The following is a 72,089-nucleotide window of genomic DNA, read 5'->3' on the forward strand; positions in this document are numbered from 1 at the left end:
GACTAACGTGCCAATCTTCCAGTTTTAAGATATTCCCTATATAAGAAACAGAAAAGCATTGAACCGAAGGGCACTTTCTGCTTCCATCCTAAAACGGTTGCTGAGCAACATCTGTCACACCCCATCGTCAGGTTTGTAACAACCAATTTCCTGGTGTCTAACAAGTTACATCTAACTTTAAGGTTTGTAACAACCAATTTTACGACCGCATTCAATGATTGCATTATTTGTTACAGTCAGAAATGCATAAACAAGAGTTATGTAAAGCAGGAAAGACTAAGAGCGAAGAGAGTAGGGGAAAGAGAATCAAGAGTGTTTTGTCTTTCCTTTCATCTTTTTTTTTTTTTTTTTTTGTGTTTTTGTAAAGAATGGCAGCAAGAAGAGGAACAACATAGTTGTTCAAAGTTGTGCTCCTCTTTTTTCTAGGAGACTGGATTCCTGTACACCATTCGATCCATTTGTAAGCCTTTTCTCATTGATTCATCTGTTTAAAATGTGCAATTTTGATGCTCTTTCCATCGCTATTTGAATCCTCTTTATTTTTTTTTCTTAAATGGTGGTTTCTTAAATCATCTGAACTCCATTGAAGTTCATTTGCTTGCTTCTCATAGGTAAACACTATGGAGTCCTGACAAGAATTTTATCCGAGCTCCCCCAGTACCAGAGATATTGACAAGTTGAACAATCCAGTTTTTCAAATTGAATCGCCCGACCCAACCGATCTAGATGCTGAACTAGTTGGGTTGAGCATTCAATTTGACAAATGTGATGGTTCAAAGTAGCAGTTGGCTGGGTTGAGCATTCAATTTGAAAAGCTTGAGTTCAAGTGGTCTACATCCATCGATAGTTCGAAGTAGAAGTCGAGGTCAAGGGTGAGCATCTCAGGAGCTTCATCTAGTAAGGGGATGTTGTTGAAAATTGGCTTGTCACAAAAACACGACCCATGTACTCAAGACTCTTCAGGTTCGGCTTACTTATCTCCATCTCTTCAGCCGAAGATGATCAATCTTCACTCCTTTCATTTTTTAGAGATTTGAAACCCTTGAAATCGTAACAAGGCTTCAATGTGCAGCAAGTTCAGTTGAAAGATGATATTGATGAACACGAGAACAAAAAGTTTGGCATTCTGAATTTATTCATCCCCCACCCGATATCATCATCATCTATCGAGTCGGGGTGTCTTACACTTCCACTCAAATCAAGCACAAGCTTCCCAACACTTTTGACTTCGACAAATTCAATCCATTTTGTGATATCGGATGAGTATCTGTCACCGGGACAAAAGAACAGGTGAAACTTATTAATCTTTCCTAGAGTGGAGCTGTAGAAGTTGGTGGACAGCTTGTACATAATGTGCCTTCTTTAAGTTGAGAGATGATATTGATGGACCAGAGAACAAACAGTTTGGCATTTTGAATTTATTCATCCCCCACCTGATATCATCGTCATCTATCAAGTAGGAGTGCCTTACACTTCCATTCAAATCAAGCACAAACTCCCCAACTCCTTTGACTTTGACAAATTCAATCCGTTTTGTGATATCGGATGAGTATCTGTCACTAGATCAAAAGAACAGACAAAACATATTAATCTTTTCCAGAGTATGGAGTTGTAGAAGTTGGTGGACAACTTGTACATAATGTGCCTTCTTTAATTTGAGAGATGATATTGATGGACAAGAGAACAAAGAGTTTGGTATTGGTATGAACTATGAATTAATTTGACAAGATCAATCATTGCCTTTGGATTCAAAGGCACTACAAATGCCAATCACAACTGCTAACTATGATTAATCTCAACCCCAGTTCATGTGGAACAATGCTTTGAATTCAATGATACCTATTGTAGTAGAAAGAAGGGGTTTTTCAGTTTTTCATTTCGTTATTTGAAATAGATGGCAATCAAGGGAAACCTTCTCTATGTGGGTAAAGACTTTTTTATATGCATTTTTTTAAAAAAAAATGAGAGTCACAAATGTTTCCTTAGTTTGAAACCAAAGGAAAAGAATTGTGCAAGAAGTTAAACAATTGTAACTTGATTTGGGAAATATTGATATATTCTACAATTTAAGTATCAGGATCTAACATAATAAGAAAATATGAAATTAAAAATAAGAACAACATAAAAATTGTTCATGTAACAATTTATGAATAAATATCATTAGGATAAATCTGTTTGATGATACTAGTTTTCAGCTTTATGAGTATTTTCCATTTCTAGTGCCTTAAACAACTTTGTTGATGTGCAAATGGGATGAGGTTGGAAAGATCACCTACAAAATAAAGTTTGTCATTACTAACTGATGCACAAATATTTTTTGTGACTAATGTCAAACAAGAACACCGTATGGGAAATGTGCTTTTTTTAGCAAAGATATGATACTACAAATAGGAAACACCAAAAAGTTGGCATAGTGGGTAAGAGTGTGCATGTATTGGTATCGGGAATCATATCTAATAATATCCGATTTGATACTTGTTGTCTACACCATGTGTTGCTCTTTATGAGGCATGTATCATCTTTCAAGGCTCTACAATATAATATATTCAATACGTACCACTTGATATGTCATATGTCTTGGTGATATAGGCACCCCTGGGTAAGTGGACCAAGTTAAAGAAATAAGAAGTGCTTGAGGAAAGAGAATATTATGTTCACATAAAAACTACTTAAAAGATAAAAAAAAAAGAAAAAAAAAAAGAGGCAAGCATAGTTGTGGCCAAGAGGAAGTAAACCAAAACTTTCATATGAGGTCTAGTAAAATCACAAAAATTGTTGGAAGATAGGCTCAAGCCCACACGGCCAAGGAAGGCCCACAAGATGAGCCAAAGCACATAAGAAGTAGGACCCACCATGATTACCATAAGCTGGGATCCTTATGATATAAGTTGGAAGAGCAAGAAGGACTCACAAAGACATCTTTATCTTATGGTCACGTCCTAGAAGAGTTCTAGTTTGAGTTATGTTTGTCTTTTATCTATATTGAGTTATTTAATTATTCTAGGACATATCTTAAAGTGTTAGAGTTTGGGTGTAATTGGGACAAAGGTAGTTTTATTGTGATCAGACTCAACTTCCTTCCTCTATTATAAATAGAGATTCATGTGCTCTGATTATAATAAGTTTATGAAGTCAATGACGTATTTCTCTTCTCCATAAATTCAACATGGTATCAGAGCAGGTTCTGTGAGTTGACTTGGTCAACCCACAAAGATAATCAGATCATTTTCTCTAAACCCTAAACCCTAAGTCAAGGTTCGTAGTTTGTTTTTAGTCGCTACACCCGTAGTTTTCTTTGAATGTTTCACCTCTATAATGAGTTTTCATATTGAAAAATATATATTGACGGAAAGATATTTGAGTGTACTTTATAATAAAAAAATTATTTTTTCCAATCGGAGTTATCTATAGAGAGATATTAGTATTTGAATGACGGAAGGTCAGATTACGAAAGAGGTTCGAGCAACAGCAGAAAGCTTCAAATTTCGAGGATTTTATGCTATCAAGAATGAGACTTTATATGGAGAAATATATATCAAAAGAAATATCTATAAGTCTATTCTCTTACCTATTCAACCAATTTTCTATCTGAGTTATCTACAAAGATAAATCGATATTTGAAGCAGCAAAGGTCAGATTACAAAAGAGGTTTGAGGAGCAGCAGAAAGCTTCAACTTTCGAGGTATTTTATGCTATCAAGAACGAGAATTTATTTGGGGAATTATTTATAAAATTAAATATATGTAAGTATATTTTCGTACTTATTCAACCAATTCTCGATATGATTTTTTTATAAGGAGATATTGATCTTGGAAGAGTCAATGGTCAAGCCGAAAAAAAAGGAGAAATAATGCTTAGTTCGGCCAGATGACAGAGACCGAAAACTATCATATTATTTATCTTTTTATAATTATATTTTATGAAGAGAAGTGATACATGGATGAAAGTTATTTAATTCTAGTTTCAGAAGGAGAAAATTTTCATATCTATCTGATCTATATTTAAAGATATATTCACATTGGAAAAATAAAAGGTCATGTAGGTATTTTGTTGTATTATAAAATCCGAATTTTTGCCTATTGTTTTGCTTTAATTTTTTAGTTGATATATCAGAAAAATATCTCACTTCTCCCTAGTTTGAGGGCTTATTTATACATCTCTGTTATTTGGGATTATTGCTACATCTATGATATTTGGCAACTTGAGGGGGAGAAGTAGAAGAAGTATAAGAAAGAGGTATTTTATTCCATATGTTGTGGATAAGTTTATGTGACCAAAATATTCAAGAAAGGGGGAGCACAAAATATGAAGCTTTTGCATCTAAGAAGAAATATTTATATCGGATTATGATTATTTCATGCGTCCCTCTACAAGGTTTATTATTTTGGTTCATGTTATATGTGTTGGAAGATGGTCGTGTTACATTACAGCTACTGCTATTATATCTCTTTGGATGAGATATTATTATTGAAGAAGAGGTGGCCTTAGTACCTTTTCTCATACCATAATTTATTTGACTCTAAAAAAAATATCACGGTTGGGATACCATGAGAGTCGGTGTCCGGATTGGGACACCAACCCTAAATAAATCCACTATCCCCTCCCCTCCCTCCCCCCCCCCCCCCCCCCCCCCCCCCCCCCCCCTGTAATGGCTTTTATTACTCCTACCACTTGAGAGTCGTTGTCCTGTGGAGGGACACTGTGGTGGACACTTCAGAGCAATGCCGATAGACACACTACCTACAAAAGATGAAGTGTGCCCTACATCTAGCATTAGGGCTGAAGTATGGAGCAATGTCTTCCTGGCTAGGAGTGATTTTTACTCTTACTTATATTATGCCAACAAGGCCTCATGGAAGGACGCAACAACGTTAGGGGGAGTGTTGGAAGATAGGCCCAAGCTCACACCCAACTTGAGGGGGAGTGTTGGAAGATAGGCCCATTTTATACAAAAATATTTTATACATCATTTGCAATAAGCTGGGATTTCATGTTGTTCTCCACCCCCAACTTGAGGGGGAGTGTTGGAAGATAGGCCCAAGCTCACACCCAAGGAAGACCCACATATCTAAGAGTATTATAAGATGGGCCAAAGGACCAAGGAAGGCCCACAAGATGGGCCCAAGTACATAAGAAGTAAGACCCACCATGATTACAACGAGCTGGCATCCTTGTGACATAAGTTGGAAGAGCACGAAGGACTCACAAAGGCATATTTATCTTATGGTCATGTCCTAGAAGAGTTCTAGTTAGAGCTATGTTTGTCTTTTATCTATATTGAGTTATTTAATTATGTTAGGACTTATCTTAAAGTGTTAGAGTTTGGGTGTAATTGGGACAAATTTAGTTTTATTGTAATTGGACTCTACTACCTTCCTCTATTATAAATAGAGGTTCATGTACTCTGATTATAATAAGTTTATGAAGTCAATGAAGTATTTCTCTTTTCCATAAATTCAACAAAAATTAAGCAAACTAAGTTCTTATTGGAAGCAAAATGGGAGGAGCATGACTATGTCAATATTTAAAAGACAAGATTTGGGAGAAATCTCATCATGGAGGCACAAAAAAGCTTTGTGTCCATGATATATGATGTGATAAGGAGAGGTTTCGACTAAATATGGTCACAATAAACTTTGTTTAAAGGGAACATCTTTTTCACAATTAGATTGTGGTCTATTTGATATTTCTCTTTATGATAAGATGATTTTTGAGCCATTAAATCCTCTTGTTAAATTCTTTTATGGTGTTTATATGTTCATAATTAGCTTTAACATACCTTGATGCCATTAGATCTAAAGGGGGAATCAATTAGGGGTCTTAGCTTATTTCTTTATTAGTTAAATGTTTTATCTTTGAGTATGTTTTTGGTACAACAATTAGTTATCAATGGGAATATTAATGCTCTCACTAATATTTTTTTCTTAAAAAGGACTCACAAACATTCAATTTTTAACGAAGGGAAGTAATTAGTAGGCAAGAGAAAGATGGGGGTGGTACAATCTGTTAGGTCCAGCGAGGAAGAAACCATGGGGGGGGGGGGGGGGGGGGGGGCGATGTTCGTGTTTTTATATTGACCACAACAACTAACTTTGAAAAACTCACCTTCACTTATATTTACAATCACAAACTAGGCACACAACATTGACCATTAAAGGGGTTTCTAACAGCAAAATAGATTACACAAGCCTAGAGCTTCACAAGGATTTATGATAACTTACTAGGTACTAGCTTAGACCTAAGAATGGGAGTTTCAACACTGCTTGCCTACATGAGGATTTATATCACACAATCATAGTATCAATGCTTAACAACATTTCTTTTTCAGTCACACATGGATTCACCCAATCAAATTGAGGTTAGGATGGTCTTGTCTACCCAATGTTTTCCCAATTTACAAGGGTTACTTAAGTCTTAAGCCCATTACAAATGCTTCCCAATTGGTAGATTTTATAATCTAAGTGCAAATAATAAACACAACCAATTCTATGTACCTATCTATGTAAGAAAACCTCAAATAGTCTTTAATCACTTGATGTCAAAAGCATAAGCCCAAGGTAAATCTTGGATTGGTTTTTCAAATCAAGGGTTGCACACAAATCAGCTCAATGGAATCAATGGTTTCAAAGTATAGTCCATGCGTACTAGTCTAAACCTCAATGATTGATTTGAAAGTGCAATGACACTAGTTTAGTGTACTCAACCAAGTATAATCAAGATTTCAATGTAAATGCTTGTATATAATTGGATTTTAAAATTCTACCCCCAACTTCTAATACTAAGTACAAACCATTTTAAATACTGTAAGAAATCAACACACAAGAATGTATAATATGATTTGAAAAGAAAAAGCTCAAACAAGGGGCTGCAAAACTAGCTTTGAGTGGTAATCATTCAAACAAGCACTCAAGTATTGAATAAAATATGATATTAGAATCAATAGGCGCACATTCAACAATCATAGTTCTAAGTTTTTAAATAAGATTTAAAAAAAAATTACACTCTTTTTTCTTGGTGGAAATACTCAAGTTCAGGTTTTGACTTCCTCTGAGAGGTTGAAATGGTTAAAACCTGAAGTCAGAACCTCAAATTTGAGTCTAGGAGAATGAGCACTTCAAAATTTTACTTTGGTAGCACGTTGGAAACAATTTTGTGGGAGGTCTTCTTAAATAGAAGTCTCTCTAACATTCAAAAACTGAGCCATTAGAGTTAGAAAATTAGATTTTGTCACTCAGAAAAACTAAATATAAGTCCAAAAAATCTAAACAAATATATATATTACTAAACATATTCGTAAGTCACTTATTGATCATTTTGGAGAGCTACAACATCCAAATGTGGGCTAACTTTTTTAAAAATTGAATTTTTGAAATAGAAGACTCTTGTACTAGGGCTGAACTCTTGTTTTGAAAATCTGGCTTTCATCAGCGACACATATTGATCCGTTCCATGGGGTCGTCTACTTTCTTCTTGAGTTACTTCTCTGTGTGACAATAGGGTTGACTTCTTTTTTATTCAAAAAACTCTAGTTCAAGGGGTTCCTATCACTTCAATTGAGTGTGGTTGATCTACACATGCAGTCAACTCCTTTGTGACTTTTAGACCACAACTTCATCTTTTCTTCATGAGGGGTTGACTCCTTTTTTAGTTCAATTTTTTTATTTTTTTGGTTCAACTCCTTTTAGTTGCTTTTCTTGTTTAATGGGCTTGACTCCTACCATTGAGGTCAAATAATTTAGGATACAATGCTTTGAATGCTTCAGCTCTCCTTTTGACAAGGTCGACTCCTTGTTGAGTTCAAAACTCATTGTTTTGTAAGGTCAACTCCTTTTTCTCATACTTCCTTACTCAATGTACTCAATATTTTGCTATGCCATTCACACCTTTCGATTTTGATACTTCAGGACTTTGTTTCTTCAGTTGAAGGGTCAATTTATCTATATGATAATGATTACTTGAGCCCAAATTATTGTATTGCACTTATTTTGGGATGGTTGTTTGCGCAAGATGGTTTTCTCTTTCTTGTTCGACCAAGCTAGTCAAATTGCATGCTTTTTGGCAGAGCGTTTCTCCCTTTTGTGTATGGGCCATTTTGGAACTGTTTTTTTTTTTTTTCAATTGAAAGGATAACTATCAAAAAATTTATTTGAGAGTTCTTTGAGTTGCATGAAATACTTAATGCACTCATTAGTAATTTAATTGTATTATCATCAAAATTATATCCATGAGGATCTTGAGACCGGCATATTCATCCTATTGCTTGTGTGAAATGAGCCTTCTTAACTAAGTTATTTTGGACGGTACTAATTAATTTAGCCTCAAAGGTTATGGCTAACTACTATATGAAACATATATATGCCAAAAGGTATTGATTTTGCATGCGTTGTCACAAGTATATCTAGTTCAGCCTTCTTAACTATGTTATTTTGGAGAGTACTATCTAATTTAGCCTCAAGGATATTGGCTAACTACTATAAGAAACATTTATATGCAAAAGGTATTTATTTTTCATTTGTTAACACAAGTAAAGTATATCTAGCTTTAAAACTGATTTGGTAACATAGAGTTCATTGCTTCCAAGATTCTTTTGTAAGATTAAGGGTGTACATAGTACTGATATTTGGTATCATCCGCAGGTACAATCACTTGGAAGGCTTGTGCACCAAACCACCCCCAAAGGAGGGACCTCAACCACCACATACTCGTTTGATTTTTCTTCTTACTTCAACCACAAATTAGTGGATTAAAATTCGATTTGGAAGGGTTAGTCTTTAAGTGTCACTCAAACAATTTTGCTTATGGAAGTACCACAATTTCCATATCCTAATAGATTGATATGGAGATTTGATTCAACAAGTAAATATATTGTTAGATAGGTGGTACACATGGTTTACTTGCATAGGGGCTTATAGGCTTCTTTGGTATTATTTGGTGGTTAATTAAGAAAATTAGATACTTCCTTGTATTTGGTAGTTTCTATGGCCACCTTAGAAGGATGAATTTCCTTTGACACTTATCCAAAATCTACAAAGTATATCTACACAATCGTTCTTTTGATTTATTCAGTATGCATTTCTATCTCAATATGCATAGTCTAAGATGTTCACTACATGTCGAGTGCAGTGAGTCTTGTCCTGAATTTTTCAAGAAAACAACTTTAAATGGTTTTATCAATCAATTTAAACTAAAAGAATGTAAGTCATATGTTGTGATCTTTTTGCATTCATAATATGGGTCAACACAAAGAGAGCGATTCAACCAAAATTTGCACAATAGTAGATATTTTATTATTTCCATATATCTTGCATTAAAAGCCAGCTTGAGCTACCTTGTTGCAAGTTTCTCAAAAGTGTGCTTGCTTTGTTGAGCTTATGCCATTTGGAAAGAAATTTGGTCAAGGCTGCCTCATCGACAGGTGGACTGCACATTGACTTTATTTTAAGAAAAATTGACTGAAACCCTTGCTATGTGAAATAGATTATTTCTTCTCTCAGGTATGTGCTTTCTCCATTGAGGCTTTGTAGTGAATTTAGATTTAATACTCAAAAGGGAGTTGTATTTTTTGTGCAAGTTGCCAAATTGCAAGCCTCCTAGGAGTGTAATTGTCTTGTTGAGGTCTTTGATGTTTTCTATGTCGATTTTTTGTCACTTCAAGATTTCAAACTAATGTGATGAATAAAACTTCTTTGCTTCAACAAAATTTCAGAATTTTTGTGATGAATCGGCTCCTCTTGTTAGGAAAGAGAAAAATGGAATCATAAGAACACAAAGTTTGCATTGTCCTTCTTGCACCCAGTGCATTGGATTGAATGACTCTAATACCAATTAGTTTGGAAACATAGATTATACTCAGATCTTGATAAATTAAGTCTAATTTTATATAAAAAAAGCTAGTATTTTAGTGTCAAATATGTCAGAGTGGTTCCGTCCACTCTTGTGAGCGGTGGCTTTTCGCACTTAACCGACTAGTCTTTTAGGTTACATTGGCCAGCCTCTTGACATGGTATCAGAGCCAGGTTCGGCACGTCCCGCCTTCGAATCCCGTGGGGAGCGGTAAGGAGTGGGGTGGGTGTCAGAGGTGGTTCCGGTCCACCTCTCTTGATAAGGTTGGCTTTCCGCACTTAAACGACTAGTCGTTTAGGTTGTATTCGCCAACCTCTTGACATCGGGAGTTCTGGGGCACGCCATGTCCCGCATTCGAATACCGTGAGAGGCGGTAGAGAATGGGCGGGGTGGGTGTTAGAGTGGTTTCGTCCACTCTTGTAAGCGGTGGCTTTCCACACTTAACCGATTAGTCTTTTTGGTTGTATTGGCCAGCCTCTTGACAAAATATAGAAAACAAAAGCAACAATTTTGGGGTTTTAACTTTAATTTGCCTTCCCCTTGCACATGCTCTCACTAAATAAACCATAATTTGACGAATCCAAAAGTGGGTTAAATAACCCTAAGACCACGAATCCTAGATAATAATAAATCCATTGAGGTTGTTAGAAGAGAGGAAAGTAGGGTGTGAAGTAGAGTGAAAGAAACGAAGAGAAATAGAGTGTGTTACACTTGATTTTGGTGTAAGGAGAGGTAGAGTTAGAGATTGAGAGATAATATGAGAAAAGAGAGGGAAAAATGTTGCATAAGTATTTTAGGATAGACATTCATTTTGAATTGTTATTACTAATCTTTGAATTTCTAAATACATTACAATTGAGAGAGAATGACTTGCACACTAGAGTTGTTAGATATTTTAGCAAGAAGTTTCCAATGTTCAAGAAGTTAAAATTTACGAAGTCTTGATCAAACATGACATGGCAACAATACTTGTCTTAAGTTGAGTTGGCAAGTAGCTAGATTAGATGATTAACAAGTAGTCCTGTGCTTAAAATTTCCAACATATTCCTAAATTAATGTAATAACCTTATTGAGACAAAAAAGTTATAAAATATCTTTTGTAGTTTAAAAAAGGATGACTAGCATATGAGTCTTAAAATAAATTTTAAATTCATCATGTTAAAGTTGGGTCTACGTCTTGGCTGCAATTCTAGATGTAAGTGGGCTGCAATTCTAGATGTACGTGGAGAAGATGGAAATCCAAATGGACTTGGAACACCATTACTGTTATTCACAAAACCATTGCGAGGTGTAGTTTGAAAAGTAGGTGAGTCTATTCCCTTGGTCAGATTTGCAGTGAGGCTGGAAAATTTGCCAGTCAATAAAGTCAATATAAAGAAAAGGTTTCATATTTAGCGACATAGGTCTAGGATATTTTCTATGAGTACTTAATTACAGCAATGAATAAATAAAATTCATCCAAATGGTTTTTCCAAATTACGAAAATCAATAAGGCCCCGTTAGTGCACTCTAAGGGAAATTGCTAGTGAATTTGAATTCACTTTTACTTACCCAAAATCATTAATGCCCGTCCAACGAGTCAAAGTGAAATCCCAACATTTACCTCGGATTTCACTTTCAATCCCTCTCTCTCAACGCTCCTCTTTGCTTCCCTCTCAATGCTCCTCTTGTCGTCGACTCCGGATTCTGAGCTTTGAAGCCTTTCGTGCTCTCGCTCAACCACTACTTGCCCTCGCCCTCAACGCCTTCCTCTCAACCCCGTCTTCGTGTCAGCCACACCTTTCATCCTTCTTCTCCATTTCCCAATGCTTATCGTCTTACCGCCCCCTCTCTCAAAACCGAAGCCTATAATTTCTTCCTCTCACAGCTCCCTCTCTCAAAACCCCATCATTTCATCCTCTTGTCGCCCCCTCACCCTCTAAAGCTGAATTTCATAATCTGATTGACGAAGGTAAATCTTTAGGGTTTCTGTTAATTTTGATGAAAATACATGTAGGGTTTTTGTTAATTGAATCTAATTTTGTATTTAATTACTAAATTGATTTTAATTTAGGAATTTAATTACTGTATTAATTTTTGTAGTGATCTACAATTTACTTATTGTATTAATTTTTTGTATGATTTACAATTTAATTTCTGTATTTTTGTGAATGAAATTTCTACCAATTACAAATAAATTGAATTGTAATTTAAATTGACGTTCTTATTTAGTTTAATTGCAACTTGATTGAATTGATCACTACAATGTTTCTGCATTTTAGTTTATGGATTTCTATGCCATTGAATGTTGTATTTTATTTTGGTAAACTGAGCAAATTATAAAATAATGATGATTTTGAATGTTCTATCTTATTTCTATTAATTAAATGATGATTTTTTTTTCTAATAGATAATTTATTGAAGTTGATTTTTTTAATACAAATTGCAGTTTTATTTGTTTAGGGCCTAAACCCTTTCTAATTTTTAGGGTAGGCAAACCATAACTGTTACCCTAACCCTAAACCATAAGCCTAAACCCTAACCCTAATCCCCTAAACCTATTATTTTATTAATAAAATATGCTTTTTATTTATTGATTATATTTATGACTTTTAATATTATATTAAATTACTAATTTAAGAGTGATAATTTAGATATTGTAAAAGTAAGAATTTGATTAAGTATCTAGACATCATAAAAGTAACCATGTTTTTTACGTATATTATTTTTATATTTAATTAAGTTAATATTTTATTTTAAAATTTTAAATTGTCTATCTTATTTTATTAATTGAAAAGTTAAATAAAACTATCTTAACAAAGTTAAATCTATCAGAGTATTTTATTAATAAACTCATTTTCCACTTTCCACTATATTTTTCATTATGCACACTAACATACGAAAGTATTTTACATTACATTTTCCATTGAGTAGACTAACACAAAAAAGTAATTTATTTTCACTTTCACTTTCATTTTTACTAATTCATTCACTTTCACTTCCCATTTTAGGGCTTATTAATGCACGCTGAAGAGAAGTGAAAGTGAATTCGAAGTCACTTTCACTTACCCAAAATCATTAGTGCGTGCCCAACGAGTGAAAGTGAAAGTAAATTACTAGTGTAATTCACTTTCACTCGCTCTCTCTCGACATTCCTCTGGCCTAGACGTTGCTTTCCTCCTCTCTTGACCCTCTAAAATTTGAACTTTCTCGTTGTTGACACCTTCCTCTCGCCTTTGACCCTCTTATTTTTCTCCCTCCATCTCATCGTGCTTCGGTCCTTGTCTTTTTGTAAGACGATCTGGCTCGGCTACTACTGCCTTGCTACCGTCGCTTAAACTTGCCCTTTTGATCTATTCCCCTCTTTGTTCCTTGTAACCTTCTTCCCACCCGCTCAATGTTGGTTAAGGAAGAAGATCCAACGTCACTAACGCTAGTCACGTTGGCAAAATAGCTTTTCTATTTTCACTTTTAATATAAAATAAAAAATAAAAAATATATTCTATTATCACTTGTATAAAATATTCTCTTATTTAAATGATCACTGCTTTTTAAATCATTTTGTTTCTTTTTTAATTTATTTACATAATTTTAAGTTTACATTTAATTTAACTTAAATTATTTACTTTGATAATAACATTTGGATGTGTTATATATATTTGCATTATTTTTTATTTTTTAAAATTCTTATTAATTTATAACTATTTAAATCATTTTTTAAGTTTTTTTTTTTTTTGTGTTTCTTTTAAATTTATTTACATGATTTAACTTATTCCCAAAACACTAAAAAGTACAAATTGGATGCACTCTATTGTCCGATTTATATATTTTCAATTTATTCATTTACTTTATGTTTGCAGATTTGCTTTTTGCATAATAATTACTTTTCAAAAGTAAATAGTTGTTATTTCTATTTAATTTTTATTTTTACTTTATTTAATTTCTGTTTTAATTTAATTTAATTTAATTTAATTATTAATTGTTTTAAAAATTTTACCAATTTATTTTCTGTTCAGCTTATGTGTATTTAATCTATTCATTAAAAAAAAACTAAAAATACTTTCAAATCTATTAATTTATTGAAAATCAATGTTTATTATTTACTTAATAATATAAAAAAATCTGTTAAAAATATTTTATTTTTTCCATTTTGTGTTTCAATATAAATTTATAATTTATTTTTCTGTTATCCTTTTATTTTATTTTATTTTATTCATATTAAATTATTTAAATGTGTTTACTTATGTTTTATATTTTTAATTAGTTTAAGTAATCATGTTTGTTTAGTTAAATTATTTTTTATATTTAACTAAAATATTATTTTATTTTTTAAACTTTTTAATCTTATTTTATTAATTAAAAATTAAATAAAATTATCTTAATAAAGTTAAATCTCTCAGTATTTTATTAACGACTCATTCTCCACTTTCCACTATATTTTCTATTGTGCACAATAATGCAGGAAAATACTTTGCACTGGATCTTATATTGATCACACTATCGGTTCGTTAGTTATTTCTTGGTAGCTAAGTTGCGGTTATGCCTTTTTGGCATCTTAACATATCGGGAGATTCGGGACTAACTACAGGCACTTTTTTGTTTGTGGTTTGGAGAGGAAATGCATCAGCGGAGGATGCATGAACCAAGAAAGAGTAAATTGATAGCAAGTGTGAAGTTGCACTTGTACTTGTTTTCCAAGGCTGTCAATGAAAATGAGCTTTCTATTAAGGCTTCGGAGTGGTTCTAACCTGCTGCTCTCAATGCTGTCCTCCCGTCAGTTGACCTTCGGCAAGAGCAAACATCAATATTCCTCTTTCGCTTTTCAGAAAACTAGCTTAGAACCTCTATCACAGGGTTCTCTTTTAAGGCAAATGATATGCGCCATTATTCAGAATAGGCCCTTCGACTCACAGATGATAGCCGGTGCTCATCCATGGACTGTAGATGCTGTTTGTGAGGTTTTGAGGGCCATTCCAAGATTCTTCTTTCAGAGTGGTCGATCAGTTGGTCGCCAGCAGGGTTTTCGAAGGCGCGCTCCTCTTAGACAAAGGGACCTTAGGCAGGAAGCTGAAGATTCAAACAACAGCGTACGCATTCGTGGACCTGCTGCTTATAGAGACCCAGCTAAAGTAACTTTAGGGGTAACCAAAGCGCTGGAGTTCTATTCATGGGTGGAAGTGGAATGTGGTTTCGGTCACACTGAAATGACTTGTAAAGAAATGGCTTGTGTCTTAGCAAAGGGAAATGACCTAAAGAAGCTTTGGCATTTTCTTCATGAAATGGCTAAAAGAAAATGTCAGCTTGTGAACACGGTGACTTTGACCTGCATCATCAAACTTCTTGGGGAAGAGGGTCTGGTAAAAGAGGCCTTGGCGGCATTCTACCGTATGAAGCAGTTTCACTGTAAGCCAGATGTAATTGCTTATAATACCATAATTGGAGCTCTCTGTAGAGTTGGGAACTTCAAGAAGGCACGGTTCTTGCTAGATCAAATGGAAATTCCTGGCTTTAGGTGTCCTCCGGATACATTTACCTACACCGTTTTGATCAGCTTTTATTGTAAGCATAGCCTTCAAACTGGGTGTCGCAAAGCCATAAGGAGAAGGATATGGGAAGCTAATCATATGTTTCGGCACATGATTTTTAAGGGTTTTATTCCAGATGTAGTTACATACAACTGTTTGATTGATGGTCTTTGCAAGACCTATCGGATAGGAAGGGCAATGGAGCTGTTTGATGATATGCTCCAAAGAGGATGCAATCCGAATATGGTTACTTACAATTCTTTCATTAGGTATTACAGTGCTGTTAATGACGTGGATAAGGCTATTGAGATGATGCGCAGTATGCAGTTGAGAAGGCATGGGAACCCTACCTCAAGTTCTTACACACCAATTATCCATGCATTGTGTGAAGTCAGAAGACCAACAGAAGCAAGAGATTTTCTGGTGGAGATGGTTGATGGAGGATCTATTCCTAGGGAGTATACCTATAAATTGGTTTGCGATACTCTTATGTCAGCAGGACAGGCTGGTCTGCCATGTGAATTGTGTAAAAAAATGGAAGATGGCATCAGTACTAGATATAAGCAAGTGATGAGGGTGAAGCCTGTCATGAAGTAAAAAATATTAAATCTTTCTAACCAGAAAGCAATACTTCTAAGGCAACTGATCAAGTAGCCTAATCAATTCTTTGTGTCTTGCTTTCATAGGGTTCTATCCTTGTTAGAGAAGTGTACTATATAAACATCATATCATTTACCTAAGCACTTAACCTTAAAAGTCATATGGGCTATTGCATTATGTCTCTTTTAGGGATCATAATACAGGAAGGACTTAAGATCATTTGATGCACTTTTTGAGTTTTTGTTGTTAGATATTTATTTTGTGATTTCAGATCATTTGGTGTATGTTTGAGTTATTGTTGTGATATATTTATTTTTTTATGTCAAGTATATATGCTCCAAGTAACTTGCTTCTTAGTAAAGAAACTGCTGCTTGAAGAACTCTTTTCCTGAAATTACTGTCTTACTTAATATATGGACAGTTAGCCTTTTCTGACTAATTGAAAAATAGCATTTAACTATTTATCAGCTATGGTGGATTAGGGTTTCACACGTAGGGCATGGGAGAGGTTGGCTTCCAACAATAATGGTTCTTCTGGTAAGAAAATTGTGAATGTTGTTTTAGGCCCAATTTGTGTCTTATATATTTGTTGACTGAGAAAATTTCCTGTCTTGCAGGTGAGCCTTTAAAAGCAGCTCTGTTGCTAAATTGTGATCCAAGTGGACCCTCTCGGCTAATGTCTGCCATGTAAGTAAATAGATGAAGCGGTCAACTCATTCTTGTGACAGGCAAATATAACCTGATTCTCTCCCACTGCTGATCCTTGATGACCATGCTATACTAATAAATCCATACTCAATGTTATTAACCAGAATTGGCAGTTTGCAGCATATATTTGCTTGTCTGCTTTTTTTTTTGTTTTTACATGGTCGACATATTTTGCTTTTCTCTCACTCTAATGGTTCCACAATCGATATTACGAAAGTTACTGCATTACCTGGCCTTTGTTTAAAATGGGTCTGCATACATGATTAAAAATGTCTTATGAGAAATCTATTAAAAACTTTCGTTTTTGTGTCACCTCTAGTTTGGAAATTATTTTCTCAATTTTGTTTTTGCCGTGTAATTAATTTCCCTTTCCTATGTTCAATTTCCCCCCTTGCCCTGTGTGATTTTTTTTAAATTAAAGAAATGATGTTTTTTTGTCTGGAGTTATTATTATTATTTTTCTATCCATTATCCACGTCTCGTGGAAATATCCTTTCTTACTGTGTTTCTTTGATGCATATCTCGGTCCTAACCAAAGGAGGGCTATGCATTAGAACCAATACAAAGGAGTAAGTCGAGTCAAGCACTCAGAATAATTCATGGCAATATTTAGATAAAAGGATGAAAGTAAGAGAAATTCATTATACACTACAATATCTGTTATGTCTATTATAAATATCCAACATTGTATATTTCTTTTCGGGCCTGAATAGATGGCATCATATCATGTAACACAATTTGTGATTTTCTGCTTTAGTGCAAAAGAACTGTCTCTCAAAAACTCTAGGGGCATCTATTTCTTAAACAAGTCACATTAATGGGCATTTTTGTGACACTTCTGCTCCTCAGTGAATCTTAAGAACATGTATTTTAGATCAAGATCATTCATCTCATGACACATAGTAGGTACATGAACCTGACTTTTCATTGGGAAGTTAACTATAGATTTAAGAACATAATTAACTTTGATCAGTTTAATGAATGACCACAACTATCTTCCAAATGAAAAAAACATCCACAGCAAAAGCAAGGGGAAAAAAGACAAAATATGCATATCGGAACTTCATGTAAAACTTAAAATCTCTATGTATTTTTTAGTACTCAGTCTATAGTTCATTGTGTGTTTACTGTTCAGCCAACTTATTCACAAGCTACAAGTATTTGGATCTGGTTGATCCGAGTGATTTTAATTCAAGTCAATTGCAAGTTGGAGGGTACAAATGGGAGCTCTCCAATCTGAAAAATAGGCAATAAGGTTGTTGTGCTTGAAAAATAAGAACCCCTTGATTTTCACTTTTCTGGACTCCTGAGATTCTTTAGCTCTCCAATCGCACAAGTCTGATGGACTTTTTCAATATATGCATTTCCACATATTCCCTTTCCAATCAGCTTATATTTAGTTCTCCCTGGGACACGGCAGAAGTGAGAAGCAAGGGATGAAAGCTTATATTTGTACCCTTTTCTGGACTTCATCAGGTTGAACAATCTCCAAACAGAACGCTTCTTGATTGGGCAAAATGAGTGTAATTACTCCAGGATAAATGCCACCAAGAACCTATTGAATGGAATAAGTTGATGGATCCATCTTGTAGTTTAAGAAAAGGCACATATTCCTGGCAACCTTCACGTGGAGACTGCCTGCTTTTTAGGAACAGGTTCATGAACTCCAGCATACATTTCTGGTCTCCTGTACTGGCCAGTTGGTGACTCATCAGTTATGGCAGACCCTGGAGCCTCTCTCTGTAGGTGTTAGGCTGTCCTAGTCAACCTACATTTTGGATTTGGTTTACCTGTTTGATTTTATGTTGGTGACAGATTTGGTCACATCAATTCATCAACACTGGTTCTGACCAAGGTGTGTGTATACGTCAAAGCCTGCAGGTGAAGGTGCAATTGTCTTGCAGACTGCAGCATTTCTTTTGGTTGTAATGTAAGAGTAGGTGGAATATGCTAGACTTACACTTCAAATGGATCGCTTGCACAAATGATTTTGGATGTGCTATGTGAAATTCTCAAATCGCTCCGTTAAATGCAGGTACAGTGGCTCGATTGGTTTGGCTTCTCTTCCTTTCTGCAACGTCTCTCTTCCCCTCTGTTTTAACCGGCTTCTTTTCCCGCCATCTCTCTTTTCTCTATTTTCACAAGCTGTGGTCCATCTCGGTTTCTCTCTCTGCCCCTCTCTCAGAACCTAACCTTAAATTTCTATCATCTCAACCTTGCCGCCCCTCTCTTTTACCCTAATTTCTTTCATCTCATACTGGTCGCCCCCTCTATTAAACCCTCAACCCTAAATTTTTTTATGCTTGGGAGAATAGTTGTCCTCACATTGGTGTGACTCCTTTATTCTTTATTTGGAATTTAATTGTGCCTGGAAGGTGTCTAACAATTTCTTTCCTTACAATAACTAAATCCTGTCCTGACAGAGTCTCGCCAAACTAATTACTTGTAACAGGTTTGCTGAGCGAAATATTTTGTCCTCCGGTGGCCCGCCTCGAGGTCTTATTCGAGGCTGCTGGTTGCTGAATGCGTCCCGTTTAATCATGACTCACTGAAGAGTGAAGACCTTGAAAAGCCTGTAAAGCCTGAAAAGTAAGCCTGATTAAGTATCTAACTTCTTGCGAAATCCTGAAAGCTCCTTTTGTGTTACTTTTGCTTCGTTGGTGACAGGATTTCAAAGTCGTTCAGAAACTAGTCCCAACGTGTACCACGTTAGTGCTTTAGTTTGAACTATTGGTCTGTTATCGCCTCCAATGTGAGATTGCAGTAAGGGCAAACTATTGGTCTGTTGTCGCCTCCAATGTGAGATTGCAGTAAGGGAATGCATGTGTTTCTACCTAACATTGCTTGCAAATTGCATAGTCCAAGTTCATCCGACGAAGTCTTCTGCTATTTGATGATAACTTTCGTTTAAAAATCTTGTCTCAATTTCTATTGGTTATTTCCTCTGAACCTGTACCACAGTCCTATCATGAGACTCTCAAACATCCAGGGTGGAAGGCGGCTATGGATAAAGAAATACAGACCCTTTATGAAAATCAAACATGGGTTTGTATAACAAAAACACTTTTAAGAAAAACAACTTCAAAACAATTCAAATTAAAAGAATCAAAATCAATCAAAAGAACAAACCTTGGTCTCAGTCAACATCCACCATTGGAATTTCACAACTGATCATCAATGCAAGCATATATCAATTCGCACTTGAGTATTCACGGTTGGAACTATCTTTCTATCTCTTATTTCGTAGTTAATTAGAAAACAAGCGATCCAATTAACCCTTACTACTAAACAACCCAAGACAAACGCTAAAGGTTTAATCTAGCAGCAACCTTAAGAATTAGAGAGATCGATGAAGCTAAACAACACAAGCCCAAGCGACTACATTCAATTTAGTCCAACGTTCTTTTCAAGATCTAATAATTCCTTACGCAGCAAATCATCAAATCTCGATTGCTTCACATGTTAGAGGGATTAAACAATTATAGATTTGATATCATACCTAGCAGTAGATTGCAATGAGTAATAAACTAGTAGGTCTCCTAGTGATTAAACGAAACAATCATGAAAAAAATTACAGAAGAACATCAGATATTCAAAACATAAATTGAACGATGAAAACAAATTAGATCTCACAGTTGTATTGATTATGATGAAAGCAATTTTGTTTGACTAAGTCTTTAGCCACGCAAGGCCATGATGAAAGCTGAGGGAAAAACTAGAGAAAAAGGTATGAAAAGTTGGAGAAGAGACCGAGGGGGCGTCGTCCCAAAGTCTCCTTGTGCCTCATGTTTATTCCCCTTCTTTCTCCCGGTTTAGGGTTTTTTCTTTTCGTGCATTCGGTCTGGGTCACAATGCACATGCAACGACTTCAAACCCAGTTTCGAACTCGATTCAGCCGGTATCTCTCAAAATATTAAACATAAAAGTTGTAGAACGTTTTCTTGGCGTTCCATAGCATCTTGAATCATCTCCATCAGAGTTCGTATGTGAGAGTTATGTCCAAATTACAAAGTAATATCGAAGTTGTCCAAAATCGCCCAATTAACTTTGTTTTGCACTTAACGCCTCCATTTGCATCCTAAATCAAAATATAAGAATAAATAGTATATTTAGAAACCAAATAATTATAAAAGCCTAAACATTAAGGGATAAAAAATATGATATTTTGTTCTCATCAAATTCCCCCACACTTAGCTTTTGCTCGTCCTTAGGCAAACTCAAATTCACTTTCCCAAAAACACCAAGGTTGTAACACCATCAACAAAGAACAACCACGCTCTTCAAAACTCATAACATATCATGAACAAATATTCTTAAACAACTTACAATTAATTAGTAAGCATTCATTCAAAGATGGAGTAAACTAAATAAGTAGACCCTCACATAAATAAACACTCAACTCTCATGTGTTTGAAGAGTATATGTGTTTCTCTCAAATTCATTCCAATGAAAATGATCTACCATAGGCTTGCATATCTTCTCATTCTCCACCACTCAAATCACATGCATAACACAAATCATTAGGACTTTTCAAGAGTTGTAACAGGGTTTAGGATCAAGGTGGGAAATATTTGGGAAAGTAGCTGAAAAACCATCGAAACTAGGGGAGCAAAAATGAATCAACTCAAACTCGAATATATAAGCATGAAAAATAAATCACTCCATTCAGCAGCTTCTTCAATTTGTATCTATCTCGTACAAATAGACCCCTTTCTTGGAATTTCAGGAGGAATTATGAACACGAACAATTTGTAAGTTTTAAAGCCATTCCCTCCATCACTTCCTTTCTTCTTTTCTTTTTCTATGCACCTTTTTTTTTAATTATACTAACAATGGAACTCATGAATTGAGGATGAAAACATGTTCTATTCCACCAGTCATAGCTATACCACAAATCCAAATACTCCCACACTTATTTCATGCACACCCATACGAACCATAATGATAAACAATGCTCCACTAGTTCTACGGCATTGAGTAAAGTTTTTTTTTTTTTTTCAGGTTTAAACCTTTTAATGTGGGTTCACAAAAAAAAAAAAAAAAAAAAACAAAAACAATAAAGTTTAAAGAGGTTCAACAAAAGAAAAAAAAATTAATTACAAGGTAGGCTATTTGGCTTATGTACCTTATAACAAAGAGAGCCTTAATCATGTTCATGTATGCATGTGTAAATGTCACCTCAAAGAGAATCAAGGCAAGTTCTAGAGAAAAAAATCCATGGGAGAATATCTCTCATGAAAGAAGATAGTGAGATTGATAGGGATGTGTCAGTCTAAAGGCTCAAAATCAAACCGGTTTTTGTCTACCAAATTTAGTCACTGCCATTCTCAAAAAAAATAACTAGACTAATTAATTCTCAGTTTGAAGATTACTTATTCAATCATGTTATGAATCTTTCAAGAGCCTAATTTAATCTTGCTCATGATATACACAACCAAAAATCATTAAAAACTTTTTTTAGGAATTTTTTTAAAAACATAATTGAATCACAACCTAAATCCCCTCCCCCACACGTAGAACTTACATTGTCCCCAATTTAAGATGAAATGTAAAGAGAAGGCACCAATAACCAAAATATAAATGCAAAAATAAAAGGAAAAAGGAATGAACTCCCCTTGGGTTGCGTCCCAAGCAACGCCTTTGTTTATTGTCATTGGTTCGACTCAATGCTTCCATAATTATGGGTCATCCCAAACATAGTATTTGGCATCACTTTTGACCTTATCTCTTTGAGACCTAGACAAACTAGGAGGTAACATATTAGTAAACAAATAATTTACAATATTCACATACCAAGGTAAGTCACACTCGCAGCGAGCAATTGCTCATCAAGGAACGTTTTTTATAAATGAAGTTCATCCTGCACATGCTTTTCTTCATGCGGTGCACAAAGTTTACTGATGATGATCACTAGTAACGTTTCTCCATTTCCAAGGAACACGTACTTGAGGCGACTATGGAGAGGCTTCAAATCTGGAGTGGGAGCCTGTGAAACAGAGGGTAAAGGCCTCTCGTTAGAAACTGGTAACGCAATATAAAGAACGTTACTTGACTGTTGTAACTAAGGAATATTATTCAAAGCTACAACAGTTTCATGCAAATCAGAACTCACGGCTAACTCCTCATTCTCTTTCTCAAGATGCTTACTAATGGCAACTTCCAATTCATCTTTTCTATCAAGTTCAAAAAATTTCTATGCGAAAGGATCAATCACATCAATTGAATAAATAGGATTATTATCACCAGGATTTTTCATGGCATCATAAATGTTCAACTGAACAATTTCACCATCAAATTCCATGGTAAGTGTGCCACTGTGAACATCTAGCTTAGTCTTGGATGCCTTTAAGAATGGTCTTCCTAAAAAAAATAGGAGCAGTTTGGTCACCATTTTCCATATCAAACACATAGAAATCAGTAGGAAAATAAAATCATTAACTTGCACAAGAACATCTTCAACTACGCCCTTAGGATAAGCATTAGATCTATCAACCAATTGAATCACAACACCAATTTTATTCCAAGGTCCAAGTTTCAAAGAAGCATATATAGAATATGGCATGACATTATCGAAGCTCCTAAATCTATCATGGCCTTCTCAAATCTGGTGGTACCTAACGTACAAGGGATAGTAAACAAACCTGGATCTTTGCACTTCGTAGGGTGTTTTCATTGAATAATGGCAGAAACATTCTCCCCTACTCTCACCTTCTCAAATCCTTTAAGTTTTTGATTCCTCTTAATTGTACATAGTTCTTTTAGGAATTTAGCATAACAAGGCACTTGTTTAATAGCATCTAAAAGTGGAATATTTACCTCACATCTACGAAAAGTCTCATATAAAATTTTAATTTGCTCCATGAACAAGGATGGGGGGGGGGGGGGGGGGGGGTTTGAGTATAACGAAAACGCTTTTAAGAAAAACAACTTAGAAACAATTCAAATTAAAAGAATCGAAATCAATCAAAAGAACAAACCTTGGTCTAAGTCTAAGTGAACATCCACCATCGGAATTTCACAACTGATCATCGACACAAGCATATATCAATTTTCACTTCAGTATTCACCGTTGGAACTATCTTTCTATCTCTCCTTTTGTAGTTAATTAGAAAACGAGCGATCCAATTAACCTTAACTACTAAACAACCCAAGACAAGAGCTAATAGAGAGATCGATGAAGCTAAACAACCCAAGCACAAGCGGCTTCATTTAATTTAGTCCAGCGTTCTTCTCAAGATCTAATAATTCTTGACGTAGCAAATCACCAAATCTCGATTGCTTCACAGGTTAGAGGGATCAAACAATTACGGATTTGATATCTAACCTAGCAGTAGATTGCAACGAGTAATAAACTAGTAGGCCTCCTAGTGATAAACGAAACAATCATGAAAAAAAATTATAGAAGAACATCAGATACTCAAAACATAAATTGAACGATGAAAACAAATCAGATCTCGCAGTTGTATTGATTCCGATGACTTCAATTTCGTTTGACCAAGTCTAAAAGTTTAGGGCCATGAAGAAATTTGACGGAAAAACTAGAGAAAAGAGGATGAAAAGTTGGAGAAGAGACCAAGAGGGGGCGTCCTCCCAAACTCACCTTGTGAGTCCTTTTTATTCCCCTTCTTTCTCCTGGTTTAGGGTTTTTTCTTTTTGTGCATCCGGTCTGGGTCACAGTGCACATGCTGTGACTTCAAGCCCAGTTTTGAACTCAATTCAACCTGTATCTCTCAAACTAAAAAAAATAAAGTTGTAGAACGTTTTCTTGGCATTCCATATCATCTTTAATCATCTTCATCAGAGCTCGTATGAGAGAGTTATGCCCAAATTATAAAGTAATGTCGAAGCTGTCCAGAATCGCCCAATTAACTTCGTTTTGCACTTAATGCCTCCATTTGCATCCTAAATCAAAATATAAGAATAATGAGTATATTTAGGAACCAAATAATTATAAAATCCTAAACATTAAGGGATAAAAATATGACATTTTGCATTCTCATCAAACTCCCCCACACTTAGCTTTTGCTCATCCTCAGGCAAAACTCAAATTCACTTTCCCAAAAACACCAAGGTTGTAACTCCATCAACAAAGAACAACCCCGCTCTTTAAAACTCATAACATATCATGAACAAACATTCTTAAACAACTTACAATTAATTAGTAAGCATTTTCATTCAAAGATGGAGTAAACTAAATAAGTAGACCCTCACATAAATAAACACTTGACTCTCATGTGTTTGAAGAGTATGTGTTTCTCTCAAATTCATTCCAATGAAAATGATCTACCATAGGCTTGTATATCTTCTCATTCTCCACCACTATGATCACATGCATAACACAAATCATAAGGACTTTTCAAGGGTTGTAACATTTAGGATCAAGGTGGGAAATATTTGGGAATGTAGCTCAAAAGCCATCGAAACTAGTGGAGCAAAAAATGAATCAACTCAAGCTCGAATATATAAGGCATGAAAAACCAATCACTCCACTCAGCAACTTCTTCAATTTGTTCCTATCTCGTATAAATAGACTCCTTTCTTGGAATTTTAGGAGGAATTATGAACACGAACAATTTGTAACTTTAAAAGCCATTCCCTCCATCACTTCCTTTCTTATTTTCTTTTTCTCTTCACCTTTTTTGTTTAATTACACTAACTATGGAACTCGTGAATTGAGGATGAAAACATGTTCCATTTCACCAGTAATAGCCATACCACAAATCCAGATACTCCCACACTTATTTCATGCACACCCATACGAACCATAATGATGAACAATGCTCCACTAGCTCTACGACTTGGGTAAAAGTTTTTTTTTTCAGGTTTAAAGCTTTTAATGTGGGTTAAAAAAAACAATAAATTTTGAAGGGTTTCAACAAAAAGAAAAAAAAATTAATTACAAGGTAGGCTATTTGGCTTATATAGCTTATAACAAAGAGGGCCTTAATCATGTTCAAGCATGCATGTGTCAATGTGACCTCAAAGAGAATCAAGGCAAGTTTTAGAGAAACAAATCCATGGGAGAATATCTCTCATGAAAGAAGATAGTGAGACAGATACAGATGTGTCAGTCTGAAGGCTCAAAATCAAACTGACTTTTGTCTTCCAAATTTAGTCGTTGCCATCCTCAAATAAAATAACTAGACTAATTAATTCTCAGTTGGAAGATTACTTATTCAATAATGTTATGAATCTTTCAAGAGCCTAATTAATCTTGCTCATGACATACACAACCAAAAATCATTAAAAACTTTTTTATTTGGATTTTTTTTTAAAAACAGAATTGAAACTCAACCTAAATCCCCTCCCCCACACTTAGAACTTACGTTGTCCCCAATGTAAGGTGAAATGTAAAGAGAAGGCACCAATTTCCAAAATATAAATGCAAAATAAAAGGAAAAAGGAATGAAATCCCTTTGGGTTGCCTCCCAAGTTGCGCTTTGTTTATTGTCATTGGCTCAACTCAATGCTTCCATAATTATGGGTCATCCCAAACATAGTATTTGGCATCAGTTTTGACCTTATCTCTTTGAGCCCTAGACAAACTAGGAGGTAACATATTAGTAACCAAATAATATACAATATTCACATACCAAGGTAATGTCACACTCGCAACGAGCAATTGCTCATCCAGGAACATTTCTTGCAAATGAAGTTCATCTTGCACATGCTTTTCTTCTTGCAGTGCTCAAAGTTAATTGAAGATGATCACTAGTAACGTTCCTCCATCTCCAAGGAACACGTACTTAAGGTGACTGTAGAGAGGCTTCAAATCTGGAGTGGGAGCTTGAAAAACAGAGGGTAAAGACCTCTCGTTAGAAACTGGTAATGCAATATAAAAAAAGTTACTTGACTGTTGTAACTAAGGAATATCATTCAACGCTGCAACAGTTTCTGGAAAATAAGAACTCATGGCTAACTCCTCATTCTCTTTCTCAAGATGCTTACTAATGGCAACTTCCAATTCATCTTTTCTATCAAGTTCAAAAATTTCCTATGCGAAAGGCTCTATCACATCAATAGAATAAACATGATTATTATCACCAGGATATTTCATGGCTTCATAAATGTTAAACTTAACAATTTCACCATAAAATTCCATAGTAAGTTTGCCACTATGAACATCTATCTTAGTCTTGGATGCCTTTAAGAATGGTCTTCCTAACAAAATAGGAGCAGTTTGGTCACCATTTCCCATATCAAGCACATAGAAATCAGTAGGGAAAATAAAATCATTAACTTGCACAAGAACATCCTCAACTACACCCTTAGGATAGGCATTAGATCTATCAGCCAATTGAATCACAACAATTTTATTCAAAGGTCCAAGTTTCAAAGAAGCATATATAGAATATGGCATGACATTATCGAAACTCCTAAATCTATCATGGCCTTCTCAAATCATGCGGATCCTAACGTACAAGGGATATTAAGCATACTTGGATCTTTGCACTTTGTAGGGTGTTTTCATTGAATAATTACAGAAACATTCTCCCTACTCTCACCTTCTCACATCCTTTATGTTTTTGTTTCCTCTTAATTGTACACAGTTCTTTCAGGGCATAACGAGGCACTTGTTTAATAGCATCTAAAAATAGAATATTTACCTCACATCTACGGAAAGTCTTATATAAATCTTTAATTTTCTCCGTGAATAAGGATGGGGGGTTTGAGTATAACGAAAACACTTTTTAGAAAAACGACTTAGAAACAATTCAAATTAAAAGAATCGAAATCAATTAAAAGAACAAACCTTGGTCTAAGTCAACATCCACCATTGGAAATTTTGAACTGATCATCGATGCAATCATATATCAATTCGCACTTGAGTATTCACCATTGGAACTATCTTCCTGTCTCTCCATTCGTAGTTAATTAGAAAACAAACAATCCAATTAAACCTAACTACTAAACAACCCAAGACAAGCGCTAAAGGTTTAATCTAGCAGCAACCTTAAGAATTAGAGAGATCGATGAAGCTAAAAAACACAAGCACAAGCGGCATTTAATTTAGTCTAGCGTTCTTATCAAGATCTAATAATTCCTGACGTAGAAAATAAAAAATTCTCGATTGCTTCACAGGTTATAGGGATCAAACAATTACGGATTTGATATCTAACCTAGCAGTAGATTGCAACGAGTAATAAACTTGTAGGCCTCCTAGTGGTTAAATGAGACAATCATGAAAGAAAATTACAAAAGAACACCAAATACTCAAAACATAAATTGAACGATGAAAACAAATCAGATCTCACAGTTGTATTGATTCTGATGGCTTCAATTTCCTTTGACAAATTCTAAAAGTGTTACCACGTAGGGCCATGAAGAAAGCTGACGAAAAAGCTAGAGATAAGAGGATGAAAAGCTGGAGAAGAGACTAAGAGGGGGCATCCTCCCAAACTCTCCATGTGCCTCATTTTTATTCTCCTTCTTTCTCCCAGTTTAGGTTTTTTTCTTTTCGTGCATTCGGTCTGGGTCACAGTACACTTGCTGCCAGGTTTGGAACTGGATGCAACTAGTAACTCTCAAAATTCTTAAAAGTAAAGTTGTATAAAGTTTTCTTGGAGTTCCATAGCATCTTGAATCATCTCCATTAGAGCTTGGATGAGAGAGTTATTCCCAGATTATGTAGCAATGTTGAAACTGTTCAAAATTGCCCAATTAACTTTGTTTTGGACTTAACGTCTCCATTTGCATCCTAAATCAAAATATAAGAATAATGAGTATATTTAGGCACCAAATAATTATAAAAGCCTAAACATTAAGGGATAAAAAATATGACATTTGGCATTCTCATTAGGTATTTACGGTGAAACACAATCCGGATCTGTGTCTCGATTGAAAGATCACCTAGTTGCTAAAGGCTATACACAATATTATGGCATTGATTATGAAGAAACCTTCTCTCCAGTGGCTAAATTAAACTCGGTACGTTTGTTATTATCTCTGGTAGCTAACTCTTCTTGGTAGGTCTATCAATTTGATGTCAAAAATGCTTTTCTGAATGGGGATATAAAGGAGGACATTTATATGCAGCAACCACCCGGGTATGTGGTTGAGGAGGAGTTTGTATGTCGACTACAAAAATCTCTCTATGGTCTCAAACAGTCGCCTCGTGCGTGGTTTGAAAATTTTAGCCAAGCACTCATACGGGCCAGATTTCACAGATGATCTGGAGATCACTCTGTCTTTATTAAAGACACACCGACGGGCAAGGTAATTCTAGACGTATATGTTGATGACATTATTATAACTGGTAGTGATCCCAAGGGCATCCAAAAGACAAAAGAAAGGATATGAGCTGAATTCAAGACAAAGGATCTCAGACTGCTCAAATATTTTTTGGGTATTGAATTACTACAATCCAGATAGGGAATTATATTATCTCAAAGGAAGTATGTCCTTGACCTACTAGAGGAGACTGGAATGCTAAGATGTAGACCAGCAGAAACTCCTATGGACTCGAATAAAAAATTATGTGCAGGTACTGGAGAAGAAGTAGATGTTGAAAAATATCAAAGATTGGTGGGAAGACTTATTTATCTATGCGTAACGAGGCCAGATATTTCATATGCAGTAAGTTTGGTAAGTCAATATATGCACAAACCATAACTCAGTCATTGGCAAGCACTAAAATGGATATTACGATATCTGAATGAAGCACCAAGAAGAGGGATCCTCTATTAAAATCATGGACACTTCAACATTGAAGGATTCTTAGATGCAGACTGGGCCAGATCCCTGGATGATAGAAAATCTACTTCAGGATATTGTACGATAGTTGGAGGAAACTTGGTTACATGGAGAAGCAAGAAATAGAATGTAGTTGCACGCTCTAGTGCTAAAGCAGAATACAGAGCCATGACATACACAATCAGTGAACTCCTATGGATCAGATCTCTCCTCACTGAATTGGGTTTTTACAAAGAAGCTCCTATGAACCTATATTGCGATAATCAGGCTTGAATTGACATCACATCAAATCTAGTCTTCCATGAGAGGAAAAAACAAATAGAAATAGACTGCCACTTCATACGAGAAAAATTCATTGCTGGCATCTTAACTCTCCAGCATGTATCTTCACAGAACTAGGTAGAAGACATTCTTAACAAACCAGACACTCACAAAATTTTGTCCAACATCTATAACAAGTTGGGCCTTTATGATGTTTTCTCACCCCCAGCTTGAGGGGGAGTGTTACAATGTGGGACCACCATGGCTACACAAGCTGGTGGAACCCACCATGAGGTCGAGAAGTGTCAACAAGAATCCTCATACAAAGTGGCTCAAGTGGGACCCACAAAGATACCATGAGCAGGTACCTCTATCAACATGAGCTGGAAAATTGTGTGGGACCCACAAGATAAGACCACGAACTGGGTCTCTAGTTTGATTCACGTCCTTAAAGAAGGTGTTTGTAGTTGAGTTAAATTAGTCTCTTAAATAGATAAAGTAATCTTATCATAATAGACTTATCTTAGAAAGTTCTATTTGGAATGTAAGTAGGAGTCCTAAGGTTAGTTGTACATAGACTCTATCACCTCCTCAACTATAAATAGGGGTGATTGTAACTCGAAAATATCAAGCAAGTCTCTTCTTTTTTCTCTCCTCTCTCGTGTGAAGTGCTCTCTCTCTAATCTCCTTTATTTTCCTTCTCTTCTCTCTCTACCAGATAGCCTTTCTATTTTTCCCTTTTTCTTTCTCTCTCCCCTTGCTCGAGGTCTTATTCATGGGGTCCTAAATTAAAAAAAAAGTGAAATTCCCAAACTACCCTTAATAAAAAAATAATTAATATATCGTGGACCGGGCCCAACTCAGCATAGGGTGTTAATTAGGTTCCACAAATTAAAAATCTCCCACTTGGAGACTAATCCCTCATCAATTTCTCCACTTTAGTGACAAAAATTTCTCAATCCTAAGAGAGAAGTCCAACTGATGTTGAACACAACTTCAGTTTCTTGATCTTAACAATCTTTGTCAACATATTTGTTGGATGCTAAGACTCCATCCCCTAGAGCCGATCTGATGAAGTGATAACGTACCTGTATGTGCTTTGTTCTAGCATGATAAACACGAATCTTTGCTAAATGAATAACATTCTAACTATCACAATATAATACAGTCTTCCCATGTTTGAGACCTAATTCTTCCCAGAAAGACTACAGCCATACCATCTCTTTGCTGGCTTCGGTCATGACAACGTATTTTGCCTCAGATGTGGAAAGAGCAACTATCTTCTGCAACTTAGAGACCCAGCTAACTGTTGTATCACCCAATGTGTATACATATCCAGTGGTACTCTTCCTACCATCAATGTCTCCAACCATGTTAGCATCTACATACTGTAATCCCAAGTCTGACTTTTTGAAACATAAGGCTGAGTTTACAGTTCCTCTCAAATACCTGAGAATCCAATTCACTACTTCCAAATATTGTTTACCCAGATTACTCATATATCTACTCACAACTCCCACTGCATGAGCTATATCTAGTCTAGTACATACCATGGCATACATGAGACTACCAATAGCAGAAGCATAAGGCACATTGGCCATGTTGTATCACTCTTGCTCTGTAGAAGGTGACTGCTCCTTAGATAGACTAAAGTGACTAGACAAAGGATTACTCACTGGTTTTGCATCATTCATGTTGAATTTTCTCAACACCTTCTTCACATATTTTTCTTGTGACAATTTCAAGACATCAGTATCTCTAGTAATCCTCATCCCAAGGATTTGTTTTGCAGCACCCAAATCCTTCATTGTAAACTTCTTTGACAACTCCCTTTTCAAATTATTTATTTCCTGTTTGCAAACACCTATCAACATGTCATCAACATATAACAGTAGAATGATGTAGGAGTCATCAAGCGTCTTCACTTAATAGGAATGATTTGTCTGGCACCTCAAGAAACCATTACTACTCATAAAGGTATCAAACTTCCTATACCATTGTCTTGGAGCTTGTTTAAGACTATACCGCCTCTTTTGAAGTTTGCATACCATTTTCTTCTTTCCTTGTGCTTTGAAACCCTAAGGCTGCATCATGTAAATTTCTTCCTCCAAATCACCATGAAAAAAGGTTGTCTTTACATCCAACTGCTCTAAGTGTATGTCTTCATTTGCCACTAGTCCAAGCATTGTTCTAATAGTAGTCAATTTCACTATTGGAGAGAAAATCTCAGTATATTCAATGCCTTCTTTTTGTTGAAAACCCTTTACCACCAGTCTTGCCTTGTACCACTTGATGCCTTCATGTTTTTCTTTTATTTGGTATACCCTTTTATTCTACAAGGTATTCTTTCCTTTTGGTAGCTCGATCAACTGCCATGTCTGATTGAATAACAATGAATCCATCTCATCCCGCATGTCCAACTCCCACTTGGTTGATTCATCAACTTGCACAGCTTCTTCATAACTCTCTGGTTCACCTTTATTAGTCAAGAAAATATAATTAAGTGCAGGGGAGTACCTCTGTGGTGGTCTACTAAGTTTGGAAGATATCCTGAGTTCAGTCACAGGAATGTTCTGATTTACTTTTGGGGTATGTTTTCCTGGTATTTCTGAGCAATATTCTCCATCTCAATAGCTGGAAGATCTCTTAATTGAATCACTTCAGACTTCTTGTCTTCATCACTTGTGTTCTCAGACTATGTTCTCAACCTGTCTTTATACAAGGCACCTTCTTTGAAGATCACATCCTTGCTCTTAATAACCTTACAACTTTGGTCATCTCAAAAGCGATAACAAAACTCAGTACCGCCATAGCCAATAAAGAAACATAATTTAGATTTGGCATCAAGTTTACTTCTAGCAGTAGAATCAAAGTGAATATAAGAAACACAACCAAACACTTTCAAGAAAGAAAGGTTTACCTCTTTGCCGCTCGAGACCTCTTCTGGTATTTTGCAATCCAATGGTGTTGAGGGACCTCTGTTGATCAAATAGGTAGCGGTGATAATAGACTCAGACCAGAACATCTTTGGCAATACCGCATGTAATCTCGTGCTCCTAGCACGCTCATTCAAAGTCATGTTCATCCTCTCAGCCACACCATTCTGTTGAGGTTTTCCAGGAATGGTCTTCTACATCTTCATTCCATTACCGGCACAATACCTCTTGAAATGATCATCTATGTATTCTCCCCCCATTATCTGACTATAGGCACTTTACCTTCTAATCTGTCTCTTTTTCAACCATTGCTCTCCATTTTTTGAAGGTATCAAAGACGTCAGATTTCTTTTTCAGGAAATAAACCCATACCTTTATGCTTGCATCATCAATAAATGTCACATAGTAGTTAGAACCACCAAGGGAAGTAATAGTTGTAGGTCCCCCACATATCTATGTGAACTAACTCCAATTTTGTTGTCTTTTGCTCCTTTCCAGCCTTAGAAAAGCTGACCCTATTCTGCTTGCCGAAAATACACCTTCACACAAACTGTTATTAATAGTTTTCAACCCTGGTAGCTTCCCTTTTGACTGAAGCACTTTCATTCCCTTTCATTCCCTTCTCACTCATGTGATCGAGCCTATAATGCCACAAGTCAGAATCAGTAACAGCATCAGCAACTGCAACCGTGTCTCTGCAACTGGAAGTGATGTAAAGAGTTCCAGTTTTAACTCCTCATGCAACAACCATGGATCCCTTTGTGACTTTTGACGTAGCACCATTAAAAGTCACATTATGACCATCATCATCAAGTTGCCATACTGAGATCAGATTACACATCAGTTTTGGTATATGTCTCACCTTATGAATTTTCTACATATTGTCGTTTGACATCCTCAAACTGACATTATCAATACTGACAATATTCAAAGGTTCTCCATTAGCAAAATACACCTTCCTATGATCTCAAACAACATAATTCTCCATGATCTCACGATGTCCGGTGGTGTGAAAAGAAGCTCCTGAATCTAACACCCAAGAGTCAATAGGGCAATCAACCGACAAGAGTAAAACATCTTGTACCTCTTTAGTCATTGCATTTGTAGCATTGTTTTTCTTTTCAACCTTCTTCGGGGCTCTGCAGTTCTTATTTATGTGACCAGACTTGCCACAATTCTAGCATTCCACATTCCTTCTGAATTTGGACTTGCTTCTACCATTCTTTGACTTCCCTCTACCATTGCCCTTGTTAGAATTCCTCTTGAAGTTCCTGCCCCTAATATCGAAACTTGGGGCAGAATTAGATGTTGATGATTCTCTGGAGTCCTTTCTATGAACTTCCTCCACAAGAATGGTTTCCCAAACATCATTAAAGATTAACTTCCCGTTTCCTAAAAAGTTGCTGACCGCAACCCTCATAATCTCCCAACAATTTGGCAGAGACGCCAAAAGAATTAAAGCACTAACCTCATCTCAAATTTAATTTAAATGGATGTTAATTGATTGACAATCGTGCTAAACTCATTCAAATGTGATGTAACTAAGTTATTTTTTGTCATCTTTAAATTGAAAAGCTTTTCATGAGATGTACCTTATTATTCCTGAAAGGCTTCTCATACATGTTGGATAGAATCTTCATCATCCTCGCTGTGTTTTTCTCCGATGCCACATTGTGAGTAATGTTCTTCGACATTGTTAACCAAACTACTCCCAACACTTGTCTATCAAGTCGATTCCGCTCATCATCGTTCATACCTTTTGGTGTCATATCCAGAAGTGGTGCATGAAGCTTTTTACTGTACAGATAATCTTCAATTTGTATCCCCAGAACATAAAATCGATACCATCAAACTTTTTGATCCTTGTGCCGATCCTTCTCCACTAGCCATTGCTCTCAATCACGAACCAAAGCTTTGATACCTCTTGTTAGGAATTAGACGCCTTAATTCCAAACTAACGAGAGTAATAATAATCAAGATGGAAGAAGGGAAAAAAAGCACGAAAAATCCCAATAAGATTTATACAAGTTCGCCTCAAGGTGAGATTACGTCCTGTCTTCTGCCGCTGCAGTAATCCACTATGAAGATGAAATACTTTACAAGAGAAATTGCACACTTACAGGTGTTTCTCTCTAACCTCTTAGGCTGCAACTCGAGACGCTCCTCGGTATAAGATGATAAAAAACCCTAAGAGCGGCGCCCCTCAATTATAAAGAGAAAATTAGGGCAACCACATTACGAGAGTGAAATTCCCAAACTACCCTTAATAAAATAATAGTTAATATATCATGGACCAGTACCAACTTAGTGTAGGGCGTTAATTAGGCTCCACAACTTAACAAATATCTTGTTCCACTTCCATCTAATCAATAGCATGTGGGTTGTAAGTGGGTATTCACAGTTAAGCATAATTTGGATGGTTCTATGGCCCAACTTAAAGCTCATATGGTGGCCAAAGGCTATATTCAGTGTTATGGTGTCGACTTTGAGGAAAAATTCTCCCATGTGGCCAACCTAAACTCAGTATGTGTTTTATTATCTATTGTTACTAACTCTCGATGGTCTATTTATCAGCTTTATGTGAAAAATAAATTTCTTAATGGTGATATTAAGGAGAAAATTTTCATGAAGTAACCATGAGGGGGAGTTGTTATGCCTCATAAAAAAATCCTTATATGTTCTAAAGCAATCTCTGTATGCTTGGTTTGATAAGTTTAGTCAGGTCATGCTTCATTTTGGGTACACAAGGTGCTCTACGGATCATTCTGTATTTGTCAAACATACTAATAAAGGTTTGGTGCTATTTGCTATGAATGTGGATGACATTATTCAGACAGACAGTGTACAAACAACATTAGCAAGTCGAACACAAGATATGACTTGGGACTCCTCAAGTATTTTCTTAGCATTGAAGTCCTTTAGTCCAAGCATGGAATCATTTTGTCACAGAGGAAATATGTACTTGACTTACTTAAAGACACAAGAATGTTGGAATGTCATCTTGTTGACACTCCTATGTATACAAATGTGTTAAAAGACACCCTTGTGTGTTGGCGTGGTATGACTAGTAAATAAGGTGAACTTCCATGGAGATGACATTGAATTGTAATTATACAGGCTTGTGTATGTCTATTTATGTCTTTTTTCTTTTGAAGCATGTAGCCCTAAAGGCATTTCTGTCATTGTAAACACCTCCCAAAAATATAAATATAGCCTCAAGGCATGGGGTAAAGCATTCACGTCTCTTCCTTTTGGCTCAAATTTGTCCTTACACCTCTCTCTCCCTTCCTCTTCTTTCACTCCCTTCTCTCCTATTTCCCCAAAGCTAAAGTTTATCTCTTGTCTCCTTCCCTTGAGATCTCTTGTGTTTATGTATTGGCCCTAGAAATCAACATAGTATCATATCAGGCAAAGATCTGACATGGAAAAGGAGAAGAAGATGGAGAAGAAAGACAGGAAGAAGAAGAAGAAGAAAAAGAAAAAGAAAAAAAAATGAGTTTCTCGTTCCCTGTAGTTTCTTTACCAATTCCTATTTTCATTGGTTTTCTTACCTCTTTTACCATACATTTTATATAGCAAATTATATACCATTAGAAATAAAAAAAATTAATGGAATCATATATTTTTTTCGTTTGTCCTCTTTTTTATGTATGGGTGTTTTTATGTCCATTGAAACTTTTATTGGTACCCTTTGGGTTTTTCTGGCCATCTTTTGACTGACAGATATTACCCTCTTTAGCGATTATTATCACTATTTTATTCGAAATCCTTTGAGGTTGGTTTCAAATCTTGGTTGATCACCCATGTTTTTCATTTTTTGAAAGTTTATGTCCGATTGAGTATTTATCCTTGCACCTTGACGGATGATATAATTATTACAACCATTTTTTTGTTTCAAGTTGGCATCATTGCCATTACCTCCCAATTTGAGGGGGCCAATAGAATGAGAAGTATGTAGGATGGGGTAGGAGACAAAATCTACCATGAATGATTGTACAAGTTGAAACGAGTCACGTCACATTCATTTCTCTATTGATTGGATGCATATCCTCTTCAAATTTTCTTTACGTTTAAGAATTCAAATTGGATGTTGAGTGCTTTAGTGGTTGCACCTATTTCCAAATTCCCCGTTTAAGAAGAAGAAGAAATATAATCAACAACGAAAAATTCCTCATGTTGTGGTATTCAAATTTTTTTTGAATAGATTATCCAAGTTAGGGGGAGAACAAGATGAGAACAAGATGAAGATTAAAAGCAAGATGTGAACAAGAACAAAATGAATCAAAGCGAGTTGACCCAGCTGAGTTGACTCGGACCAAGTTGGAATGACTTGACTCGGTCATGCTGGTGCTGCTTGACAGTAGTGAGATGGGTCAAAACCAAGCTGGGTTCACTAGGTTGACTCGGGTGGGTCCGGTTCGAGACTCGGGCATAACTGGATTAAATTTTTCCTAACTTAGGAAAATTAAATTTTGCGACAATGCCTTCTTCTTCCCCTAGGCGCCGAACAGCTTAGAAACCAGTAGGAGAAAACTCAGAATGGACAACAACGTAGATAACTCATCGGAGTCTGGTGTCATCATCCCCGACAAATAGCAACAATATCTCCACAACAGTAATGTCGTATTCGATGGCAATCACAGAACCTTCGTCCTCCTGCAAAAACCAAGCAGCATAATCAAGCTGAGACTTCGTCCCACTTTCCGAAAATGAATCAACAACAAAAACAAAACCTCGGTGGAATGAGACCTCGACAGAATGGAATGGCAGAGGAGTTTCCAAAAGAAAAAACCACCAAAGAGAAGAGAGTCTTTGGGATTAAAATCTACTAGGTTGGACGAAGATGATCTCAGATTGATCTTCCGAAAATAAATGGAAAGATACTCTATTATTCCGGGTGATTACCAAAAATCACCAAGATACATCAGCAATGGAGCTTCTGTAAGCACCAGAATGTCCTTCTAAAGATTTGCCAAACATCCCACAGAAGCCGCACACAGAGACTTGCGATGATGGTGGGATGATGATGGGGAGACTTTTCTAGTGTGCCAACCTTTGCACCGATGATGATGGCAGTGATGGAACTAAGATCCTGGCAAGAGAAGCGAAACTTATGATCTCCAAGTGGTCCTGGCCAGACCATCCGACTGGAACCTCCAGTCCGGTGTGTGGAGAGTGATAGAGCTACCTCTCATTACATGATATTCCTCGGCGAGTCCATTGAGTGGTGTTTCATGTAAAATTTTTTAATGCTGGAGAAGAGAGATAGAAGCAATCAATGGCAGAGGTAGAGAAGTATCTTTTTACTGTTTTTTTTAACTCCAAAGGCAATACGATTTAATCAAAACATGAAGCAAAATCATAGTGCATGAGACAAAGAGATAAAAGAAAAGAAATAAAAAAATATTGGAATTCTAAAAAACCATAGCTACAAGTCTTGAAAATCAATGCTCTGATGCCATGTTGATTTTCTTGACTCTATGGATTTAGCTCATTGAGAAAAAGAGAGAGACACCCATTGGGAGAAAACAGGAGGAAAAAGAGGTTATGGACTTGCTGACCTAACCCTCCCCCTAAAGCTCTATTTATAGATTAATGATCCTAAAATATTATAATAATACCCTAAAACTTTAACATAATTACATCAATACCATCTCTATGAGATGACTCTTTATTTACCATCCTACCATCATTGTATGAGTCTGTGGGCCTTGACCTTGTCTATGGGCCTTAAGCCTATCTTCCACTTCTCTTGGATGTGTGGGCCTTCCTTGGTCTTATGAGCTGGGGCCCATCTTCCAACACACTGGATATGTGGACCTTCCTTGGTTGTGTGGTCTTGGGCCCATCTTCCAACAAAAAAATATTTTTCAAGAACACAAGTTTGTTGACCAAGATTATTTGCAAGGTGAAGTTACAAACATCAATTTGAGGGAGAGTGTTAAAAGACACCCATGTGTGTTGGGGTGCTATGGCTAGCAAATAAGGAGAACTTCCATAGAAATGGAAAAGAGTTGTAATTAAACAAGTTGGTGTATATCTTCTTATGTCTTGTTCCTTTTTCAACATGTAGCTTAAGGGCATTGTAGTCATTGTAAAAACCTTCCCACAACTATAAATATAGCCTCAAGGCATGGTGTAGAGAATTCAAACCTCTTCCTCTTGGCTCAAATTCGTCCTTAAACCTCTCTCTCCTTTCATCTTCTTTCTTTCCTTAGGTTTCTTCTCTCCTCTCTCCCTAGAGCTAAAGTTTCTCTCTTCTCTCCTTCCCTTGAGATCTCTTGTGCTTTTGTGTTGGCCCTAGAAATCAACAAAAAGCAATGTCATGTGCTAGCACTGGAGAGGATGTTGACATGGGTAAGTACCAAAAGCTGATCGGGAAATTGATTTATCTTACTATGACCAAACCAAATATCTCCTTTTCAATTATCATTGTCAATTAATACATGCATAAACCTTAGATCTTTCATTGACAGGCATTGGAGAGAATCCTCAGATATGTGAAGAAGGCTCCAGGTCAAGGGCCCCTATATAAGTGCCATGGCCATCTCAATATAGAAATATTTTCTGATGCAGACTAGGCTAGATCTCCAGAGGATAGAAAGTCGACCTCCGGGTATTGTACATTAGTTTGAGGACACTTTGTTGCATGGAGGAGTAAGAAAAAAAATGTGGTTGCAAGGTCTAGTGCCGAAGTGGAATATAGAGCTATGACACATGCTGTAAGTGGGGTTCTATGTATTAAATCCCTCCTAGCACAGGTGGGATTCAACAAAGGTGGTCCCATGTAGCTTCACTGTGATAATCAAGCTGCAATCCAAATTGGCTCAAATCAAATTTTTCACGAGAGAACAAAACATATAGAAGTTGTCTATCATTTTATTAGAAAGAAACTACAAGCAAGTATTATATGCCTAAAAATGTTTCATCACAAAGACAAGTTGCTGATATATTCATTAAACTAGTGAGTTCAAGTGTTTTATCCACTGTATGCACCAAGTTGGAGATCTACAATGTCTTCTCACCAGCAGTTTGAGGGGGAGAGTTAGAAGAGATGAGTAAGCTTAGGTGGCATTGGTGTAAATATTCTATGATGTTTTGGGTTTTTATCCTCACCAATTAGGGTGAAGGTCACAAATGTAATTATGGGTCTTTTGTTAAGTCGTGGAGCCTAATCAACGCCCTACGCTGAGTAGGTATGCGGATTGACCTTTGCGGTAAGGTCTTCGTGGGGGTTCGCCCCACCTAGTCCCCAATATATTAACTATTGTTTCATTAAGGCCAGTTTGAGAATTTTACTCTTGTATCTCGATTGCCCTAATTTTCTCTTTATAATTGAGGGGCACCTCTATTAGGGTTTTATCATCACCGAGAAGGAGCTGGAGTTGTAGCCTGATAGAGGTTAGAGAAAACACATGTAAGTGTGTGCGATTTCTCTTGTAAAATATTTCATCCTTGCAGTGGATTACTGAAAATGGTGGAAGACAAGACGTAGTCTCACCTTGAGGCAAACCTGTATAAATCTTGTTGTCTTATTCCATACTTGATTTTCCTTCTTCCTTGATTATTATTATTATTGCTCTCATTAGTTTGGAATTAGGGCGTCTAATTCCTAACAAGTGGTATTAAAGATTCGGTTCATGATTGTGAGCAATGGCCGGTGGAGAAGGATCGACACTAAGAATCAACAAGTTTGATGGTATGGATTTTGTGTTTTGGAGGATGCAGATTGAAGGGTATCTATATAGTAAAAAGCTGCACGTACCACTTCAGGATATTAAACCAGAAGGTAGGAAAGATGATGAGCGGAATCTCTTTGATAGATAAGTGTTGGGAGTAGTCCGGTTAACACTGTCGAAGAACATTGCTGACAACATGGCGTTAGAGAAAATCACAACGAGGATGATGAAGATTTTGTTCAACATGTATGAGAAGCCTTCTGCAAATAATAAGGTACATCTCATGAAAAAAATTCTTCAATTTAAAGATGATAAAAAATACATTAGTAATATCGCTTTTCAATGAGTTTAACACAATTTTAAATCAATTGACCTCCGTTCAAATTAATTTTGATAATGAGGTTCGTGCTTTAATTCTTTTGACATCTTTGCCAATTTGTTGGGAGCTTATGAGGGCTACAGTCAACAACTCTGTAGGCAACGAGAAGTGGATCTTTAATGATGTTCAAGATACCATTCTCGCAGAGGAAGATCTGTTATGCACACAATAAAATTTATTATTTAATTGTTTTTCTTTAATTTAATATATTTTATTTCAGTTAAATAATTAATAGGCCACAGGGGCATTTTTGGAATATTTCATTCATAGGGGTATTTTTGTAATATTTCATTTATGGGGGTATTTTTATAATATTTTATCTTAAACCTTGTAAGGGTGAACCCTATTTAAGGGGTAAGAGTAATGAGAAAGTCAAACATTGATTTAGAGTAAACAGGGTTTTGAGTTCTCCTCAACGAGCTCAGGGGTATGCGTTCTCCTTAATGAACATAGGGTTTTCAGGCTTCCCTTTGGCTTGATTTTCATCTTTCTCTTCTTCCTCCCTACGAATCCATGTGTCAGATCCAGGACCATAGCAACTGGTATCATAGCAAGAACACAATGAGCAAGTCTTCGTCCAAAGAAAAATGGATTGCCAAGCTTGATTTATTGGAAGAAATACGGATAGAATGCGTAGAACTTCCATTCAAATTTCTGCAACGAAGAGGTATCTCGATGCCACTAAAAAGAAGGTCATATGACATAAATCCTCCGAGCATGACATATACACAGCAATAAAGGCAGAAAACACTCTCGGATGGGAAAACAGGCCACGGGCCAGATAAATTAAAAATTTCCTAGGCAAGGAAATCGTCGTCCGGCTGTTCACTAGCCGAAGTCACTGTGGACGAGGGGTGCGACCTCAAAACCGAATTCAGACTCAAACCTTCAGCAATCAGACGGCGGGAACCTCGATTTTTGGAAATCGGAGGGGTATTCCACAACCCCCTTCTCACGGGAGGCCACACGTCATGCACAGGCGACACAAACAACTCTGAGACACCTCCCTCTCAGAAAATCAACAAGCAGAGAAGCCCCAAAGGGGTGTTGTTCACCGTTGGAAAAATCCCAGCGCAACGCCTTTCCGCCAGGGTCCGTCGTTCCGATAGCCGACATGGCGAGGAGAGAAAGGAAGAAAGGGGGACGGGAGCAAGGGGAGCCAGAATGCCTCTCGGCCCATGAGACGGAAAATCCCCAAGCGGAGAAGCCACGACGTCCTCCAGTTCACCACCGAAGAAAATGGAGGCTTCGTCGGCTCTGTCGGACAAAACTCTGGGGGGAGTTGACTTCTAGACACCAACTCTCACTCTTAATCTACCTCTCGGCAGAACAGAGGGAACCCAATTTCCAAATTTGTTGGGGTAAGTATCGGCAACCTCAATTTTGTATTCAATCTTTCGAATAGATAGGAAAATTCGTGTAGCTGTTTGATGAAGTGTCTGCAATACGTAAAAAATTTTTGGGGCTTCTTCTATTGCTAAGCACAGTACTTGTGCGTATGTTCGCTGTCCATTTGAAAAGGTGGGGTTTAATTTTTTGGGTTCCATATTTGCTGCTCGGGCACTGTTCGTGGAAATGTTTCAATTCAATGGGAGTTTAGAATATGAGAAGGGAGCCAACGTGGAAAGAAATAGAGATAAAAAAATTTTGGGTGTGGGTGTGGGTGCTGCTAAGACCATTGTTCAATCTAAACCTTCAGACATGGAGGTTCCCTTCGTTGTTGCTGCTTTGCTCAACATACAATCAATTCATGAAGAGGGTGAAACGGGAGACTTGTATGGTGCACATAATTATCTGAGTACCTGGACAACATGGGCATGTATGGACTGGTCGGAAGAGTGAACTGAAAGAATTTCACTTGGTCAAGGAATTCAATGCTTTTCCTCAGGTTCTGGAATTACAACTTATTCTATGGGAGAAATTTTTTCATCTAGATGAAAAAGCTAAGGAAGAATCTCTTGGTGACTCTCAGAAAGATGTCCAGGTCATGTCTTTCAGGCTCTCTGTGGATGACAAATCTTCATTGAATGGGTCAGCAGAGGATAATCAGATTGAACTGGAGAAAGCTGCAAAAAAGGGAGACCCCGAGTAGCAAGACCAGGTCAAAATTATCTTGAGCAAGATTAAGAAACCAAGCTCTGAAGCTAAAGAAAATGAAGTGGGAAGGAAACATAATGAAACTGGAGCAGGTATAGTTAATAAGTACCCTTCTTTGAGGTGAAGCAAGAGGCTTATTGTTATTGCATTCGGTTAATTTGAAATGACCTCTTGGTACCTAGACTATGCATACTTCAATGACACAGGGCAGTGATTGCTAGAACAGTTTTGGAACAATTAGCACAGAGGAAATTACTGTGCTGGACAACAATCATGATGGGACACTGGATTCGGGGATCTCTTGTAGCACTTGGGTTCTTCCACAAATTGTTTTGTGCTGCTGCAGTGGCACTGCAGAAACCAGTGCTGCCACCAGTGGCACTGCTGAAAACAGTGCTGCCAGCCAGCCAGCCAAGCAAACAATGCTGTTGTGGCAGTCCAGCGTACATTTCTGCTAGGCAGCCAAGCCAAGGTGCTTCTTGAGGATGCAGATGGCTATTTTCATGCAATCAAGGCACTAAACCAGAGTGATGGAAAAAGGAAGTATGATTCAGGAACTCTTACATTAGCAGGTGTTGAAGTTGATCAATTTGTGATTGACATAGTGTATTTTTTTGCTCATGGTCTGGATTTGAAACGTCAAAGGTGAGTACTCTGGCTACAGAGAATTTGTAATCTCTAGCTGGTGACTGGGCTGATCTTGGTCTGGATACATTGTTTTTTTATGTGTGCTACGGTACTGGAACCCTTGGCCTTAGTTTGGCACATCATATTGGCATGGTAGTTGGCATTGAAATGAATGCATCCGCAGTGTTAGATGCTCACAGGAATGCAAAGATCAATGGCATAAAATACTGCAAGCTCCTCCGTGCCAAGGCTGAAGATATAATGAGTTTTCTACTCAAAGACTATCTAGCTGTGCCACTGCAGGGAGAGAGTGCAAAAATGGAGGAGATATATATATATATAATGTGTGCTGCTGAGTCTTCTCAATCCCAGGGGGCTGGTCAGGATGTGTTGCTGCCATGTTGCAAAAGTGTAGGCAATGCAACCTTGCCAATGGGGGGCCGCCGTGAGGGGCAGTTTCACACCAGACCAGGACTGATGGAGGGCAGAGATGCTACTTGGGGAGATGTAGGAACGTTCGGTACGCATCCCTACATTCAACCATAAAAAAAATTGCTACTAGGGGGAGTGCTCCAGTTTTGGGCATCCAGAGGGCAGACATAGCTACCGTGGATCCTACTTGGGAACAAGTGGAGACGTCGGCATACAGACCCTACCTTCGAGCTTGAGGACAAGCTCTTTCTTCCAGGGGGTGTAATGTTATGCATGCAATAATATTATTATTTTAATTATTTTTTTAATTTACTTTATTTTATTTCTGTTAAAGAATTAATAGGCCATAGGGGCATTTTTGGAATATTTCATTTATAGGGGTATTTTTGTAATAGTTTATCTTAAACATTGTAAGAATGAACAAGAGTAATGAGAAAGTCAAGCATTGATTTAGAGTAAACAGGGTTTTGAGTTCTCCTCAATGAGCTCAGTGGTGTGCGTTCTCCTTAATGAACCTAGAGTTTTCAAGCTTCCCTTTGGCTTGATTTTCATCTTTCTCTTCTTCCTCCCTACGAATACATGTGTCAGATCCGGGACCATAACAAGTTCGTTGAAAGGGATCTGGAGAATCGTCGACATCTAATTCTGACCTAAGTGTCGATACTAGGGGCATGAACTTTGAGAGAAATTCCAACAAGGGAAACAAAAGAGGGAAGTCAAGGAATGGAAGAAGCAAGTCCAAATTCGGAAGGAATGTGGAGTGCTAGAATTGTGAAAAGTCTGGTCATAAAGAAGAATTGTAGAGCACTGAAGAAGGATGAAAGAAAAACTGATGCTACAAATACAGTGACTGAAGAAGTACGAGATGTTTTACTCTTGTCAGTTGATAGCCTTTTGGTTCTTGGGGTGTTTGATCCAGGGGCTTCTTTTCACACCATTACGCACCATGAGATCATGAAGAATTATGTTGTTGGATATCACGGGAAGATGTATCTTGCTAATGGAGAACCTTTGCATATTTTTAGTATTGGCGATGTCAATTTGAGGATGTCAAATGGGTCAGTGTGGAAAATTTATAAGGTGAGACATGTGCCAAAACTTATGCGTAATCTGATCTTAGTAGGGCAGCTTGATGATGAAGGTCATAATGTGACTTTTAATGGTACTTCCTGGAAAGTCACTAAGGGAGCCATGGTTTTTTACATGAGGAGTTAAAACTGGAACTCTTTACATTACTTCCAGTTGCAGAGACACAGTTGCAGTTGCTGTTGCTGTTACAGATTCTGACTTTTGGCATTATAGGCTTGGTCACATGAGTGTGAAGGGAATGAAAGTGATTCAGTCCAAATGGAAGCTACCAGGGTTGAAAACTATAAACAACAGTTTGTGTGAAGGCTGTATTTTTGGTAAGCCAAAAAGGGTTAGCTTTTCTAAGGCTATAAAGGAGCAAAAGACAACAAAATTGGAGTTGGTTCACACGGATGTGTGGGGGGCTTCAACCATTACTTCCCTTGGTGGTTTTAACTAGTATGTGAGATTTATTGATGATTCAAGCAGAAAGGTATGGGTTTATTTCCTGAAAAAGAAATCTGATTTCTTTGATACCTTCAAGAGATGGAGAGCAATAGCTGAGAATGAGACATATTTGAAGGTGAAGTATCAGTAGTCAGATAATGGAGGAGAATACATAGATGATGATTTCAAATGGTACTATGTTCATAATGGAATCAAGATGAAGAAGACCATTCCTAAAAACCTCAACAGAATGGTGTAGTTGAGAGATGAACAAAACTTTGAACGAGCATGCTAGGAGCATGAGATTACATGCGGGATTGCCAAAGATGTTCTGGTATGAGACTATTAGTCCCACTGCCTTTTTGATCGATAGAGGTCCCTCAACACCATTGGATTGCAAAATACAAGAAGAGGTCTGGAGCGAAAAAGACGTAAACCTTTCTTTCTTGAAAGTTTTTGGTTGTGTTTCTTATATTCATATTGATTCTACAGTTAGAAATAAACTTGATGCTAAATCTAAGATATGTTTCTTTATTGACCATGGTGGTATCGAGTTTGGTTATCGCTTCTACACTGACCAAAGTCGTAAGGTTATCAGGAGCAAGGATGTGATCTTCAATAAAGGTGTCATATATAAAGGTAGGTTGAGAATAGAGTATGAGAACACAAGTGATGAATCCAAGAAGTTTGAAGTGATTCAGTTAAGAGATCTTTGAATTATTGAGATGGAGAATATTGCTCAGGAAGACCAGGAAAACATACCCCCATAAGTAAATCAGGACATTCCTATGACTGAACTCAGAAGATCTACCAGAACTTGCAAACCACCACAGAGGTACACCCCTGCACTGAATTATATTTTATTGACTGATAAAGGAGAACCAAAGAGTTATGAGGAAGTTGTGCAAGTTGATGAATCAACCAAACGGGAGTTGGCCATGAAGGATGAGATGGATTCATTGTTATCCAATCAGACATGGTAGCTAACCGATTTGCCAAAAGGGAAGAAGGCCTTTTAGAATAAATGGGTGTATTGAATAAAATACGAACATGATGGTAGCAAGCGGTATAAGGCAAGATTGGTGGTAAAAAACTTTCAACAAAAAGAAGGCATTGACTACACTGAGATTTTCTCTCCAGTAGTGAAATTGAGTACTATTAGAATAGTGCTTGGACTAGTGTCAAATGAAGACTTGCAATTAGAGAAGTTGGATGTAAAAACAACCTTTCTTCGTGGTGATTTGGAGGAAGAAATTTACATGATGCAGCCATATGGTTTGAAAGAACAAGGAAAGGAGAAAATGGCGTGCAAACTTCAAAAGAGATTTTATGGTCTTAAAAAATATCAAAGATAGTGGTATAAGAAGTTTGACACCTTTATGAGTAGTAATGGTTTCTTGAGGTGCCAGGCAGATCATTGTTGTTATGTGAAGAAGCTTGATGACTCCTATATCATTCTATTGCTGTATGTTGATGACATGTTGATAATAGGTGCTTGTAAACAAGAAATAGAAAACTTGAAAAATGAGTTGTCCAAGAAGTTTGCAACGAAGGATTTGGGTGCTGCATAAAAAATCCTTGGGATGAGATTACTAGGGACATTGATGTCTTGAAACTGTCACTAGAAGAATATGTGAAGAAGGTGCTGAGAAAATTCAACGTGAATGATGCAAAACCAGTAAGTACACCTTTGGCTAGTCACTTTAGGCTATCTTAGGAGTAGTAGCCTTCTTCAGAGCAGGAGCAAGCTAACATGGCCAATGTGCCTTATGCTTATGCCATTGTCAGTCTCATATATGCCATGGTGTTCACTAGACTAGATATATGAGTAATCCAAGTAAGCAACATTGGGAGGCAATGAAGTGGATTCTAAGGTATTTGAGAGGCACTGTAGACTCAACATTATGTTTCAAAAAGTTAGACTTGGGATTATAGGGTTATGTAGATGTTGACATGGCTGGAGACATTGATGGCAGGAAGAGTACCACTGGATATGTATACACATTGGGTGGTACAACAGTTAGTTGGGTCTCTAAGTTACAGAAGATAATTGCTCTTTCCACTATTGAGGCAAAATATGCTGTTGTGACCGAAGCCAACAAAGAGATGGTATGGTTGCAGTCTTTCTTGTAAGAATTTGGTCTCAAGAATGGGAAGAATGTGTTATATTGTGACAATTAGAATGATATTCATTTAGCAAAGAATCTTGTTTATCATGCCAGAACAAAGCATATATAGGCATGTTATCACTTCATTAGATCGGCTTTGGAGGAAGGAGTCTTAGCACTTGAGAGGATTCAAGGAAGTTAGAATCTGGCTGATATGTTGAAAAAGATTGTTATGATTGAGAAACTAAAGTCCCCCCTCCCAGAGGTGTGGTGGCGGAGCCCCCGCCTGGTTCACAATATATTAACTACTATTTTATTAAGGGCATTTTAGGAATTTTACTCTAGTATCACGGTTGCCCTAAATTTCTCTTTATAATTGAGGGGTGCCGCTATTAGGGTTTTATCATCTCCTAGAAGGAGCTGAAGTTGTTACCCGAGAGAGGTTAGAGAAAACACCTGGAAGTGTGTGCGATTTCTCTAGTAAACTATTTTATCTTTGTAGTGGATTATTACAACGACGGAAGATGGGATATAGTCTCACCTTGAGGCGAACTTGTATAAATATTGTTGTGTTATTCCGTACTTACTTTTCCTTCTTTCACGATTATTATTATTGCTCTCGTTAGTTTGGAATTAGGGCATCTAATTCCTAACATATTTAACCTCTATAGATAATAGTTTAGGAGGAGGGTTAGGCCTTGATTCTCAAACCTAGTCCTCACTCCATCATTGTCTCACGTAGCCTCTCTCTTTTCCCTACTCTAGTCGTCCCCTTACATTGTCTCTCTCTCTCTCACACACCTTCATCTTCCACATCTTCTCTCTTCCCTTCCTTCTCACCTAATCACGTTATTCAATAGTATTACTACCATGGAATCCTGAAAATCAACAGTTCCATCTCATAAGTAAGGAGAATTCCGAGAAGCTCTTTCGAGCTCATTGTTCTAAAGTTAGCATTCTCACGAATGGTTGTCTTCTTCATGTTCCATGACTTTGTTTTTAGAAACTTAACATTTTGCCTATATCGGGAAATCTCTTCTCCCTGAATATCCAATTTATTAATGATATGAGTCAACGTAGAGTTCGTCTCAGCTATTGATTCACCCAATTTTATTTTAAATTCATCATATTGGACAATAAATAAACTAATTCTAGAGTCCTTGACTCTAGTGGTCCCTTCATGTGTGACCTCTAATTTATCCCATATTTCCTTTGCGGTCTTACATGTGGAGACCTGTCCTAAAGCACACAACAACAAGTTGATGGCCTTGAGATTTACAAGTATAGGTGTGAATTGAGATTTACAAGAATAGGTGTGCAGATTAAAACAAGTAAATATGAAAATTAAATATGCGAAATTTCACACACCACAAATTTAACATCAAATGTTTTGTTATCGATGTTCCCCTATTGGTATTCACCACCCAAAAATCAATTCTATGGAAATTTAAATAATGACAACTCTATTAGCTGGAATTACTCAAAAGAGATTCCGACTCTCTTTTAAGCCACGTGTATAATCAAGTGTATGATTTATAATATAATATTTGCAAGAGATTAGCTAGATTCTAGCTCTAACTGGCCCTTTCTTTCTAGATTTAACAAGGTTCAAGATGAACCTATCTTAAATTAAAATTACAAAGAAAGATAAAGCTTACACCCTTGCAAATTAGAGAGATACCCTTCTCCTTTGAGAGTTCCAGGATTCCAGCCTTTGATGCACAATGTAGAGTGTAGGAGTTTGACTATAGTGTATGTAAGGAGATGGAATGAGAAAGAAGTGCAAGAATTTTGCAAGGTTTGACTACCTCTTTCTTAAAAATTCACTTAGGAAAGATTTTCAAAGGATTGAGAATAAATGCAGGTTATGCCAATAAAAGCTCATTAACTTCTCAATGGGAGGTTTGGTGGGGTATTTATATGCTCCTAAAGCCAAACTAGCCATTTTCTCACTTTCAAAAAGTCGAGTTTACATTTATCAATCAGTGTAAAATGGTTGCTCAACCAGTAGTGTATACTGACTGTTTTTCTATCAGAACGTGTCTTATTGATTGATGGTATGATCGACCAATATCTTCCCAATGGGTCTGACATTTTAAGTTGATCGATTAATGTAAAAGGTATGATTAGTCAATCATAATTCCCACTGGAAGTGCATAACAAGTATGATTGATCAAGGACTTTTCTATGATAGATCATGTTTTATGTCCTTGATTGGCAAAGTTTTGTATGATTGATCAATCACTAAGGTTGATCTATCAATCAATATGAATTTACTTTGCTTGGGAAATATTGATCAATTAGTTCAAATGGGTTGATTAAGCATGCTCTACAACACAGATTGGCCATGTTCTGGATGATCGATCAATTGACCTTGGTTGATCGATCCTTGTTGGAAGATATTGTTAGGTACTTCCCTTGCCATGGATCGGGTCACCCTTCTTTCCTCTCTTCCCTCCATGGATGCTCTTGACGTTGGAAGAGAATTCTTGTTTCTTGAACGAGTAATGGTGGAATTCAAATAGAACGAAGGAGCTTTGGAGGAAGCTCAACCTAGACCTCAGAGGGAGAATCCGACCAAGACCTCTGAGGGAGAATCTGACCTGTTTAATCTAATTTTCTCAATACTTCCTTCTCTTTTCCTTGACGTCCCCCTAAATAGGGTTGAGGACGGAAATACAAAGTTGACCCATAGGTCAAGTGGTTCACGCCACATTACAACTGAACCAACCCAAAGTAAACCAAACCAAACAAAGTAAACCAACCGAATTGAAATTACATTAAAAGTAAATTGACACAATTTAATTCCTATGCCTATGGATAACTCGTGATGCTATGGAGTCCATAACATCACCCCCCTCCTGGAGAAAGAGTTTGTCCTCAAGCTCGAAGTATGGCTCCCATGTCGTGTCACTGGTGTCAGCGTCTGCCCATTGCACTAAGATCTCCCAATCACCCTGAATACGGTGAGCCTGTAATACCTATGCCGGGGTAGAAAGGACACGTCCCTCATGGAGTGGGGGTAGTGGGGTGTGCAGCAAAGGCGAATCACCTTGGAAGGCCTTTAGTTGTGAGACATGAAAGACGTTGTGAATTCTGGCCTCTGGCGGAAGCTGCAATCGGTAGGCCACTGTCCCAATGTGGTCCATAACCTGAAAGGTACCATAATATTTATGAGAGAGCTTGTGACGTTTGGAGGCTGTCAACGAAAGTTGCCTATAGTGTTGGAGATGCAACCAAGCATAATCTCCAGGAGAACAGAAGACTTCCCGGTGCTTCTTGTCATAATATTTTTTCATGGAATGTTGTGCCTCCTGTAGATGAGTGCGCATCTCAGTGATGAATGTGTCTCTTTCAGCTAATGCTTGGTCCAAAGTGGGCGACTTTAGAGGCCCCTGGTTCATATGAGAAAAGGTGGGGCGGTTCTCTACCATATACCACCTTGAATGGGGTTGTGCCGAGTGCACTGTGGTAGGAGGTGTTGTAACAGAACTCAGCCCAGGAGAGCCACTTAACCCACCTCTTAGGTGAGTCCCCCACAAAACAGCGAAGATACATTTCAATGGTTCTATTGACAACCTCTGTCTGACCATCAGTCTACGGATGGTAGGCTGAAGGAAAGGCTAACGTTGTGCCCTGTAGCTTGAAAAGTTCTTTCCAGAAGGTACTTGTAAAGATTGCATCCCTATCACTGGTAATTGAATTAGGCATCCCATGTAAGTGGACAATGTTATCCATAAAGAGTTGAGCAACCTGAGTGACAGTGTAAGGATGCGCCAGAGAGATGAAGTGCCCATACTTAGAGAAACAATCCACCACTACAATGATAACAGATTTACCCGAGGAAGAGGGAAGTCCATCTATAAAGTCCATAGAAATATCAGACCAGACCTGTGACGGAAGCTGAAGTGGTTGGAGGAACCCAGCTGGACTTAATGTTTCAGCTTTATTCCATTGACAAGTCTGGCAATCCGCCACATAATCGGCTATATTGCGCTTCATGCCCCTCCAATAAAATTCCCTACTGATCCGGAAATATGTTTTTTGTCAGCCCTCATGTGTACTGTCATGGAAGGAGGCTAAAATGTTGTTAATCAGAGGGGATGTGTGGTGTAGAAAAAATTTGTTTTTGTAGAGGACCAGATTGTCCTGAACCCTCCAATTGTTTGTCGTTGTCCCTTGCTGGATGTCTTGACATAAGGCTATAATTTTTGGGTACTGTTGTGCCTCTTCCCTATAGAATCCAACAAGAGAGCTCTAGGCTAACTGATAGCATTTAATTGCAGCTCTGGAATGTCCCTGCAAGATAATGCATCAGCCCCTACATTCAAACTTCCCAGTTTATACTCGACAGAAAAGTCAAACCCCATAAGTTTACTTAACCAATGCTGTTGTGGTGAAGTAGTGAGGCGCTGCTCAAGCAGATACTTGAGGCTGCAATGATCAGTGCGAATAAAAAAAGAATGTCCCCATAGATAAGGGCGCCAATGTTGTATCGCTTTCGCCAATCCGATCAATTCCCTCTCATAAGCTGCTAACTTGTGGTGGTGTTGTCCAAGTTGTCGGCTAAAATAAGCAATCGGGTGGTCCTGTTGGTGCAACACTGCTCCAATACCGCCCCCGGAGCATCACATTCCACTACAAACGACTCATCAAAGTCGGGGAGCTGCAAAACTGGGGCTGATGATAAGGCATCTTTCAATTGCTGAAAGGAATGAGCCACTGTCTCTTACCAGGTAAAAGCATTTTTCTTGAGGAGGTTGTTGAGCGGAGCTGCAAGTTGGCCATAGCTATGAATAAATTTTCTATAATACCCAGCTAGGTCCAAAAATCCTCTTAAGGCTGTAATGGATGTAGGAATAGGCCAATCTATGACCGCATGTATCTTACTCTGGTCAACTTTCACCCCCGCTGCTGAAATAACGTGGCCCAAGTATGCCACTTCGGACGTGCCCATAGAACATTTGGACCGATTTAAAACCAAATGATGTGAACGGATAAGAGAAAATACCAGGTGAAGTTGCTGAAGATGCTCTTCCCAACTGTTGCTATAGACCAAAATATCGTCGAAAAATACCAAAACGTAATTTCTCAAGAGAGAGGAAAATACCTCATTCATGAGGGCCTGGAAGTTGGAAGGCGCATTTGACAGACCAAATGGCATTACGAGGAACTCGAAATGGCCGTGATGCATTCGGAACGTTGTTTTCTCCACATCTGATGGATGAACTCGGATTTGATGATAGCTAGATTTCAAATCAAGTTTAGTAAAAATAGTAGCTCCATGTAGCTCGTCTAGCAGCTCATCCACCACTGGGATAGGAAATTTATCTTTAATAGTATGGGCATTGAGTTGTCGGTAATCCACACAAAACCTCCATGACTTATCATGCTTGCGGACTAGTAATACCGGTGAGGAAAAAGGAGACTTGTTGGGCTGAATAATACTCTGTGCTAGCATCTTCTGGCACTGCCTTTCAATCTCATCCTTCTGTAAGTGGGGGTAACGATACGGACGCACCACTACAGGCACAATACCCATTTTCAAACGGATACGGTGATCACAGTGCCTAATTGGCGGTAAAGCAGTAGGGTCCTGAAAGATATCTTCAAATAGTATATTTTCTAACTTATTCAACCAATTCTCTATATGAGTTTTTTATAAGGAGATAATCTTGGAAGCGTCAATGGTCATGCTGTAAAAAAATGAGAAACAGTGCTTAGTTCGGCCAGATGACAGAGACCAAAATCTATCAGATTATATATCTTCTGATAATTATATATTTTGAAAAGAAATTATACTTGGATGAAATTTATTTAAGTCTAGTTTCATAATGAGAAAATTTAATGTCAATCTGATCTATATTTAAAGATATTCGCATTGGAAGAATCAAAGGTCATGCTAGTGGATGTTGCATTGAAAAATCCGAATTTATGCCCATTGTTTTGCGTCACTTTTTGAGTTGATATATCAGGAAAATATCTCACTTCTCCCTGGTTTGAGGGCTTATTTATACATCTCTATTATTTTGGCTTAGTGGTACATCTATGATATTTGGTTCAAGCTGGGATCACTGCCATTACCTCCCAGTTTGAGAGGGAGGAGTAGAAGAAGTACAAGGAAAAGGTATTTTATTCCAGATATTGTAGATAAAGTTTATGTGACCAAAATATTCAAGATAGGGGGAGCACAAATGAATTTATTGTAAAGTTCATGGGTTCTTTTACAAAGTTTATTATTTGGTTCGTGTTATATGTGTTGGAAGATGGTCGTGTTATATTCAGTTGCAACTATTGTGTCTCTTTGGGGACATTATTTTTGAAGAAGAGGTGCCTCATACCATTATTTATTTGTCCCCGTCAAAAATATCAAAAAGTCAACGGTTGGGATTCCATGACGGATGAACTTAATACCCCGTCAAAAATATAAAAATATCAATGGTTGGGATTCCATGACGGAGGAACTTAATACCCTGTCAAAACGGTTGGGATTCCATGACAGAGGAACTTAATACCCCATAAAAAATATAAAAAATTGTCAACGGTTGGGATTCCATGACAGAGGAACTTATTATTATATCTATGTCATACACCCCCCCCCCCCCCCCCCCCCCCCCCCCCCCCCCCCCCCCACCTGAATTGGCCAGCTGGGTCTCATGTAAGAGAGCACCAGCGTGAGGGGGAGTGTTGGAAAATTGGAGGACTGTTATTTTATACAAAAAGATTTTATACAATATTTGCAGAAAGCTGGGAGTTCTTGATGTTCTCTGACCCGAGCTTGAGGGGGAGTGTTGGAAGATAGGGCTCAAGCCCACACGACCAAGGAAGGCCCATATATCTAAGAGTATTATAAGATGGGTCACATGACCAAGGAAGACCCACAAGATGAGCCCAAGCCCATAAGAAGTAGGACCCACCTTGATTACCATGAGCTGGCATCCTTATCACATAAGTTGCAAGATTAAGAAGGACTTACAATAGCATCTATATCTTATGGTCACGTCCTAGAAGAGTTCTGGTTTGAGTTATTTTTGTCTTTTATCTATATTGAGTTATTTAATTATGATAAGACTTATCTTTAAGTGTTAGAGTTTGGGTGTAATTGGGACAAAGGTAGTTTTATTATAATTGGACTCTACTACCTTCTTTTTTTATAAATAGAGGTTCATGTATTTTGATTATAATAAGTTAATGAAGTCAATGAAGTCTTTCTCTTTTCCATAAATTCAACAATCTTGCTTTATATTTTTGGAACTTCTTGTTGATCAATCATTGGCAGATGCTGATTGATCATTCCAATGCCAATTCACCATGTGGATTTTTAAAGCATGACAGTTTTTTATGCTATGTGATTCTAACATGTTTGAAGTATATGTATGCATTTTCAAAAACATGTTTGAATGCAAAATATATCCTATAGCTCCAAATTTGCATTGTACCTCAAGTTTTGAAAGAAATGGATCTCTCTTACATAGATTGAGATTTTGACTTAATGATTCCTAAAATATACTCTTCATTTTTTCTTCATCTTTTGAGGGTGCTTCTTCAAGAGTTCTTTGACATTCCATGCAACTTGAGGTCTTTGAGAGGCTCGTATCAATTCAATGATTTAGACCTTGAATTTGGTATCTCTTGAAAGGAAATGTATTTGAAAAAAATATTTACAATTGTTAGTTTTGTTATCATCAAAATCAAAGGAAGTCAAAACTGGGTAACAACAAAACATCCACTTCTGCACGATGGTGGGTGGCAATCAAGTCACTTGGCAGAGTAAAAATCTGTTAGTCGTAGCCCAATCAAGTGCAAAATCAGAATACTAAGCTTTGGCCCATGCAATAAGTGAAATGATATGGCTAAAATCCTTATTATTATATATGGCTTTTTGTTTTAAAAAACCAATGCATGTCTACATTGAAAATCATGCAACAATTCATATAGCAACAAACCCAATATTCCATGAAAGGACCAAGCATATTGAAGTCGACTGCCACTTCATCAAAGAGAAGTTACAAGCTAGAAAAATCAACATGCACTACATTTTGCTGAAGTACCAACTTGCAAAAATCTTCACCAAAGCAGTAATAACAACAGTCCTCCATGAGACTTTTACCAAATTGTGGACTTATGATGTTTATGCACAAACTTTAGGGGGAGTGTTAAATTGTCACCCACGTGCATGGCTAGTAAATCAAAAAACTTCCATAGAGATAGTATAGAATTGTAATTATACAAGTTGGTGTATGTCCCCTTATGTCTTTTTTATTTTTATTTTGAAGGATGTATCCCTAAAGGCATTGTAGTTATTGTAAAGAAGTTCCCACAACTATAAATACATTTCATCTTCTTTATCTCTCACATTTTTTCATCTTTCCCTCCCTATGAGCTCTCTCTCTCTCTCCTTTTCTCCTCTCTTCTTCCCTATTCTCGTTCTTCTCTTAGACCCTAATAATTTTGTAAAGAAGATCCAGTAAGAATATATGAGCTTAAGGGCAAGAAGCAAGTTTGAAGACCCAAATGTTAACAAAACTTGACTTCAATTGTAAGGATTGTTTGACCCAAATACCATTGGGTACCCATTATCACTTGACTACTGTGAGTGGTGATCATTTCACCATCCTAAGCTATGAGAAAATAATTTGAGATTATTTATTGGCTTCAACTATTTACCTTACAAGGGAGGTAAGTCAATTTGGACACATTGATGAGTTCCATATAGCCTAGAGCATGGCCTGAAATGATTATTAGAGGAGTATGTACTTAGACTTTGAAATCCTCAAACTCTTCTCAATTGTAGTGTGTGATTCCTCCACTACTTCAGAATATTAGCATGTGAAAATTAATGAGCCACGTGATTTTTTATGATGGAGAATCATAATTGAGATCCTTAAAAGACTCAACTACTCCTATGCGAGTAGCATCTCCAAGCTCATGGCTTAGAACCTTAAATTTGAAATCCCTTAAGCCTAAGAAACTTGACAATTGGGGTGATGGTCAGATTGGAGAAAACTTTTCACGACCATGACATAAGAATCTTGAGTTTAGAATCTATGTGATGCACGATTAAAAAATTATCTAACTGGAATCACGTTTATTGTAACGTTTATTGCATTCCACATCGTGTAATTTGTATATGGCATTCGACTTAAATTATGCTTGATTTGATAGCCTAAATTGAAACCATATGCGTGAACAATGATTTGATAACCTAAATTGAAATTATATGCTTGAAAAATATTGATTTTCAGGATTCCATGGATTAGCTCATGAAGAAAAGGAGAGACGGCGTATTAGGGAAAAAATAAGAGGAAGAAAGAGGTTATGGACTTGTGTTCTAACCTTCTCCCTGAAACTCTATTTATAAATGAGTAAAACTATAATATTATAATTATGCCCCTACAACTTGAACTAATTACATCAATGTCATCTTTATGAGATGACTCTTTATTTACCATCATGTCACCACTTGTGGGCCTTCTCCTTGGTCTGCAGGCTTGAGCCCATCTTCCACCTCTCTTGGATGATTGTGCTTTCCTTGGTCATGTGGGTTTGAGTCCATCTTCTAACACATTTGGACGTGTGGGCTTGGACTCTTCTTCCAACACTCCTCCTCAAGTTGGGGTGAGGTTCTCATAAACGCCCAGTTTGCTACAAATGGTGTATAGGGTTTTCCTATATAAAATGGCAATCCGCCATATCTTCCAATAGCCCCTTCTAGTTGTTGGCCTCTTTTTTGTTGTTAAGAGACCCAGTTGGCATAATAATGGTGACCGAAAAAATCACTCCTAGACGTATGACAAAGCTCCATACTCTAGTCATATGGCCATAGTTAGAAATACTCTCTGCTCAATTTCAAAAGAAAAAAAGTAGCCCAACTGTGGGGTATAGAGTCTACCCACTTTCTCAAGGTAGTTAAAAAAGACACCTCTTGGGTGAATAATATACTTGACTCACGCTAGATGTTGGGCTTACTCCTATCGTCTATAGGTAATGGTTCTACAGCCATTGGTCAAAAGTGATAATAAGAGGGTAATGGGGAATCATAGGAAAATATGTTGGGGTCACCATGTGTTTTCTTCTTCATTAGAATAACCAATGACAGTCAGCAACCAAGAAGTCCTTCTAGAATAATTATGTCTCAGTCAAAGAGACACAATAGTCGGAATAGATATGGGCCTGGGCTCAAACAACACGTACCAAATAATTAAAGTCCTTAATAAGGACACATGAAATAATCCTCAAAGAGTCCATCCAAAAGTTGTGCACCAAATAATACGTGACTAAGTGCAAGTGGTATTGTAGTTTTATAGTAAATTGATGAGAAGAGTATCGTCCTCAGGGATTGGTAACTTACTTTTGACAAATACCAAAATTATGCTAATCTTAATTTTATCTAGACAAATCACTAAGATTTTTGTAATTGCAATTCAAAATAAAATCAATTCAAAGCAAAATACGCAAAGGGAAAGAAAAAATGATGTTTGAAGATCAAATTAATGGGAAAGGAAACTTCTAGGAAATCGATTTCACCTAATTCCTCACTATGCTTTACTCATCTAACTAATTTAATTTAATTCTTTCTGTTTATTAGCAAATCTCTAATTCATCCAAAAACCTCTTTCGATAGTCAATTGGAAATTATTCTTGTTTATCATTTCACACAAGAGTATGTAAATTAATAAAACAAGAAAGCAATAAGACTCATGATTTCAATACTACATAGGTTCTTATAAGTCTATCAATCTCTATATTTACCTATGCCAAAATATTTCAGATTTATCCTATAATTCTCTCTTTCGATAGCAAATCATAAGATTAACATCATCTAATGGCCAGTTAATGAGAAGCAATAAACTCAGAATAAATCAGATAAACAAAGAAAGAATTAATTTAAATTAATATAGAAAATCAAGCATAATTCGGAACTAGATTATATCGTTTTCCTAGAATAAATAAAATTTAGTTCATGCTAAAAATTAAATTCAACATAAACGAATTTACCATAATTTTTCTAAGTAGGAAGGAAAAATGAACACTGAAAAAAATACGAATCGCAAATGCCGCTCGTCCTCTGTTCCAGCGTCCTCTCTCTCCCGCAGTCGCAGTTCTCCTTCAAAAACCACCGGAAAATATTCACTCAACAAACGCGATCCTCCCGTCTGCGTCTTCTAAAACACCAGCGAAATATTCCCCTCAGTCCTTTTCTCCCGTCTGCGACTTCGGAAAACACCAGCGAAAAAATTCCTCACCTCCGTCGCCGCTCGTCCTCCAAAACACCAGAAAAATCGTCCCCATATAATCCCCGCGTCCGTGCGATGCGTGGAACTCGCTCAAAACAGATAGCTTCCAATCCCGTTCCTTCTTCCGTAAAATCCTTTCGTTCTTTTTCATATCGGAATCATCCAACCGGATTAATTCTTTTTTCCGTTTTCCTCTCTGGATCGTATCTTCACTGCTGTTATCCATCGGGAGTCTGGTTTTTCGCCGAAGAATAAGGCGACGAGAAGTTTTGTTCTGTTCGGTTGAAGAAGAGACTGTAGAATAATTGATTTTTTCCTAAATTAGGACTCTCTGTCCTGCAGAGACCCGGAATCGCCCGAGTCAAGCCAGCGAAATGTTCCCGTCCTTTATCCTCAAATTGCACCAATAAAATTTATATCTTTATTTTCTTCAGACATGACATTTAAATAACAACAATGAATCTTAAAATCAATGAAAATAAATAAAATTATACTAAGTTTTAAAGTAAAGAGGTGATAAAATATATTAAATTATGCAAATCATCACTAAGGGGGGGTTAGTCTTCAATGAATTGAATTGAAGTTAAATGAATTGATTCCACTTCAATTCATCTTTGGGTGTTAGTGTAGACGAGTTCAAGTACACTGGAAAACAAATTCCAGTATTAGTGTCCCCAAATAAAAAGTATAATAAAATCAAAAAAATGAGTAACCTTTTATAATATATTTAAATAGAACATATACTTAAAGAGATAATTAACCAAAATAAACATGGTTACTACACTTAATAGTTATTTAGTCTGTAGTATTAAAATATGTTAATATCCTAATTCATGAAAAATTATATTATATTACTTAATGATTGTAATTTATTATAAATTAAAACAATAATTATGTGATACTAAAATAAATTATTAAAAAATTTTAAAAAATTAAAAAATAACTTAAGAGAATATAATAAATAAACCTAATGGTTTAATTAATTATAAAAATTGGATAATTAAACCAATTAATGATTACAGTTTATTATAAATTAATATACTAATTACAAGTGACTAGAATAAATTATTTAAAATAAATAAAAATATTTAAAAATAACATAAGTGAATATAATAAATAAACAAATTATTTTGTAATAACATAAGATATAGTTTAACATTAAAACATACTATTTTAATACAAAATAAAAAAACATAATAAATAAATAAATATATTAATTTATCAATAACATAATATATATTTTACATATTATTAATTAATAATATATTAACAAAAAAATGAAAAACTAATGGTTTAATTAATTGGATAATTAAACCAATTAATGTTTACAGTTTATTTTAAATTAATATACTAATTACGTGTGACTAGAATAAATTATTTTAAAAAATTAAAAAATTAAAAATACATAAGCTGCTATGCATGGTTTAGAGAAATACTTTACTTGTTGGTAAGGGCATTCTTTGCCATCTCATCACACTTTTCTAAGGTTTGTTAAAGGTAAATGCAACATGTTTCAGAAAAATGCAATTACTTATTGGTACATAAGAGAATAGAAGACAAATCAACCATCTTTTGAATTAAAAACTGAAAGAATAACATAAGAGAATCAAGAAAAGTTCGCAGTAATATTATGCATAAGAGAATAGCCAAAACTGAAAGCAAAATTACACGGAACCAGAAGTTCCAGAAGAAAATATTACAACAGTGACAATGGTGCATCAGATAATTAAAACAACTCTGCTACCAAGATAATATACAAGTGGGGATTGTTCAAACAAGGTTAGACCTAAGTTCCACAAGTCTTCATACGAAGCTCAAGAGAGAAGGTCAGGAGGTCAGGCAGAGCAGAAAACCTTAAAGAAGGAAACTGATCATCGGAATTTTCAGCTCCAAATGATGTTCTACATTTGAGTTGCTAGGGCTTTCTTTTATTCTATCACTGTAGTGATTATTTTACCAAAGAGCTCGCCCCTCAGAAGGAGACTGCCTTGATGGCTGTGGGACTAAAAGCGTCTTCTAAGCAGCATGTTTTACCAGATTTTGGCTCTGAGTGTACATCATAGTGGTGGAACCAGGACATCATTTCCAAATCCACAAGCCGTGAAAAACAACCTGCATGGAGTTTTCAGAGATTAAAATTGCAAAGCTTGTTAATTTTATTACAGAGAAGAACATGATATTGCTCGCAGGGAGTAGCTATGCAGGGCAACCTGGATCAACCATCACTTAAAAATTGCAACCTGGATTCCATCTTAAGAGTAACAATACCATTTTCACATTTTTTTTATAACTTGATACATTGTCAAGTAATTTATCCTTTCTTTATTGGTTTAGTCTAGCAATTTTTCAAGGCCATTGATCAGATAGCTAATCCAGTATAAATGGAGGCATACCAGAACCAACCAAATGATAATCAAAACTCATGAAGCTCAAACAGGGTCTACCTAAACTGAAAATCAAGAAAACAAAATTACCTTACTTGCTCGGAACAAATCGCTAACATATCATATACACCATCATTAGTAAGAACCCTGTCTAACAGTAAGCAACATTATTTCTCCAATTACAGCGAGCAAACAAGTGGTCAACAATGTTTGATAAAACATAGCACTACCTTATGATTCGACTAACAATCCTACGACTGCTTCCCATTCCCTGCAACTGTGGAGTAACCTGAGAAGTGCTGGAAAGAAATTTTATCAATTTTCTAAAATTTACTCTGGCCAGGAAGAGAGAATCTTTGTATTTTAATTGCTTAAACTCTACTATATGTTTGAGCAAAATCTATGTTCCTGGAATAAATTGCCCTCTCGACAAGCCCACTCAATCCAAATTCGTAACAGTCTCTTTCCACCATCTCCCTTGGAGAAATCAAATTAAATCAAATACGACACTAAATTAGTTGGAAAAAAATTAGGGTTTCGGCTTACCTTCTTAAATTTGGGGAAAACCACCGTCAAATGGGGAAATCTAAGCCCAATCGAAGAAATCGACGCCTAAATGTCAAAAATCGAAGGATATCGAAACCGTAATAGGTTATATCGAAGGAAATCGGGGGTGGAGGAGGAAAGAGAAGAGCGAGAGCGAGAAGGGAGAGGAAGGCCGAGAGAGGGACAAGGAAGAGTGAAGCCAAGAGAGACGAGAGGAAGCCGACAACGAAAACGAGAGATGACGAGAGAACACAGAGAAAGCAGAGAGAGCGTAGATGAGGGGAAGAAGATGGGGCGAAAAAAATCTTCGGGAGACGATGGCCGAGGGAGAGGGAGAGGAGAAAAGGGAAATGAGATGAAAATTTTTCGTTTCAGGGGGGAAGCAACGCGCGTCGGGCGCTTCAAGCGGATGCTTCGGAAAAATGGGTTGAATCCAAATTCCGCGATTTTTGCCTGAGATAATGAATTGATGTAATTTCACTTCAATTCAATTCATTTTACACTAACGTCAACTTTTAATGAACTAGGTAATGCGGGGGAGAATTCATTCCACTTCATTGTGGACTAACCCCCCCCTATATAATAATAATTCGAGTCAATAAATGAATCACACTGACTCACGACAGGAATCAATAGAGAACTCGGGACCCAGAACCGTATTAAACAGGTAGAGAGCAATTGGGCCAAGTTTGGTTGACCTGGATTAGAGTTGGCCAAGTCTAAGGTTAGTCGGTCCCAATTGACTCGGTAGAGTTTGGAGTGGTAGAGTGACTCAGAATTAAGAGCTCACTAGTTTGGGATCCTGGTTCAAACCAGCACCTCAACTCTCGGCAAAAAGTATTCTGGCTTTCCTCCTATTTCTACGGTGGAGAAAATTAAACTAGTGAAATAACAATAAGATCAGACCAAGATCAATTCCGGATTGACGGCAGATTACGGGAGCAGCAACAGAAATAGTTTAGCAACAACTAGATATCCTACCGAACAAAGCAAGATTGAATCAAGATCGAAAATAATCTTCCCAAAATAAAGTAATAGATAAACTTCTGCAGATGAGCATGAAATCGGTTGACACACAGACAAGCAAAACTTCCGCCTGGGATGAAAATCGGACAACGTAGAGATTCCAACAAGAATTACAAGAAATTAGTAGTAACTTCCAGGATTAATAATTTTTGAATTTATGGAAATGAGAAATACTTAATTGACTTCATTAATTTATTATAATCAGAGTACATGAACCTCTATTTATAATAGAGGAAGGTAGTAGAGTCCAATTACAATAAAACCACATTTTCTCCCAATTACACCCAAACTCTAATACTATTTATAAAACTTTCGGGATTAATAATCATATAGAAATCCCAAGCTGGAAATACTACGATATTAATTAGAGACAACCCAGAAAGGAATGATGGAATCCAAATATCAATCATGATGTAGTAATCTTGAGAGAACTTTTCGAACTAGTTTTTGACTTTGAATGTAAACAGAAGTTAATTTTTGACTTCCGAAGTAGTTTGGCATTGAGACGACAGCCACAAGCGTTCGGCCGGTGCTTCTTAGAGTTGATTGTTATGGATCTTTGTTGATCAAAGTGTAGGTACCAATTCTTCCCTCACTGCAAAGATTTAAAAGCATGGATGAATCCTTCTTCGTCATTCACTAAAGGGCATCCACCAGAGGATCCAAATAGCTACCGTCTTTAATCTGATTGAACACCCAAATTGCCTTCGTTTGTCTCACCATGAAAATTTCCAAAGGAAATCATTCAAAGAGCATTTGAACGAGGGTGAAGATCAAAGGGCTACTTTCTTCTTGTTCTAGCATACAACCATCTTTGTTTTTGGCTCTTGATTGAGGAGAGTTATAGTGCAATGTTATTCTTACATGCCTCGTTAGTGCACGGGTGCTAGATGTGAAATTTGGGGAGGCTTTACATGGTCAAATTCTGAAATATGGGTTTTGGGTCACACATGGTGGTAATTACCGAAGTAGCAATTTGAGCAAAAGAAAGAAACAAAAAAAGAGTTTTATGGAATCCTGAAAACCATACCTGTGAGTCCTGAAAATCAATGATCTAATACCATGTCAATTTTTAGGACTCCATGGATTAGTTCATGGAGAAAAGGAGAGATGACATATTGGGGAGAAAACAAGTGGAAGAAAGAGGTTATGGACTTCTATCCTAACCCTCCCCCTTGAAGCTCTAGTTATAGATGAGTAAAAGTACAATATTATAATTATGCCCCTAAAACTTAAACTAATTAAATCAATGTCATCTTTATGAGATGACTCTCTATTTACCATCATGCCACCACTTGTGGGTCTTCTCCTTGGTCTTCGGGGTTGAGCCCATTTTCCACCTCTCTTGAATATGTGGGTCTTCCTTGGTCGTGTGGGCTTGAGCTCATATTTTAACACATTTGGACGTGTGGGCCTTAGCCCATCTTCCAAAAAAAAATTAAATTTATTAAACTATCACCCAACCAAGACTTTTGACCCTGTACCATGATTTTTCGTAACATATATAAAATTTTAATGTCACATAAATGGCAATCCCCTCAACAAGGTTCCTTCAATTAAGTCAATCTAAGATGATTAGAGAGTAGAGACATTAAGGCCAGGTGTCCACTCCTATTAATGAGAGAAGTGACTTGAGTATCCTAGAAAAGATAGCACCTAATCAAGTGGGTAATCTAAGTGCATACATTACCTATATGGTAAGTTAGAACATTGCAATTTCTTGATCATGGCCCACATTAAATTAAGGAGAAGTGAACTGATGTTTCCTTTAAAATTTACTACGCAATAGTAGCACCACTATTTGTAGTCACTTGTTATGGTCTTTTGCCATGGATCTAGTAATTCGGCGTGGGATTGGTGAATCCAGAATTTGAAGGACGAATTCAGCACTGGTATGTGTTGCTGCTCTCGATAAGAGTTATAGGAACCTCTTATTGAACTCAGAAAAGAGATTTATGGCTCCCCTGATGCTCATGAAAGAGAGGTTGAGAAACCTCTTTCTATTCAGGGAAAAGAAGATTAGGAACCTCTTTTCTCTCGGTAAGGGTTTAGGGAACAAGAGAGATCAAAAAGGTAGGAGAGAAATCAGATTCAAGAGGGAACTTGGACCTAGAGCTCGTCAAGGATAACTCCAAAACCTAGAGTTTGTCAAGGAGAACTCTTAACCCTGTTTAACCTAAAATTAGACTTTTTTTCCTTCAATCCTCTTCCCCCTAAGTAGGGTTGACACAAATAGAGCTTAGGGTTTAAAAATTACATTTATGCCTCTACGGCATCTTGACTTCAACAATTAATGAAAAATATAAATTAAAAACAATTAACTCAGTGAGTCAGTGGTGCCTCCTTTGGATGACTCGGTTAGCTATTGAGTCCTCAACATTTGCCCCTCCCCTCCCGCCTTGGAGAAAGAGCTTGTTCTTAAGCTTGTACGCTGGGTAGACCTACTTGAAGTTGTCCAACTGTTTCCTCGTAGCAGCTGTTGGTTCGGTGTCATTCCACTGGACAAGAATCTCCCACAGGTCATTAATAAGTCATGCATGCAACACCGTGGCTGGAGTAAGAATAACCCATCCATTGTCTACCGAGGGACGGGGTGGAAGTAGGGTGTTGAGGACTCAATAGCTAACCGAGTCATACAACAGAGGCGCTCTGGGTTACAGAGTTAATAGCTTTCCTTCTATATTGTTTGAAATTCATTTTTTATGCATTATTTAAGTTAAATTACCATAGGGGCAGAATTGTAATTTTTAACCCTAAAACTAGGAGGGGGGGGGGGGGGGGGGGGGCGGGGGGGACGTCCAGCCTTCTTAGAGGGCAAGGTAATGAGAAAAAAAGGCAAGTCTTGAATTAGGTTAAACAGGGTCTAGGTCCAGGTTCCCTCTTGAATCTGAATATCTTTCTCTCATAGTTTGATTGTTGTTTCCCATTGATCCATACTGAAGAAGAGAGGGGAGTTGTTGTCCCTTTTCCGAGTTCAAATAGAGGGTTCAGCCTCCTTTCCATCATCAGAAGCAAGAGAAGGACTCTACCCTCTTTTCCTAGCAAGGGTTGAGGGTTCTCAATCCTCTTATCACGAGCAGCACTAGTTCTAGTTCCTGGCAGGATCAAGACCAGCAAGAAGAAGGTCAGGAACCCCCCCTTATCCTTGAGCCAAAAGTTATACAAGTTAGAGGCTTTTCAGCCCTAACATGAGCAGCAGCCAAGAGGGTTCCAAACCCTCTTTTCCATGAGCAAAAGGGGAGTCTTCCCCTCCTGTCCGAACAATAGTAGCAAGGGCTCTCTGCCCTTACCTTAAAACAACAGCATAGACTCAGAAAGGAGTCTGCTTTCCTCCTATCCAAGATCAGCACAAAGAAAGGCATTTTCTCCTTTCTTACCGAGACCAGCTGCTCTATTATAGTGCTGGATTCACAAATCCCACACCGAGTTACTCAATCCATGACTAGGGACCACAACAACATGGTATCAGAGCAAGGTAATATGGGGTATACATCTAGCAATGAAGAACTTAGAATCATGATAAAAAAGATACAAGATGAATAGGCTGAAGCACGACCAAGTTTGGAACAAATTCCTGGCACAAGCTTGCAACTCCATCGACTGAATAGTATGATCTCTGATCTCATGGCAGAGAGACACTCGAGTCGAGACCCAAGGGAGGAGAATCATTCACACAACCCAAGGGAGGAGCAGTTGGCTGGGCGCACTGCTGTCCAGGCACCACAGAATGGAGGTACAATACCTAGGTATACAAAATTAGATTTTTTTACCTTTACTGGGTTAGTCGACCCCTTAATTTGGTTGCATAGATGCGAGAATTTTTTTTCAAATCAAGGGACTACTGAGTATGACAAGGTGGGACTTGCCGCCTTCCACATGTTAGACGAGGCACAACTATGGTTTCACCAAGTGGAACTAGAAAGATTAGTGCTAGATTGGGATGAATTTAAAAGAATTATGCACAATTCAATTTGGCCCTCCCACCCACAGCAACCCCTTGGGAGATTTGGTCTTGTTGAGACAAACCGGGTCTGTTGAACTGTATCAAAAACAATTCCAAGAAAAATTGGCTCGCTCTGGCCGATTGGTACGAGTCGACCAGCAGGTCCACTTATTTACAACAGGCCTCAATGAATCTCTGAGGTTAGAGGTGAAACTTTATTCACCTTCATATTTGGCTCAGGCAATGAATTTAGCTCGAGCAATGAAACAACGGCAACGACTTCAGCATCGTATGCTAGTTTGGCAAGGGGAACGGAACACTTCAATTGGCAAGGGCGATGAAATACTACTCCTCAGGTACCACATCCAACATTACCACCTCCCAAAAACAATCCGGTCACTACTCTGGCAGCCGACTCACGCTCTAGTAATCCCCCACCTCAGTATATAAAAAAATTAACAAGTTTCGAGATGGCGGAATGGAGGTCAAAGAATCTGTGCTACAACTGTGATGAACCGCACAGGGCAGGTCATCAATGTAAAAGGTTGTTCTGGCTCGAAGTGGGTGAAACAGAGGATATAGAATATAGTGATGATCACATTGATGAAGAACCACCAGCAATCTCTTTGCATGCTATTACTGGGCAGAAATCTACCAAAACTATGCAAGTTAGAGCTCGAGTCCTCGACCAGAAACTTGTGGGACTAATGGATTCGGGAAGTACACATAATTTTCTTAGCTTGACAGCTACTCAGCATCTTCAGTTATAGATCCTTCCCCACCCAATAGCCACAGTTTAGTGGCCAATGGGGAGAAAGTCCCTAGCTACGGGATCAACAAAGCGGTAAAATTTTCCTTTGGTACTACTTTATTTCATTCAGAATTTTGATATGGTGTTAGGCATCAAATGGTTGCAAACGTTGGGACCTATACTGTGGGACTTCTCTGCTTTAAATATGAGTTTTGTATTGAGTGGTCACCAAGTGCTATTACAGGGCAGTCATGTGGACAAACCCCACCACCTTCATACCATACACACATAAGACCAACCAGACAACACTATTAAAAATCTTCTCGACAAGTTCTTCGACCTCTTCCATGAGCCTTCTGGATTGCCTCCCTTGTGACACTGTGACCATAGGATCTGTTTAAAACCAGGTTCTAATGTAGTGTTAGTTCGACCGTACCGATATCCCCACCTACAGAAGGATAAAATCAAGCGGCAGTGCCAAGCTATGTTACAATAGGGCCTAATTCGTAATAGTCGATCCCCTTTCTCTTCACCCGTCTTGCTCGTGAAGAAACATGATGGCACATGGAGATTTTGTATCGAGTATAGGGAGTTAAATGCTCAGACCGTGAAGGATAAGTTTCCTATTCCGGTAGTGGAGGAGCTTTTGGATGAATTACATGGGTTGTGGGTCTTCACTAAACTGGATTTACGGTCTGGATATCATCAGCTTCGTATGTACCCCTCCGACATTGAGAAGACAGCCTTCCGCACACATGTTAAACACCTAGCCAATACTACCCAAAAGACCGGCCTGTTAGGAGAGGAAGGCATAGGTACTTAACCCCAGGACCATAACAGTACACCCCACCTTTGCGAACTGACGTCCACGGTGGCTTCACACTCAACGACGGGTGCTGGGTCAAGATCCTATAATCCCTTATGGTGACCACATCCGGGGCTTCCGACACCCGTGTTGGGACTCCCCTCGGGGATTCAAACTCGTGACGTGGGAGCCCGCTCTGATACCAAATGTTAAACACCTAGCGAATACTACCCAAAAGACCAGCCTGTTAGGAGCGGAAGGCATAAGTACTTAACCCCAGGACCATAACAGTACACGATGTTAGGTTCCCTTGCCATGGATCTCGTCACCCTACGTTCTCCTCTTTCTTCCAGGTTTACTATTGGCGATGAGAAGAATTTCTTATGCTTCGAACGCCCAATTTCTTGGGATGGAACGAGCCTTGAAGGAGGCTCAACCTTGGACCTCAAAGAGGGAGAATCCGATCGTCTACACTATTTTTGATTCAATGCTTAATTCCCATTCTCAGCCCATCCTCCTTCATAAAAAGGATTAGGGACACTTACAAGCAAGCCCCAAACTGAGGTCACAAAGTTTACAAAAATGACAAATAAACCATCCTAACACAAAAACAGAAATTACATAAATTAATTCCTACGTCTATTTATTACTCTGGATGCTATGGAGTCCATAACATCACCCTCCTCCTGGAGAAAGAGCTTGTCCTCAAGCTCGAAAGTGGGGTAGAGGGTCTGGAAAGGCTCCAAGGATTCCCATGAAGTTTCATGTGGATCTGTGTCAGCCCACTGTACTAAAATCTCCTAGTCTTCCTGGACGCGTCGAGCCTGCAACACCTGAGCTGGAGTGGTAACACACACTCCCTTCCTGAAGTGGTGGCAAAGGGGTGTGGAGTAGAGGAGAGTCTCCCTAGAAGGCCTTCAACTGCGAGACGTGGAAAACATCATGGATGTTGGTGTCCTATGGTAGCTGCAAGCGATAGGCTACAGGGCCAATACGGTCCAGTACCTGGAGTGGGCCATAAAACTTTAGGGACAATTTGTGACGTTTGGAAGTCATAAGGGAGAGCCGATACTACCCAAAAGACCGACCTGTTAGGAGCGAAAGGAATAGGTACTTAACCCCAGGACCATAACAGTACAAACTCCGCCCATGCCAGCCACCGGGCCCAACCTTTAGGTGAATCACCTACAAAACAACGGAGGTACATCTCAATGGTGCGGTTGACTACCTCGGTTTGGCAATCTGTTTGCGGGTGGTAGGCTAAAGAGAATGCCAATTTCGTCCCCTGTAACTTGAAATGTTCTTTCCCGAAGGTACTTGTGAAGACTGCATCTTTGCCACTGGTAATGGACTCTGGTACGCCATGAAGGCAGACAATTTGATCCATGAAAAGTTGCGCGACTTAGGTCGCTGTATAGGGATGCGCCAATGGCAGGAAATGCCCATATTTAGAGAATCGGTCCACCACCACTAAGATAATTGATTTGCCAGATGACTTGGGAAGGCGATCAATAAAGTCCATGGATATATCTGCCCATACCTGTGAAGGTAACTGAAGTGGTTGCAGCAAGCTAGTGGGACTTAAGGACTTCGCTTTGTTCCACTGGCAAATCTGGCAAGCCATCACATAGTCTGCCACATTACTTTTCATGCCCCGCCAATAAAAGTCACGACTTAGATGAAAATATGTTTTCTACCTACCCTCATCTGTCATGAAACGTAGATAATATGTTGTGGATGAGGGCGGAAGATGGATGGAGATAAATCCGATTCTTGTACAATATAAGTCGTTCCTGAATGGCCCAGTTGCTATCCATTGTTTTCTGCTCAATATTGCGATATAATGCAAGGAGCTCGGGATGCTGTTGAATTTCATCTCCAATGGAATCCAGCAAAAGAAATTTGAGTTGATTGATTGCATTCAGTTGAGGCTCGGACAAGTTCTTGCGTGACAAGGCATCAACACCGATGTTGAGGTGGCCAGGTTTGTACTCAACCAGAAAATCAAACCCCGTCAATTTGCTCAACCAATGTTGCTGGGGTGAGGTGGTGATACGTTGCTCTAGTAAGTACTTCAAACTGCAGTGATCGGTCCGTATGGCAAAGGGGCAGTGCTGAATGGCTTTTGCTAATCCGATCAGTTCTTGTTCATATCCAGCTAATTTGTGGTGGTGTTGGCTGAGCTACCTGCTGAAATAAGCTATGGGATGGCCCTGTTGCTGTAAGACTAGGCCAATACTACCTCCAGAAGCATCACATGCAATAACAAATAGTTCATCAAAGTTGGGAAGTTGGAGTACCGAGGCAAATGATAATGCGGTCTTCAAGTTCTCAAAGGAGGACGCTGCTGTATCAGACCATGTGAATGCATTGCGCTTAAGGAGACTGTTGAGTGGTGCTACGATTTGTCCATAGTCACGAATAAATTTTCTATAGTAACCTGCTAGGCCCAAGAATCTCCTTAACGTTGTGACTGATGTTGGAGTAGGCCAGTCAACCACTGTCTAAATTTTGTTACGGCCTGCCTTCACGCCAGATGCAGAGATTATGTGGCCCAAATAAGCTACCTCTGAACTACCCATCGAGCATTTGGATTGGTTGTGAACCAAATGATGGGAATGTAGGAGGGTGAACACATGGCGTAGATGCTCATTCATGAGAGGTTGGAAGGTGGATGGGACATTGGATAAACCAAATGGCATGACTAAGAACTCAACATGGCCATGGTGTGTGCGGAACACAGTCTTCTCCATGTCAGAAGAGTGCACTCTAATATGGTGATACCCTAATTTCAAATCCAACTGTGTGAATAAGTTGGCCCCATGCAATTCATCTAAAAGTTCATCCACCACTGGAATTGGAAATTTATCTTTGATGGTATGAGCATTGAGCTCCCTATAGTCAACAACAAAAGCGTCATGATTTGTCATGTTTCTTGACGAGTAACACTAGTGACGAAAAAGGAGACCTGCTGGGCTGGATAATTCCTTGTGCGAGCATAGTCTGGCATTGGCGCTTGATTTCATCTTTTTGTAAATGGGGGTAACGATAAGGGCGTACCACCACAGGTTCAGTGCCCAACTTCGATCAGATACGGTGATCACAATCTCTAATAGGGGGAAGTGCAGTAGGCTCCTGAAATAATTCACCAAATTCTGTAGGTAGGGAATTTAACTTACAATGATCTGCGTATAAGACTTGAATTTCCTGAAGAGTGCATGGCGTTGTAGCATGAGTGCCATGAAGAGTGATGGGTTGTTGTTGGGCTGTAAAAGTCATAGTGAGTGCCTTGAAATCCCATAGTATTGGTCCCAACGTCTGGAGCCATTTAATGCCCAATACCACGTCAAACCCAACAAGTGGAATGACTAGGAAATCTGCTGCAAAGGAGTGTCCTTCAATACGAAATGCAGTGGAGTAAGAAATTCCAGCACTTGAAATTTTTTCCCCATTAGCAACGGATACGGAAATGCCGGTGTTAGTTTGAATCGTCAACCCAAGTTGTTGAGTTGCTGGCTGGCTAATGAAATTGTGGGTACTGTCCGAATCCACTAATTCTAGTAAATGGAGATGCTATAAGCCGGCATGGACCTGCATAGTGTTGGAACTGTGCATGCCTGTCATCGCATGGAGGGAAATGGCTGGTTCTTCCGGCTCAGTTTCTGTACTGGCTTCCAACTGGGGATCCTCCTCTGAATCATCTAGTACCTCCAACCAAAATAAACGTTTGCATTGGTGGCCCTGGACGTATTGGTCACAATTGTAACAAAGGCCCTTGGCTCGCCTTTGTTCCATCTCTGGTCTAGACATGCGACGGATGTATTGTGCTGGTGGAGTGGTAGTAGAAGTGTCAGCAAGTGGTGCTGTGTTTGGCCCTTGGCGTGGAGATGATGCATATGATGTGGGGGCACTAGTGGGCGCCCTGCTTGGCCAAGGGGGTCGTCGGCCTAGAGACTCTTTTAGGAAACGTTGTTTTGTATCTATAGTCCGGGCAAGGTTGATAGCATGTCCCAGG

General features: G+C 37.7%; 1 protein-coding gene and 2 long non-coding RNA genes across 5 annotated transcripts; 2 read left to right on the forward strand and 1 right to left on the reverse strand.

Moving 5' to 3' along the window:
- Positions 1–14,475: 14,475 nt before the first annotated feature.
- Positions 14,476–16,163, forward strand: LOC137953883 (pentatricopeptide repeat-containing protein At1g77405). The gene has a single exon (XM_068801423.1). The coding sequence runs from the start codon at positions 14,529–14,531 to the stop codon at positions 15,942–15,944; it is 1,416 nt and encodes a 471-aa protein (XP_068657524.1). The 5' UTR covers positions 14,476–14,528; the 3' UTR covers positions 15,945–16,163.
- A 148-nt stretch (positions 16,164–16,311) lies between these two features.
- Positions 16,312–19,481, forward strand: LOC137953977 (uncharacterized). The gene is made up of 5 exons (XR_011112457.1): positions 16,312–16,484; positions 16,565–16,634; positions 18,132–18,397; positions 18,530–18,690; positions 19,108–19,481. It is a non-coding gene; the product is annotated as an uncharacterized lncRNA (long non-coding RNA).
- A 40,765-nt stretch (positions 19,482–60,246) lies between these two features.
- LOC137953954 (uncharacterized) lies at positions 60,247–61,895 on the reverse strand. Of its 3 annotated transcripts, none has more exons than XR_011112452.1 (4): positions 61,550–61,895; positions 61,234–61,292; positions 61,094–61,150; positions 60,247–60,731 (listed from the first exon to the last, which is right to left on the reverse strand). It is a non-coding gene; the product is annotated as an uncharacterized lncRNA (long non-coding RNA). The 3 variants fall into 3 exon arrangements; XR_011112451.1 differs by having other exon boundaries at positions 61,234–61,302; XR_011112453.1 differs by lacking the exon at positions 61,094–61,150 and having other exon boundaries at positions 61,234–61,302.
- Between the last annotated feature and the right edge of the window lie 10,194 nt (positions 61,896–72,089).

This window comes from Aristolochia californica, unplaced genomic scaffold, assembly GCF_029961685.1.
Source record: "Aristolochia californica isolate CCGP_79_NKW_82.1479 unplaced genomic scaffold, dmAriCali1.0.hap1 SCAF_16, whole genome shotgun sequence".
NCBI classification, from domain to species: Eukaryota; Viridiplantae; Streptophyta; class Magnoliopsida; order Piperales; family Aristolochiaceae; genus Aristolochia; species Aristolochia californica.

What these genes read in the sequence shown, in the direction of transcription:
- LOC137953883 (XM_068801423.1), top strand. Translation starts at nt 14,529, where the DNA reads ATGAAAATGAGCTTTCTATTAAGGCTTCGGAGTGGTTCTAACCTGCTG.